The 72,089-nt window shown below is 33.6% G+C and overlaps 3 protein-coding genes and 1 pseudogene across 4 annotated transcripts; all 4 read left to right on the top strand.

The window, feature by feature from the left end:
• The first annotated feature begins 29,131 nt into the window (after positions 1-29,131).
• On the top strand, positions 29,132-43,970 carry LOC134253722 (nischarin-like). 2 transcript variants are annotated; one of them, XM_062736303.1, is made up of 17 exons: positions 29,132-29,336; positions 30,246-30,329; positions 30,434-30,616; positions 30,846-30,894; positions 31,726-31,828; positions 33,827-33,890; positions 34,166-34,261; positions 34,519-34,614; positions 34,917-35,042; positions 35,432-35,627; positions 36,000-36,058; positions 38,858-38,986; positions 39,389-39,499; positions 39,849-39,930; positions 40,145-40,248; positions 40,723-40,781; positions 41,203-43,970. In XM_062736303.1, the coding sequence occupies exons 1-17, from the start codon at positions 29,250-29,252 to the stop codon at positions 43,781-43,783; spliced, it is 4,209 nt and encodes a 1,402-aa protein (XP_062592287.1). In that variant the 5' UTR covers positions 29,132-29,249; the 3' UTR covers positions 43,784-43,970. The 2 variants fall into 2 exon arrangements, with proteins under 2 accessions (XP_062592287.1, XP_062592286.1); XM_062736302.1 differs by lacking the exons at positions 29,132-29,336; positions 30,246-30,329; positions 30,434-30,616; positions 30,846-30,894; positions 31,726-31,828 and adding an exon at positions 32,854-32,899 and having other exon boundaries at positions 33,823-33,890.
• A 2,105-nt stretch (positions 43,971-46,075) lies between these two features.
• LOC134253720 (uncharacterized) lies at positions 46,076-48,309 on the top strand. The gene is made up of 4 exons (XM_062736300.1): positions 46,076-46,086; positions 46,199-46,373; positions 47,195-47,378; positions 48,125-48,309. Exons 1-4 carry the CDS (start codon positions 46,076-46,078, stop codon positions 48,307-48,309), a joined length of 555 nt encoding a protein of 184 aa, XP_062592284.1.
• LOC134253721 (uncharacterized) lies at positions 47,903-50,430 on the top strand (annotated as a pseudogene).
• Positions 50,431-58,852: 8,422 nt separating this feature from the next.
• LOC134253723 (complement C1q tumor necrosis factor-related protein 2-like) lies at positions 58,853-62,448 on the top strand. The gene is made up of 2 exons (XM_062736304.1): positions 58,853-58,939; positions 62,092-62,448. The coding sequence occupies exons 1-2, from the start codon at positions 58,853-58,855 to the stop codon at positions 62,446-62,448; spliced, it is 444 nt and encodes a 147-aa protein (XP_062592288.1).
• Positions 62,449-72,089: the final 9,641 nt, after the last annotated feature.

The raw sequence follows: 72,089 nt of genomic DNA, 5'->3' as shown, positions 1-72,089 counted from the left end.
TAGAAATTTACAGGAAGAAACTTTGAAAATCTTCTTCCCCAGAACCACTGAACCAGAAAAGCTGACAATTATGTTGAAGCATCCTGGGGTAGTGTAAATTCTAAATTATCCAAATCATGACCCCCGGGGGATGGGTGGGGCCACAATGGGGCATCAAAGTTTTACATAGAAATTTATAGGAAAATCTTTGATTCCCCATTGTGGCCCCACACAATCCCCGAGTGTAATGATTTGAACAATCTAGAATCTACACTACCCCAGGGTGGCTTCCACATAAGTTTCAGCCTTTCTGGCCCAGTAGTTCTGGAGATGAAGAATTTTCCTATATATTTCTATGTAAAACTTTGATTCCCCATTGTGGCCCCATCCTACCCCCAGGGGTCATGATTTGAACAATTTAGAATTTACACTACCCCAAGATGCTTTCACATAAGTTTCAGCTTTTCTGGCACAGTGGTTCTTGAGAAGATGATTTTCAATGATTTTTCCTATATATATTTCTATGTAAAACATTGATTCCCCATCGTAGACCCGCCCTACCCCCGGGGGTCATGATTTGGATAATTTAGAATCTACACTATCCCAGGATGCTTCCACATACGTTTCAGCTTTTCTAGCCCAGTGGTTCTTGAGAAGAAGATTTTCAAAGATTTTGACTGCTCCGGGTACCTCTACTATTGACGCATTTATATACCATTGTAGAGAAAATATATGATATTTGTACAATATTTCTTGCTTTTATTAATTCTTAGTGTATGTCAAACGTACATGCACATTTTCATCGAAAGACGTTCATTAGAAAGCAAATTATACACTATGTCTCAATAATTTTCGAACAGCCCTCGTAGGGGTGATCTTGATGAAACTTAATTGATTAAAAACTCTTGGCGTGAAGTCAATAATTTAAATCTTCTGGATTCATACTAGTACCATGGAAACGGGCGAAAAGTAAAAATTCTTTAATTTCTATTTTTCTCGGTAATTACGCATGCAATATTTTTGAATTTTAAGGTCATCTGAGTAACTCGGGTGACCTATTGCTATCCGTTTTCGTCCGTCGACGTGTGCCGTGCGTCGTGTGTTAACATTTGAACATTTTCAGCTTCTTCTATTTCAACCAAATCCTGTATACAGCATCTATGGGTGAAGGGGAACAAAAATTGTGAATTTTATGGTCCCTGCCCCCTGGGGTCTGAGGGGTGGGGCCAAAACCACTAAAATTATTGTAATCTTTAAAAATCTTCTTCTTTACTGCTGGACATCAAGCAGGCAAACTATTGGCATGAATGTAATGAGCATTGAGTCCTCTATCAAAATTGTGAAATTCATGGCCCCAGGGTCAGGGGTTCTAGTGCTAGGGGCGGTGCTATATAAATTATACAGTGAAAATGCATGATTTCTTTGAAAATCTTCTTTTCTGCCTCTGGGTAACAAATAAACTAACTAAGTACTACATAGTTATGATGACCAAGAGTGCCTCTTCTAAAATTGTAAATTTGGTGGCCCCAGGGTGAGGGGTTCTGGTGTTAAGGCGGGGCTCTATTGATTATATTGTGAAAATGCATTAATTCTTTGAAAATCTTCTTCTCTCCTCCTGGGTATTAAATAAACTAACCAAGCACATAGTTATGATGAGCAAGAGTGCCTATTCCAATATTGTGAATTTTTGAAAATCTTTTTCTCTGTTTCTGGGTATTAAATAAACTAACTAGGTACATAGTTATGATGACCAAGAGTGCCTCTTATAAAAATTGTGAATTTTGTGGCCCCAGGAAGAGGGGTTCTGGTGTCAAGGCGGGGCTCTACTGATTATATTGTGAAAATGCATTAATTCTTTGAAAATCTTCTTCTCTGCTCCTGGGTATTAAATAAACTAACTAGGTACATAGTTATGATGAGCAAGAGTGCCTCTTCCAAAATTGTGATTTTATGGCCCCAGGGTCAGGGGTTCTGGTAATAGGGCGGGGCTCTATTGATTATATAGTGAAAATAATTTCTTGAAAATCTTTCCTTTGTAGACTTGGCAACGTTGGAGTGGACACGTATGTTTTACAGCGGTTTTTTTCTGCTTGATATTTCAAGAACACTTCACATTTTATGTTTATCTTGTACACTTTTTTCCTCACATAGGATGCGATTGGCAACCTTTCTAGTAAACGTTGAAGGTACTTGGACACAGATCTGAAGTTAATATTTTCTCATTTTTTCTACATAATATCACGAATTATATATTTTAATAGCATTTCACACAAAAATTAATTAAATATCTTATTTTATTTAAAAGTTATTAAAACTTTTTTTTGGCGGGTTTGATTGACATATCCTTGCACATTCACAAATTTTAACTTTATTCTTAATCCTTAGGAAAAGTGGCAATCCTGATGTGTAATAATGAAAAATATTAATACTTAAATCAAGAGGAATAATTTTATTCAGAGTAGAAATGTTAGAAAGCTGAACTACTTCACAAGTATCGTCATTCCGTTGTGTACAGATTTTTGCGAATCGATCACACTCGTGTTATGTACACAGGTTTTTGTAAACGTGTTATTGTTGGTGTTTGCGATTCATCGGGTGCGTTAAATCGCCAAAGTCTGTTCACCACATCTGCACGAATTGGCAATATATTGTGTGTTTGTTTTGCTTTAGTACTTGTCTACTCTGAATTTTTCTGGATTATAGTATTAATATTTTTCATTTATACAAAAACCCGCCAGAAAATATTAACTTCAAATCTGTGTCCAAGTACCTTTAATATTTTTGTTTTATTCATTATTTAAATGTATATCACTGTCGCCATTTTGCACGAGAAAGGTTAGAACAATAAATATCATGCCTAATGCATCTTGCACAGCATTTTGAAAGACATACTATAGACGAAAATATTTTTTCATGAAATAGAACTGTGTCAAAAATCTTACTATTGCTTCAACATCCAAGACAATCATTTTGTTTCAAATAAATTCTTGGCAACTAAAGAACAGACCAAAAATTAATCAAAATGAGTGAAGACAAAACTAAATAAAGCCTTATGTCATTAGTTTAAAGTCACAGTATATCAAGGAAAACAATTTAATCCTGCATGTTATATACATGTTTATCGTTTCTAATAAATTTCTTGGCAACCTCTCTCTCTTTCTCAAATTTAAGCTGCATGTTTAATATATAGATACTTATAAATTTCTTGCCATTCTCTCTCTCTCTCTCTGAAAATATACACATCAACGCACTTTTTAAACACACATGGTTTTTCGAACAAATTAAGGTCACATTGTTATTATGCAAAATTGTGTAACGTGACAACAAAATATACATGTATTTTAAAAGTGATTTATTACTTAATAATGATCCTATTCCAAAACTTTAATTATAATTCATACATAATAGTTGGTACGATTTTTATATGCTCTTGGATGATAGATTATGGCAGTTCCCAGATGGTTTTTTTCATGGTTTCTCGTCAAATGCAGCCGTCTTTGTATCAGTTCATTTTATAAAGCATAACTTTGCCTTGCCTAAATACAGGAACAGTGCAGTGCATGTAACTTCTGTGTTTTCTGTACAATAATATGAAACTGAAGCGGGAGATCTGTTCGACTGCTTTCTATGTTAAAAAGATGGCATTTTTTCAGTTTAACTTTCTGAAATCTAGCATCATAAAAGATGCCTTCCAATGCAAAAATTTCTGATCATATATGTAAAAGATTTTTCTTTTCAAAAGTAACAATTTTTTTTATGTTGAAAGAAAGACAATACTTTATTATCCTATCTTTTGACATCATTTCTTTTTGCAGTTTTGTCATTTTTCTGCGCTGCATTTCGACAAAACCAAGACAAGTACGGAAAATGTGCAAAGTATTAAGAAAAATACTCATCTGTAAGAAGACAATTTGAACATTTCAACTAAAAAGTATCAAAGAAAGTTCGATTAATGAATTTTTGAATACCTATGGTAGACTCATAAAACATGTTAAATCGTGCAATTCATAAACACACTCCCTTATAAAAATCTAGTTTTAAAACATAAGATAATGATTGTAGAGAATATGCACCTTTAACATGAAATATTTAATAATATAAGGGTCATGTCTCGTACTGAAACTCGATCATTTGCAGTTTGATTGCAAGAACAATGTGACCTTATGAACTAGGAACTCTAACTCTTAATTCCCGCCTACATTTTGCACCCATTACATTCAATATAAATGGCAATTTGGCCGTTAAATCTTTGTTTAATACAAAGAATAGTTCTATGGTAATTGATAAGTCATTTTAATTCCAGCGCTAGATAGTAAATTATCATTAATTCCATCTCTTGAAAAAAGGGGGTAGACGATATTTTCTAGTGAAATCGAACTCTCAAGAATCATCATATTTTTAAATAATCTTAAATTTGATAAAATGTATCTCATATCTTTTCTGATGTTTTACGCAAATAAATAAAACATATATAAATTAATAAAGTACAATTATTTAGTTGTAGATAGCATTAAAATTGGTGAAAAATCAGCATTTTTTCGTTTTTTGTCTATAAACATATGTCCCCCCCCCCCGGGTTCCCCAGAAAGCGGTGGCATAAATTTGTAAAATGACAGTCCATATTACCTGTAAAAAGGAATTTTTGTTTCAAGGGGGGATGTTTAAAAAATATTTTCCGTTGATTTCTATAGTGAAAACTCAAGTTTTACCAAAATTATTGAGTTATCTCTCTTTGGTATCCCAAATAAGTAACGTTTTATGAAAATTCATATAAATATCTGTAAAAATTTTGAAAAATCATTCGAATATGTTAACTTTTGAGAATTGACTTACAGGTAGGCGGGAAAACAATACTATCGTTCGTAGTTCTTTGTGCAGAAAACCATGTGAGTTTAAAAAATGCATTGAGCTGCACATCATGACGGGTATATTTCATTGCACTTCCATAAAGGCCCTTTCACAATTGGCGCACGAGCAGAAGCGACAAAATATTCGTGCGACCGAATATTTTGTTTATGATCGTAAACTGTTGCCAAAATAATCGCATATGTAAAAAGTGTTCGTACGAAATTCGCACGATCTAAAGCGACTGTTGTGCAATAAATCTTGCGATATATCTTGCGTCTATATGCGACTGTTGTAGAATGAAAGCGAGTGTTGTAAGATAATGCGATAGGATTGCACGACTGATCAGGTAATCGGACGATTGAACGTGCGACAATACGACTGCTCGTGCGCTCATGCATTCCATAGTACGAATGTTCGTGCGAGTCTGAGGGCCGGGTATATATACCACCCGTTTCCGACGCTCTTCAGTTGACATAGCTAAGATGCTTATAGTTATACACGGTATAATATATACATGTTGCAAAGCATGGCAATTGAAGGTGATAAATCAAGCAATGGTAGTAAAACGTTGCAAGATTACATGAGACATGTTGAGCAACAGTCTCATGGTCGCAAAACACACGCAAAGACAGCTGCGATTAATCTTACGATCTTTAAAAATCGTGCATCAGTCTTATGAGTACATAAAACGTTGTAAAACGATCGTACTATTATTCGTGCGTTGAATTGCGATATTTTGGATCGCATTTGGTCGCGTCTGAATAGTGTGCATGTTGACTTTTTTGAGGAGGCCTGATGCGACCACTAAAACACATGCAATGAATGCGAGACATCGTGCAACGTATGCGATAGCTCGTGCGAAGCTAAAATTTTCCCATCGCAAAGTGTTGTAAAGTGCTCGTGCGCCAATTGTGAAAGGGCCTTTACAAATGTAGAGTCGCGAAGTAAGGAGTCAATCCTTACGTCGGGGTTCGAATCCCACTGTGGGACGTGGAGGCCGGTCCTTCGGATGAGAATGTATAAACCGAGGTCCTGTGTCGAAGTAAGTGCTGGCACGAAAAAGACCCCTAACTACCAAATGGCTCTGAGTGTAGAGTATAGGACAAAATTTGAAGCTTTCCACCGGCAAGTGGTGGCGTCTCTATATGGGTGAAAAATTTTCGAGAGGGACGTTAATCAGTATACAATCAATCAATCAGTCCATTACAATTGAAGAAAAATCAAAAAAAAAAATGCAAAAATGACCCATTCCAGGATTCGAACCCATGCTCTGAAAAAAAGTATTGGATAAGAAGTCCATCAGCATATCCACTAGACCGTTTCGGTCACGATGATACTTCATAGTTATATTTGATGTTCACATTTTACGAGGGGTGAATAAAAAGTTCGCAAACCATCTCTACAAAATATCTACAAAACCACAATTCAGATTAGAATGAAATTTGATACAAACATAGCCATACACAATTTCTATAAATAGCATATGCTGAATAAAGTTTTTCTTCTCATATTGTGAAACGTCACAAAGTGAAAATGACGTCACTATTTAGGTCACTTGTGACGAAAAATTGTTGTCTCTGTCGAACTCGTTCAACAAACGGCTGTACAATTTATTGAATATCTTAGAAATCCCTCTACAGAATCATATAATAATTTGTACACAGTTTATTGAGATAAATGAGTTCCTATAAATTCAATTAATGATTGGATGAATCGTTTTAGTGAAGGAAGACTGATGGTTAAAAATGATACTTGTCATCTTACCCAGTGAAAGCAAGTTTGAAAAGATATGTATTTTTAATTAAGCAATTTACTATCAAAGACCTCCAATTAGCTCTTTGAAAAATAGCTAAATATTTGAACAATAATATAAGTATTAAATACCTAGGATATGGTTTACTTTAGATTTTAAACATATCAGATATGATAAAAAGGACGCACCCATTCTCTATCCACCTTGAATAAAGGTCTCCTGAGACAGAAGATTTGTGTTTTAATGGTCGCCATGCTTATTTTTGGAAAGGATATTATTATCCACCCATCCTGTTGAACTGTTCTTGTCATAAAAATTAACTCCCATGGAAAGAAATATAAAAGTCATAAAAATCTTTCAACTTTTGTGACAGAACGCTACGGAGGGGATCACGTGACCACCAATATCACGTGATTCGTTCATGCGCAGAACGGTGATTGATTAAAATGGTTCATTAAAATCGGGGAGGATTAGTTTAAAATATAATCAACATTAAAAACAAATATTATTTCTTGTATGGTAGTTATTCAATTAGTTTGCGAACTTTTTGATCACCCCTCGTACATTTCGTATGGAGAATAATATGTATTTAATTTTCGTGATTTTCAAAGAAATGCTTCTTTGAAACAAAAATTGAAAATGGCAGTTTTGAAGAAAATTGATGCCTATTTGTGTCAAAATTATTCTGTTTCAAGAAGGCGTTTTTCAAAATAATAGAGATTCCTTATTTAAAAAACGGAAAAATTGGTATATTTAGCTGTGAGACTAATTAGGGCCCCGCAAGAATTTGCGGGTGCCCTATAGTAATCATTTGTGCAGTGTGTTCCCGTTTTGCACGCATTTGATATTTAGGTATAAACAATAGGTGTTAAACGTGTTTTGATAGCAATTATAGTCTGATTTCTGGTTTGGATTTACCTGGATTTACCTATGAATACCTGATTTAGCTTAATGTATTCTTAAGAAGTTTAATACAATTTTATAAGCATTTTATCAAAATTCTATATATATTTATGGTAAAATATTTGATTTTATTAAATAAAATATTAATATTTATTTTATTTTATCTATTAATTATGTCCAATTTCTTAAAAAAAGAACACTTTTCAATCTTGATAAAATTCTAAATTAAGTAAAGATATAACAGATAATAAAGAAAATAGAGAATAACAATTTATGCTCATGAAATATATCAATAAATAAATATCAAATACATTAATTTTGTATTTATTCTCACTTATTTTTTTTCACTATAAGTTTACCTTTCACATACTTACTAAGTATGGTATAGACTATAGCAATTAAGTAATTATCTCACCTGGTCAAATTCCAGTTTTTTCACACATTTTTTTAATAACCTGTAATTCAAATGTATGCAAAACGGGAACAAACCATTTGTGCCCAATCCCATTGTATATGTATATTACAATCAAATATGTTCAGTTCAGTAATCATTCTGTCTGTCTGTCTATCCGTCTGTCTGTCCGTCTAGATCTGTCATTCTTTTGTCTACAAATTTACTGTTTTTTCCTATTGGTATAGTGCTTTGTAGGCAGAAAGACATATTTTGATGCTAAGTTTGGTTCTCTATGTCTTCTGGTTTGGAGCCGGGGTGGTGGGGTAGATTCCTTAAATATGCATATGAATGAATGGACAAAGAGAGATAACTGTTGAGAGTGTCCCTATCATAAACTATGAAAGTGGTGCAAGAATCTCGTGGGATTATTTAACCTTCCACTAGATGAAAATCCTAAGCATTATCTTTATCTGTCACATTAAGATTAATCGCTGTAGCACCTCTGTCTGTAAATGAAGTTTGTTTTGAAGTTAAGCTCAATTTTGAATAATGTTGATTTAAATATTGTTTATACTTTATTTTGGTTAAAATTCCACACAAAATGAGTTATGATTTTATTTTATATCTATATATATAGATATTAAGATATCCTTTATTATTATTATTATTATTATTATTATTAATTTTTAAATTATTTATTTTTTGTTGCTGCCTTAATGTTGTCAAGTTAATTTTAACAGGTTATCAGATAATAACCCCATTCTGTCTATAATTGAAAAAAAAGTTCTTATTGTAAATTAAAAGAAAAGGATGAAAGAGCAGTAAAATTAATCCCCTGGGATTAATTATCTTGTTGCAGAAAATTTAGAGGCTTATCTTTATCTGCCACATGAAAATTAATGAACACCTTAATGTCTGCAACTGATGTTTGTTCTGAAGTTGAGGTCTACCCTGGGTGATATTTGCATTCACTGAAGGCTAGCATTTTATAAAACACCTGCTTAAAACTTTTTTAAATACACATTTAATTGAGTTATCATAAGACATGAGATTTTCCCTCTTTTATGTAAATACAAGGTCACTATTTACAGGTTTTTGGACATTCAGGAATTATCTTGAAATAAAAAAAAATACAGTTGTTGCTTTAATTTTCTTCATATAATTTTAAAAAAAAATTGATCAAGTAAAGTTCTTATTTCGTAAGCCGCACTCTTATATCTCTACCCTTCAGCGAGGGCCTTGCAGACTGGCCAGTTTTCTAGTTTACATTTCATTTAATGGCAAATCGGAAGTCAATACACAACTTCCAAATATTGTTTCACATTGTGCTTTATATACTGTTGCATTTGAAAAAAAATAGTATATGTCCGTTACTGTAACATAAAATTCTTTTTTTCATCTGCTACACATTTAGGAAAAAAACAAAGGAACTGCAACACCCTCTTTTACAACTTTCCACAACAAACTGCCGAGAAATGAAGAAAATTTCAAGAAGTCACTGTTTACTGTTTCACTGTTTTTTGCCTGAAAATCATATATTTTTACCAATATTTATCCACTGAATTCAAATTTTGAGATGTCTTCGGTCTTATAACACACCTGTCCGTGCCGACAAATTGAATACCGGGCGTTAGGGTGGTACGAAAATTTGTCAGCACTCCATGTGTCCCCAACTTTTCCTTTCATCATCTTAAACCACTCGGTAGTTGTGACTGATCAGTACTTAAGGTTTGATTCTTCTCATATTTCTTGTATTTAAAAAACTGATGAAATTTTCAGAGAATCAAGAAGACAATATCAGTAAGTGATAGTAGCAGTGAGATTAAATTTGACCGTTTTATATTAGAGGCAAGTCAGGTCAAGGTTATCATCTTTTTCCTTGACATAATGAATAAAGAAATAATGTTGCCAATCAAGTGATGCCTACTTTTTTTTCAAACGTTTAGAGATTGTTCTTTTTGCATAAACAGATAATACTATATCGGGTCTATAGCATGATGTTACCAAATTTACACAAATAATTTAACTAACCTGGATATTGGCTTATCCGAATTTTCTCTGTTTTTGTTAATTTTTTAGGATATATTAGTTATTTTTTTATTAATCCTATATTTAACTTTTTCTTATTTTCACATAATATAAAGTACTAGTAGTCTTATAAATGTACAAAATGATATAAAAACAAAATGTTTTGATCGTTTAGTAAGAGAGAAAATAAACTTTTTATGGATTTTTGGCTCAAATATGTACTTTGATTGGAAGCAATTAAAAGCTACATAGTTTTAGTTTGTTTGCAAAATCATATTTTGAAACTTTAGTCCCTTATCATTAATTTAACCAACATTTGAAAATAAAAAAAATCAAAGAAAAGTCTTTGATTGTGTTTAAATTATAACTTAATTCTTTGTTCTATTATAATTTTGAGAGGCAGAAAAGGGGATATTATCATACGCCACCATTCCGCCAAAAATATAATCCCTACTAGTTTTCAAACGCAGTTTACCATTTCTATTTAAAGTTGTACAATTGTGATGAGGAAAGATTGATTGATTGTATACTGTTTAACGTCCCTCTCCAGAATATTTCGCTGATATGGAGATATCACCATTGCTGGTGAAGGGCTGCAAATTTAGACCTATGCTCGGCACTTACGGCCTTTGAGCAGGGAGGGATCTTTATCGTGCCACACCTGCTGTGACACGGGGCCTCGATTTATACGGTCTCATCCGAAGGACCGCCCCATTTAGTCGCCTTTTACGACAAGCAAGGGGGAACTGAGGACCTATTCTAACCCGGATCCCCACGGGGCGTGATGAGGAAAGAAAAATATGGTCTTTTAAATCCCTTACACCTAAATATACTTTGAATGTTTCATCTAGTCAGAGACCAGAGAAGAATCCTACCTTTAGTAGTAAAAAGTTTTATTTAAGAAAATGTTTTAATACCTATTTAGATTTTAAATACCCCAAATATGTTACTTTTTTCAGTGCAAAACAGTCATACAATAATTCTCGCGCCGTAATTTGCAAGATTTGTTCAATGATAAATATTATGCAAGCTATTTTATGTGACATTAGATTATATTTATTGATGTGGTTACATCTGATAAAATATGACAGTTAAAATAATTAATTAAAGAGTTAAAATTTCATTGTATCGTAGCTCAGTAAGATGCACACCGACACACTATTTTCTCTGCGATTTTTAGTCATATGTAAGAACTTATCCAAAACATACTTCTCAAAAAATCCTAGATGGAACAAATTTCACGAGTGACATACATGTACCTTGAAGGCTACATTACAATGTACAATTTTGATAGATACCTATATGAACATTCCATATTATAAGTATATATAATTATTAAGATTAATATAGGGTTAAAATTAAAATAAGGATGAAAAGTTTACATTCAAGATTAAAAAATAATAATTACACTCCCATATGAAAAAATACTATCAGAATTCAATTGGAGTATTCAGTTGACTACTAGTTGACAGTCAACTGACCATCAATTGACCATTAGTTGAATTTTTGCCATGCAAATGAGGGAGCGATCAACTCATTTGCATAGAGTGGACCACTGTTGAATGCTCCTATAAATTCTTTGCAGTTGACCGCTAGTTGAATACTCCTCTCTTTCCTTTACAGTTGACCGCTAGTTGAATACTCCTCTATTTCCTTTATAGTTGACCGCTAGTTGAATACTCCACTATTTTCTTTGCAGTTGACCGCTAGTTGAATACTCCTCTATTTCCTTTGCAGTTGACCGCTAGTTGATTACTCCTCTATTTCCTTTGCAGTTGACCGCTAGTTGATTACTCCACTATTTCCTTTGCAGTTGACCGTTAGTTGAATACTCCATTAGTCAGTTCACGTAGGTTGCTTTCATTAAATATTTGAAAAAAAATGGAGGGAGATTTGAAATTTAAGACAAGCAGTGTTCTTGAAAATATGAAAATCAAACCAATAGAGTTTCTAAATTGACATAAATGTACTTGTAAATCTAAATGCATTATAAATGAATTGAGCTGGCACACTGTCATAAGTTGTTACAGTCTTTCTTCATTTTCTTGGCAGAAAAGGTTATATATAGAATTAGTCTAAAGCAATTGTATATTTTTACAACACAACAAGAAACACAATAAGACACTTGATGCATAACAGGTTTTCAGAATTCTTTCAATATTTAAAAAAGTACACAAAAAGGGACCTATACTGGCTACATTGTTTTGCATTCCTATTATCTGTTTAAAAATAACAAGTTTAGTAAAAACAAATCTTTAAATTTTATATACTTACAATAGTACATGAGATATTTCACACGCTGAATCATCACGAAGACAATAATAATGTTTCAAATCAAAATTCCCATCTTCTACAGAAAACACACATGTACTGATTCAAATCTTGGTTGTTGTAATTATGGTATAACAAACCCGATCTATGATAATGTAATTTTGAACCCAACATAAATTTAGCGTGGGAAAAATTTTCTAACAAGTCGGAGTGTTCAACTAGTGGTCAACTCTTGTTCTGCATGAAATTTTAAAGTATGAGCATTCAACTAATGGTCAACTGGCCGTTTTATGCAAATCAGTTGATCGCTTTTCAGAAAAGCATTCAACTCCGAGTGGTCAACTGTTTTCGCATTTACAGTTGACGACTAGTTGACGGTTCGTTGACGGCTAGTTGAGGGTCAACTACACATTTTCGTATGGGCTTACATGTAAATTCAATAAATTTAGAGACAGAAGCACATGCACATGGTTCACATATTGCAGTTCTTTGTTATTATTTTTAAAGAAAAGCAGCTTGTTTTCATCATTATTTCATTAACATTGTCCAGACAGAGCAAGTAGTCCTTTATGGGTGTAGTTCTTTAAAGTAATCATTCAATCAATCGTATCTTTTTTTTTATTTTAATGTCTTCTGTTTAAAGGTTATCCTTTTTTAAATTTTAGTTTCGTGTAGCCACTCCAGAGCTTACGGTCTGTTTATCAGGTCAATCCTCCTTAAAGATACGTTTTCGGCCTCGGAATGTGGAACTCTGAGTGAATGCACATCTGGTGTAGAATTGGACGAAAAAGCTAGTTCAACGAACACGATGGGATACTACGCAGAAAACACTGACAGTTCGTCGAATAGAATGTATTATCTGAAGACGAATGAACCGACGATTATCGACCTTTTACTAGAACATGTACAAATTTGCACAGATAATTCAAAAAAATCAAAAAAGAAAAACCAAGTGGATATTTGTCAATTGCTAAAAAAAAGTTCAAAAGTTTTTTGTCAATTGTTCCAGACAATTTTCAAGGAAACAATGTTCATGGCCAGTCTACAAACCGCTCTAGGCTTTAAGATTGAATGTGCTTTTTAAACGCAAAGTGAAAAGAAATTTAGAAAAATATATATTTACATACATTAATCATAGTACACATCTTTTGTTTGCTAGATTTATCTGCATGATTCATAGCTTTATGTACATTGTATTACTAAACAAGAGGCTCATGGGTCACATCGCTCACCTGAGCAACATGGCTAGGAAAAAGCAAATTTCTGTTCAGTATTAAAAATTTAATTATATAAGTGGTCTCGACATACCCCTAAAAGGAGAGGGGGTTATGATTTGAAATGTGAACCCACACTAAATAACAACGCTTATATATTTCTTGGACTAACTCACTGTGTTTTTTTTCTACAAATTTAAATTCCATCGTTACCCCACCCTATCTCCGGTGATCATGATTTGAACACACTTGAATTAACACCACCTGATGAAACTTCCTTATAGATATGACCAATCATGGCTTTGCTGTTCTTGAGAAGAATATTTTAAAGAATTTTTTCTATGTAATCCTCAGTATAACTTAGACCCAACCTTAACTGTCGCCCACCCTACACATGGTCATAATTTCAAAAACTTGAATAAAGACTACCTGAAGATGATTACATATGATTTTTATTTTTCGTGGAACACTGGTTCTCGAGAAGATGATTGTTAAAAGATGCAATTATTTTTCACTAATTTGTAATTATCTTCCCTTGGAAACCCTGTAGCAAATTTTATTGAAATTTATGGCCCAAGGGTTCAGGAGAAAAAGACGAAATTGTGAAAAGTTAACTACTGCGACAACGACGACAAACAGCGGTTAAAATTCAATCAGAAAAACTCATTTGGGACTCGGCTCTGGTGAGCATAAACTAACAGAACAAATGTTATAGCATAAAAATCACTTTCTTATTTGACATTCGTTCAATATTCTCAATCGGTCACCCTATTTTCTCATTCATCTTCTAAAAAATGTAGGGTAGAATAAAGCAGTCTTCATACACAATACGAGATTGAACTAAATATTGAATAAAAGCTATTGTTTGTTGGCCTTCTTGTTGACCTTTTTTTTTTTTTGAAAAGAAAAAGTTATCATCTACCTACCGACCCTTTATTTTTACCCTGATTTGGGGAAGGGCGAGCAAACTGTTTTTGAAAAAATGGTCTTAAGTTTTCATTTATTTACTTGTCAGGGATTGTTAACGCATGTTGTTAATATTCTGAATCACAAAAGGGTCCAGTCTTTTATTCCACCATATTTCAAGTTAAAGACTACACCTTGTATTTCCTACAAATAAACATCGACCATTTCTTCCAAACTTTTCATTTCTTCCAAACTTTTTAATTACAAAAACCTTTACATGGCCTGGATACCGACTATCTGAAACATAATCCTCCTTCGTGTTCATGCTCTTCTTTGTCCTATAACTATAGTCCTGCTGGACACGTTATTACAGGTGACGTAAATACAGTTCGTAATGAGGACCTTAGATCACTTATTTTAAAAGGTCCTAAATATAGGGAACCCAGATCCTTCAACTGGCATCGGAATTTCATAAATATTATGGATTCTGTGGAAAATTATGCCAGACGATGGGCAAGATATGAAAAAGAAGACATTGACACCTTGTCAGAATGGATTAAATGTATCAGATCCATGTTAAAATCCCGTATTAAAAGATTGAGGGGCAATATGAAAATCATATATCCTTCTGTGTTCAATAAACAAGAAGTGAAAAAGGAGTTAGATAGATTACACGATTAGTACGTACTGGTTCCTGTCGACAAAGCAGGTAACAACATTGTCTTCGTTTGTAAAGCTCATTATATAAATTGCATTCTAGAAGAACTTGGATTTAATTCTACACTTGGTAATCCTACTTATACTTCCCTTTCTAAGGAAGAAATTCTTCAAAATCACCTGTCAGTTTTGAATACTTTCAATATTCCACAGAGCCAAAATGAATTTGAACTAACTTATATACATTGGATTCCAAAACTTCATAAGAATCCTTACAAATAAAGATACATTGCAGGTTCCAATAAATGTTCAACCAAACCTCTTTCGTTACTTCTTACTAAGTTATTGACAGTAGTGAAGGAAAAACTTCAAGGGTACTGTGCAGCTATATTCAAGAAGTGGTGTGAATCAGATGTAGATACTAAAAGATTCTAAAGAACTCTTGGACACTTTGAAATCACAAGGCTTTACAAAAATCAGCAGCTTAAATATTTAAGATTTTTCAACTTTATACACAACAATTCCCCACGACAAATTAAAATCAAGGCTTTTTGATATCATTGACAGCTGCTTCTTCAATAAAAATGGAACTCGTAAATTTATTTACCTCGTTATTGGTCATTTGCAAAATTATTTTCTTAAAACAGATTCTGATTGCACACATAAGTACTCTGAAATTGACATCAAGAAGATACTTGAGTTTCTGATTTACAAAATCTATGTGTTTTTTGGAGACCAGGTATTCCAACAGTCTATTGGAATTCCCATGGGTACAAATTGCGCTCCGTTATTAGCAGACTTATTTTTATATTCATATGAAGCAGAATTTATGGAAAATCTTATGCTTGAAAAGAAGAAAACACTTGCTGTGGCCTTCAACTCGACATTTAGATATATCGACGACGTATTGTCAATTAATAATGGTAATTTCCATTCCTACGTCGATACGATATATCCCGGTGAGCTTGAGATAAAAGATACCACAGAGTCCGACACTTATGTTTCATACTTGGATATTTTACTTGAAAAAGACACTAATGGTAATCTAACAACCAAGCTATATGATAAACATGATGACTTTAACTTTTCCCTTAACTTCCCTTACTTATGCAGCAATATACCTTCATCACCTGCATACCGAGTATATATATCTCAGTTGATTCGATACGCAAGAGCATGTTCTACGTATGAACAATTTCTAAAACGAGGTAAATTACTGACAAGCAAGTTGACGAAACAGGAATATCAGCAATCTCGTCATCATTTCATAAGTTCTATGGTGGATACAATGACCTCGTCAGCAAATACAGTTTATCATAGAGTCAAATGCTGACTGACGTTTTTCATACTTATTGGTAGTCCATTATTTATACACTGAATTGACGACGGGTTTTTTCCGTTATTTTCCGATCTTAACAAGGAACACACAGCGGGTGTGACCAGTCGGCTGGGGATGCTCACTCCTCCATGGCACCTGACCCCACCTCTGATGTTTCGGGGATCCGTGTTTGCTCTGCTCCTATTCTGTATTGTTTTATGGACTTTGAGATTGTATACTTTTCGTTATCTCCATGTCCTTCTTGTACATGAAGTATTTTTCCATACTTCTCCCTCTCCCTTCAAGATGGATGTCTTTCAAGAGGTTGTTGCAGAGAAAATCAGGCAAGGTTGAATGATAATGAATTCTGCCCATTTCATAAATAAAATCGGTATTATGTGATTTAATATTGACTTTATAAAACGGGTTGAAATGGCATACGGTATTGTGCCATATGTTTATGAACAAACGTCGGCGACGTCACGTAAACGGACATGAACAGATAAGGAAATGTTAAAACCATTATAAAACACTGGCTTTTGAAAATAAATAATAAAACTTACCTAATATTTTGTTACACTGCCCTCGGCACTGACTACTTTAAGCAGGCGTCTAGGAATTGAATAGAAATGAAGACGTTGACACTTTGTCAGAATTAATTAAATGTATCAGATCCATATGAAAATCGCATATTAAAAGATTGAGGGACAATATGAAAACTATCTATCCTTCTGTATTTAATAATCCATATGTGAAAAAAGAACAAGATAAATTATACATGCATGATCAGTACGTACTGGTCCTTAATGACAAAGCAGGTAACAACATGTCTTTGTTTGTAAGACTCAGTATATAAATTGTATTTTAGAAGAACTCGAACATAATTCTACAACGCATGTGGTAATCCAACTTATACTCATAGTTCCCTTTCTACGGAGGAAATTCTTCAAAAATCATATGTCAGCTTTGAATATTTTTAATATTCCCTAATGTAGATTTTCAGCAACTTCCATGGAATTCCAAAGCATATTCCATGGAATTCCATGGATTTTTTTGTTCCGCAGAATTCTTGGAAATTCTCTGGAGTATTGAGACGGAACTTTTTCCGGAACGGTATGGAATTTTAAATCTAGCCTTGAAAAGAGCGCAACAATGCCAGAATAGAAATTTGCGGAGGAAATCCATGGAATTCGAGATTATTTGTAAATCCAAAGAATTCCATGGAAATCCGTGGAATTCCAGGAAGATACAATGAAAACTGTATTAGTGTTAAATAATTACAAAAAAAATTGATAACATCACAATTTTTCATACATCAAATCTCTATTTGCAAAATAAAAACATAGGTAATGAGAGATTACAGAGCTCACCCAACGAATGTTTTCTTTAAGTAAGGCAAAGTCACACAATTAACCAACACAAAGTGTACATTCCAAAAATGAAAATATTTAAGCAATTTTGATCTGATACTTTGAAATAGACCTACATACAAAATTTAAAGTAGTTTTTCTTCCTCAAAATGTAATCAAAATCCAGCATCTGAAGTAAATTTGAGAGTTTTCATCTCTTGATGCAACATTTGTGCAAGTTTGGTTTATACAGTGTTATATAAGCCTCATAGTTCTTTGATAATAGACTGCACCCATAACTTTTACCTGGTCTATTATCTGAAAAATATATGTCAAATTCAGCTTCCGGAGCAAGTCCAATAGTGTGCATCCTAAGATGTATCGTCCATGCAATTTTGCTCATTATAGGCCTCATAGTTAATTGGAAATGAAACATGCATCAAAAACTAACATTTTCACTCATCCACAAAAAGTAGGTCAGATTCAGCATCCGAAGCAAGCCTGGTAGTATGCATCCTTAGATGTATCGTCCATGCAAGTTTGATCATTAAAGAACTCATAGTTACTTGGAAATGAATCACTCACGAAACTTTAACCTATTCACTCAACCAGAAAATGTTGGTCAGATTCATCATTTGAAGCAAGCCTGGTAGTATGCACCCTTAGATGTATAATCCATGCAAGTTTGGTCAACATAGGGCTTATGGTTACTCGGAATTGAAACCTGCACCAAATACTTTAACCTGTTCACTCAACTGGAAAATGTACGTCAGATTCAGCATCCAAAGCAAGCCTGGTAGTATGCATCCTTAGATGTATCGTCCATGCAAGTTTGGTCATTAAAGAACTCATAGTTACTTGGAAATGAATCACTCACGAAACTTTAACCTATTCACTCAACCAGAAAATGTTGGTCAGATTCATCATTTGAAGCAAGCCTGGTAATATGCACCCTTAGATGTATAATCCATGCAAGTTTGGTCAACATAGGGCTTATGGTTACTCGGAATTGAAACCTGCACCAAATACTTTAACCTGTTCACTCAACCGGAAAATGTACGTCAGATTCAGCATCCAAAGCAAGCCTGGTAGTATGCATCCTTAGATGTATCATCCATGCAAGTTTGGTCAACATAGGGCTTATAGTTACTTGGAAATGAAACCTGCACCAAAAACTTTAACCTGTTCACTTAACCGGAAAATGAAGGTCAGATTCAGCATCTGAAGCAAGCCCAGTAGTATGCATCCTTATATGTATCATCCATGCATATTTGGTCAACATAGGGCTTATAGTTACTTGGAAATGACACCTACACAAAAACTTTAACCTGTTCACTCAACCGGAAAATGATGGTCAGATTCAGCATCCGAAACAAGCTTGGTAGTATGCATCCTTAGATGTATAACCCATGCAAGTTTGGTCAACATAGGGATTGTTCACTCAACCGGAAAATGTAGGTCAGATTCAGCATCTGAAGCAAGCCCGGTTGTATGCATCCTTAGATGTACCATCCATGCAAGTTTGGTCAATATAGGGCTTATAGTAACTTGGAAATGAAACCTACACCAAAAACTGCACCAAAAATGTTAACCTGCTCCAAAAACCTAAACCTGATCATTCCTTTGCTGAAATTGCAGCATCTGAAACTTTGACTGGTACAATGAAACACACCAGAACCATCTTCAATGCATGTCTAATCAATAGGACATAGAAGTACTTAAAAAGAAAACTGCTCCAAAAACCTTAACCTGGGACGCCGAGCCGACACCGACGCCGATGGTATTATATAAGCTCCCCCAACTTCGTTGAGGTGAGCTAAAGATCACTGTTCCTTTTACAATGTTTTTTGAGACAAATATTGCATATACCACTCAGATGTACATTATAAGCACACTTTTTAAATGTATTATCACTGAAAGTATTTATCATCAAAGGTTATTAACAAAAATATCCAGAGAAAAATATAATTACTAGAGGATCGCCATGAGTAAATTATATCATGATATACATGTACATGATGTAGTAAACTAAAGTCTGCATTTTTTTTTTAAATTAAGAGGTTCGTTTCATTAACAAAATATAGCTCAGGTGAACTAAAATAAAAAGATTAGCGCTCAAGCTCAATGCCTGACTGACACTGAAAAGATAATTTCAATTTATGTGATTTTATTGATTAAGAAAATTATTAGGAAGTCTGACCTACTTTTTTTCATACAGTAATTGTTCTTCTTTTGGGCATCCGGATTCCTGTAAAATGCAAGTAACTTCACAGAAGAAGATGAAGCTATTTGATCTTAAGCAATTATGCATACCTGTGCAGTAAGCATGTTTAGATTACCTGTCAGAATTCATTGTTATTACCCTTACAGAACTGTTTTGTTTGCTGCTGGCTTGCAGCAAATTAGCCGCTAACTTGCAGCTAACAATTTTATTTGCAGGAAGAAAAAGTTTGTATTCGCAGATGTTCGCAGCTAGCTGTAAAACTTCCTGCGAACATTGCAGCTTTTTGCTGCAAGCTTGCTGCAAACTAGCAGGAACTGGACTATTCGCAGGAAAATTGCAAGAAACTTTGTCAATGTAAAACATTATTCGCAGGAAGCTTGCAGGAATCTTAAACTAGCTAAAATGTTCGCAGGAAGTTTGCGGGAATCTTAAACTAGCTAAAATGCTCGCAGGAAGTTTGTGGGAATCTTAATTCTACCTTCAAGTGTTTGCAGGAAGGTTGCAGGAAACTTAAACATTAAAAAGATGTTTGCAGGAAGTGTGCAGGAAACTTAAGTTTGCAAATTTGTTTGCAGGAAGCTTGCAATTTTCACAAGTTTATATGTTGTTATTCAAGTAAAGCTTTCAGAACTTGTTATATTAAACATTCATCCTGATGTATGATTTCTGAGCATGACAACTAACACAAAAGATTTATAATTTATAATATTTCATTCATTCATATCTGAAAAATATGAGTACATACTGGATGTTCAAAACAAATCAAAACTTACAGTTATATATTATATAATGTTGCATGTACAAGTTCATCAGGGATTAGAGGCAAGATCAAAATGTCCTAATATTAATGTTAAGGGGGATGTACAAGCCATATTAGATCTAGTCTGGTGTAAAATAAGAAATACCAAGAATGTGCTTAATACTCTACTAAACTAGCCCAGAGTTACTCAAAGTGCTAATGCACTAATTACCTACTGTTAGAGACCAAAATTGGTAAATAATTAAGTGTATTTTCTTTTAATTAGGAGGAAATTAATCATGTTAGAACTGCGCAGCTACAGCATTCACGAGATGAAAAATGCATTGAAAATGGTGTTAGTTTGATTCATTGATAATATGGCTACAACCATTTGTTTTGCATTTTTCTTGTCATTATCAATAATTCTTGAAAATTTTATTTTTCATATGGGTGTCTTCCTGAGGCCATGTGTTTATTTCGTCCGCCATTCCTCTGTCACACAGAGTTCGAATAACATTGATTTTAGAATAAATACGACCATAATAACATCAAGACAAGAAATAACTTAGTAATAATCGTTAGGTTATATAACACTACTTTTATTTGTTGCATCGCATCGTCTGATTAATGAAAAAACGCGATTGTAACCCCACTCCAGCAAATCGGGAAAAACTGTTCTGTTTACAGCTCGAACTTCCTCGATAATATCCTTCCACTGAGCACGTGGTTAGCATGTGCATATATCTGCTGTGGATAGATGCGTTTATTACTATGATTATATTTAATTTTTCATGGAAAAAGTCTTGATAATTTGTTGGTTTTTTTAAAACTCAAGAAAAAAGATAAAATATGTCCTAAACATATGTGTTTACGGCGGGTCTTTTTTCTGTGGCGATAGAAGTTATTTTCAAATGGGGCACTGCAAGGAGGATGCTTAGCATTTTATTTGAAAATGTTAAACAATATGCGGTGCTTGAAAAACAAATTGTAATTACATGTCTTACATTCGAAAAGTTGGTACATATATTGAGTACATATGTCTATTATGTTTAGCAGTTAGATAGAAAAAAAAAAGGCAGTTAGAGGATTTCCTTCAGGCACCTCACATAAATAGCTAGATTGTTTGCAATGAATTATACATTGTATGGAGTAATGTTTGGACATAAAAACGCATCATGTCTCCTTATGTTGACAACGTTGTAAGCTCTCGCTCATTGAACATACGAAGCTTGATAAAATATATTGAGTCGTTTCTTTGAAATTTAGAAGGAAGCACAGTGTTTGCAAAGAAAGGTCCATCGCATATGCTATGTCTATCATCGCAAAAAAAAAAAATGAGAGACTACCCCCCCCCCCCCGAAAATCTTACGTTTGTTTTTTCAAAATAGTGCTAAAGATTAAAAAATTTCGCATTACTAAATATGTGATGGAACATGTACTAACCTTGTAAGACCATTTGTTATAAAAATATTTGGTTGCCCTCTCTCCCGATCTATTGCCAAGAAATGGCCAGACTCAATTTTTTTTTTACATCTCATTACACGATTTTTTTTCTTCCGTCAACAAATATGTTTAAATGTTTACGAAATTTTTTTTTTCTCACCTATAAATACGGACCTAATAATTTTTCCTTGAGTTGAGAGGACCACCAAACGTAATTTTAAAGATGGTATAAAATATTTAATAGGTTGATTTTTTTCTTTTATACTCTGTAAAATTGTAATTTTGACAAAAAGGGCAAATAGAAGAAAGTTTTTTTTATTCATTAAATCTCCTAACCTACTCTGAATTATTTCATTCCTTTTCAAATGTTGCTCCGCTGTAATGAAAATTGTAAATGTTTATTTGACAGAGTATACGAGGGGTGATAAAAAATAAACGATATCTTAGGTATTTGATAGTTATATTATTGTTGAAATATTCAAGTATTTTTCAAAGTGTAAATTGGAGGTCTTTGATAGCATATTGCTTAATTAAAAACACATCCCTTTTCAAACTTGCTTTCACCGGGCAACATAACAAGTATTATATTTAACCATCTGCTTTCCCTCACCAAAACGGTCTATCCAATAATTGATTGAATTTAGAGAAAGTCATTTGTCTTAATAACTGTGAACACATTCTTATACGCTACTTCAAAGGCATGTTTAAGGCATATTTTATACCATAAATATTTTTAAATCGTTTGTTGAACGAGTTCCACAGAGATAACCATTTTTCGTCACAAGTACCTGTATAATGACGTCATTTTCACATTGTAAGAAAAACTTTATTCAGCATATGCTATTTATAAAACTTGTGTCTGGCTATGTGTGCACCAAAATTGTTTCTAATCTGAATTGTGGTTTTGTAGAGTTAGTTCGCGAACTTTTTGATCACCCCTCGTACTAGTAGGTACTAAAACAAGGTCATTCATATCGATTTTATGTGTTTAATTTCTTTGTGTTTCATTGGTGATAATTAAAATTTTGATAGATATTATGTTATCTGTGGCAAACTTACAAACTCTTAATTCTTAACTTTGATGGTACTCATTTTTCCTTACCATGAATAAAAGAGTTTTAGATTTTTTCTTTTATATCAATACTTACACTATTTGACAACTGTTCGATAATAAAACTAAATAAATTACTTCAAGCCACACTATAACACATATCCTCTTTTAAAAGTGTTCATATTATTTGAAATATTTTGCAATTGTAATTCTCTTTTATATTTTAAAGATTGTTATGTCCCTCCATATTAAGAAGAGGTCTGGAAAACAAAATTCTGTGCTAAAAATAGACCACGTGCTGCTATCCATGAACTACTTTCATGGTTCTTTACACTCTTTTTGAAGACAACGATACCTTGTTTTGAACTTGAAATTATCATTTAAAAGTGCAAATTCAGACATTTTCTCAACAAATGGTTATAGAGAGAACATTAATGCACAGTTTGCGTATTTTTTTGGATTTTTTAAGGCTCTGCTGAATTCTGCAGCTGTGCAGTTCTAAGGAGCATATCAAAAGCATTTTTCTGCAAAAGTATAGATTATATATGCACAACATGCATTCAGTAATGAATATTTATTGTATCTTTATCATAAGGACTTAAAATTTGATCAAAATATAATGTTTTTTAGCCATTTGAAGAAATGTTTACATTTTGTTCTCACTGCACTAAAGGTGGCCGTACATCCCCCTTAAACAGAAAAACAAAATTTAGTTTACAGTCTTCAAAAATTCATACATGTACATTAACTATTCTAACAAAATGTAGATTGACTGGTAGATCTTTACTAATGTTACACACACAAAAGCAAATACTCCCTTCTCCCCTCAAAATTTGATGTTTTATCAAATACTAATAACTTTTACCCTGTACACAAAATTAACATTTTAAATACAAATAACATCAAGTCTAAATAAAATTATTATTTTCAAGCAAAAAAAATAACTTTTGGTAAAGACATAACTATTTGAATTATTTTTTTAACCAAACATTAATTTTGAATCTTGTCTATTAGAATTCTGATTTAATCCGACTCGATAGTATTTGGAAAACTGCAGAGGAAGATCTTTTCATCAGGCAATTTCTCTGAAAAATTAAATAAACCACAACATTCATAATTTTGGACACATATACAATGTGAACATTATTTGTTAAAAAAATTGTCCTGGCCATTTGTATGTGTGGAACGTCTGCATTTAAAAAGTTACTCTCAATGACTGACTGTTTTGTACACTTCAATTCATTAATTACAGCTGTTAAATCTGACTTACAGAGACACAAGTCATCAAAGCATTCACATGATTTTGCTAAAATGTAATATTGAATTTGGCCATAATGCATTTCTTTGTCTGAGAGATCATAATAAGTTACTGTGTAGGAATTTCACATCTGTACTCTGGTATAATCCAGTGAATGCACAACCCTTCCTCTGAGTGAAATTCGCTTGTATGACAACATTTTGGATGGCCTGAATTTGCACTCATTCATAATCTTGCTAAACATGTCATCTGTTAATACAACAATACTGCTCCTTCCAATAGGATATGATGCTGAAGAAGTTCCAAGAATGGGTCCTATAGAACTGTGTTTGCGATGCAATTTGTTGGCAAAATCAAGGAGTCTTTCATTATCAAAATCTTTGATCATATTTGACATGTTTTGCAGAATGTTTAAACCACACATTATCTGCAATTCTACATTCTGGGTCCCATGAAATAATTCCATCAGTGTGCCATTTATATTTTCGAAAGGAAAACAAGAATATACCCAAAGAGGCCCTAAATCCATAACACATTGTGGCAGATGTAACAAAGAGTGCATATTTAGGGTTACATAACGTTCTCCATAGAGAGATGGAAACATGTGCACAAAATATGACAAGAGTTGTTGACTTTTTTCTATGTCTTTGCATGATACACTGTCTGTACACAATAAAAATATGCCTTGAACGAAACAAGCAAAATGTAACAAATAAGCTCCAGGAAGAATGTCGTGAAGTATTGGGAGTGAATAAAAGAATAACCAAGAACGCAGTTCTGAGGCTTTCCAGTACTTGAAGTGGTCAGACAAGGTTCTAGGAACACGCGTAATAATTGATGGTGGTTTAATCATCAGAAGTCTTTGATCGATAACTTCAACATAACTGGAAATGGAAAAATTCTTCTTACTGTGAGTAGTACTGATCCATAGTTTTGTAATCAGTTTTGTAATGCCAAGAAGTACACCATGCATGTAGTCAATAGATGTCGAGTTTACAAAGTCATATGACATTAGAGTCATTAGAAATGATGGACCTTTAATTCCATTTATTGTTTTCCGGTTTTCTGTTGCTAGAACAGCATCCCTAAGGCAGTTTTCAGAGGTTCTCTTTTCATGCATTTGTAAAGAGGCATTATATGAAAATGTATGAACGCTTCCTCCCTTTTGAATCTTGTATGTTTCTCCTGGAAGTAGACATTTTATGCAGCTAAACTGTCCGTTAAATTGGTTGCAATTCAATACCAGACTCTTGGCTGGAAGATCTGCAGTTCCACAAATTAGAAATGCTTTAGTCAAGAGTTGTTTATTATCCACTTCATATTCAATTCCTTTTGTTTCAAGCATTTTGAGTGACTTCATTAGTGGCTTTGTAAAAAGGCTCATAAAAGGTTTTGATTCTCCAGAAAGAGCTAGAAAACGACAGGTAGAATTCGAAGTGTCCTCAACCAATTTCTTTATCTTTCCTAACCAAATATATGTATTTATAATTGTCTCCATGAATTTAAGTTAACATAAAATAATTTAAAAAAATTAATAAGATTTTCGTTATAAAATTTATATATTTCATAAATATATATCTCTGATCCTGAAGTGACGTCATCAACAAGAAATTATTCAACTAGGTTCAAATATTTTTTTATCATATCCAAATTAGCTTATTATTGACTTTAAGTCGTGCATATTTTTCAAAGTGCGTTAATATAATCAATATATTAGCGCATTTTGAAAATAAAATTATTTTTTCAAAGTGCTTTAAATAACTTCGTCCCAATTTTAACAAATTATTTTTCAAAGTGCGTTGTAACATGGCTAGCATATATATCACATTAAAATATAAGCAGAAGAAAAAGTGGCTTTTGTTTAATTCATTATAATTTGAAATACATGTTTTAGTGTGTCCTTCAGGTAATATTTAATTCACTTTGGAGATCTAGAAGTATGCCTCATTTGTGTGTTTATACATATACTTAATAATTAAGTGTTTTAGATTTAATGTAAATAAATTAAACTGCAATAATAGATAAAAGTACATTATTTATGATTGGAATTATGGATTATAAAGATCATTAATGTATATTATAAGTGTAAATTGTTATATTCAAGTTACACCATATATTTTTATGACTCAGATATTTGGTAACGTTGCTCAATGTGAACAGTTGGCTTTTATTTTAAAGGAATATATATTTTAATGTGTACTGTATTAAATTACAGAGTCCGTATACATGTACAGTACAAAGCTGTATTCACCATATCATTGTGATACAGTCATTCTCGTATAATTCATACATTAGCCAAGTCCATAGTATTGAAAAACGAATTTAAGAGCAATGATATAATTTTGTGTTTGATCGATAAAGTAAATATCCTTTAATATAAAATGAAATTTTACACGTTAATCTTTCTTCGTTTAGTTTTTATGGCTATTCCAACTCACCATATGCAAGAACTCTGTAACGGAGGTTATAACTCAGAAAAAGCAGCTGTAAATTATTAAAGTCTTTGTTCATGTTTTAATTTTTATTGAACTTCGAAGCTTTATCAATATACATTTAAATCATAACAGAAGAAAATTTGAACTGCAAATATAAAAGATATCGACGAAATATGAGTAAATCCAAATACAGAATTTTTTGAAAATAAAATAAACACAGTATTCCAGTAGGGGTATTGCCATGCAAACGGAATATTACATACCTTGATGCACTTGATTTAAAAAATTAAAGGATATATCTTCAATATTAAAGACCTTGTCTGATTATAAATTGACCACTTTTTAAAGAAAAGTTGATAAACAAATTGCTCCAAAATTGTAACGGAGGTTACACAAACTCGTTTTGAAGATTAAGAGTTAAAAATACTTTGTAAAACGTGTCAAACACACTTTTAAAAAGAATGTATTTACACAATTAAGAGAAGAACTAAAGAGTTTTCCTACCTTTTTAAAGCATTTTACCAAAAAGTCATCTTTTATCTTAAGATTTATGATATTGATGAATTTTTTGATATTCAAGATGCTATATTCTTCTTTGGTTTAAATATTATAAATTATACTGCAAGATGCACAAAGAAACCTATTTATGTACAAAATGCAATTTATCACAAATGAAATTCATGATGAAACACGGAGAGTTTCTGTATTCTTACAGTCTAAAATAGACTCTTACAAAGAATGGGTGGACTTAACCCCCTCTTTTGGATCTTTTTGCGACTCCTCTACCAAGCTGTAAATGAAGTTAATCCAAAATATATTACGAGCAATGGAAAGGGCTACATATACTTGGTTATATGAATTCATCTTTTCCTGCTACTCTAGGATATATAGACATACAAGTCTTAAGTATGCATGCATCACAAGCACTAATTGAAACACATATAATTTTTCCAATTTTATCTCCATTGAATCATTCATCTCAAAAAGAAAATTGGTTTTGACTCACCAAGTCTGATGATATGGAAACAGAGTACACATTCCTATAATTCTGCTTAAATTCTTTTTTCTAGTCATTCCACACTATGCAGTCTTACTACTCATCTTGACTAATCCCACTGTACACAGTTAACAACTCTAATTAACTTAATACAAGTCAGTAATGAAGCAAAACATGCTTGCCTTTGAATTCCCTCCACTTTATTTAAAAAGAGGAAGCAGTGGCGGATCCAGAGGGGGGGTTACGGGGGTTGCAACCCCCCCCCCCTTTGGATTTGCAAAAAAGAAAGAGAAATAAGAAAGTTCCAATTTATTGTTGTGTTTTTACTATAGAAAATGTAAGGTGAAAGGCTAATGTTGTAATATATAAAGAAATTCGCTTGTAAAAACAAAATAAAACCCCATCCCTTTACAAAATATGATTTTCAGGTTCGGAGATTTATTTTCCTGCCTTTTTCAAAAACTTTCTGGTAATGTATACAAGTACTTTTTCCCAGATTGATCAACGTCCCACTTTCAAAAACCATACTCCACCCTGTATCGATATTCTATTGAGTTATTTTACTATATGTATGTGTACAACGTACGTTTCAACTGTTTTCGCCTTCAACCCCCCCCCCCCCCCTTTTGAAAAATACTTCAACCCCCCCCCCCCCCCCCCCTTTGAAAAATTTCTGGATCCGCGCCTGGGAAGTAAATGACTGAGCATGCTCAACAAATGGCTCATGGGTAATCCTAGATGTTGCCAGAAAGTTTTTTTCTGGCAGTATTGCCAGAATGTCACCGGAAGTTGTTGCAGCTAGCGGTGATATTTCATTTTTTCTGGCAGTATTGCCAGAATGTCGCCAGAAGTTGTTGCCGCTAGCGGTGATATTTCACTAACCCAAAAAGCTTGTTTCTGGTGACAAAAATGTGTTGCTGCAATGTTGCCGCAATATAGCGGCAATATTGCTGCAATAATTTTACTTTGGTAAGGGTAGATAGCAAAAATAGCATTATTTCTCATGTCTTTTACAGCTATTGAGTGCATATAAATGTGAAAAAAATATTGGAAATATTTCTAATATAATCTCTTCTACAAAATAAATATAAATAAAACATGAATGTCACTCTAAAATGTTGATTTTTAGGGGCCAAAATTGGCTCTTATCATATACTCCTTTAAGATTTTGATCAAACAAATGATTCATTAAAGTGTACTTTAAATGATTTTCAAAATTGTGCAAGCGATTTTTTAAATTGTAATGTTGGAAAGATCTTCCAATATATTTCATTTCTAATAACGAAATGTTATACATGCATTTAAAATTTATTCTGTATCATTTAATGTGCCAATTTATTTGGGTAGAAATTGGTAAGTCACCGCTTTCAAGGACGTTAACTCTTCCACACACAAACATGGCGGACCAAAAGAGATGAAAACGGAAGGTGGAAAACCCCTAAACCAATTAGTAAATGGATAGCTGAGAATTAAAAGCTCAGAATGGCACACTTCGGAAAAGATGTCGACAATTTTAGTGCTACAAGAACCATTAGAATTGTTGGAGTAGAGACTAATGAAAAGTTCACGGTGAGGAAAGAAAAGGCCCATCGAGATCTGTCAAGTGTTGTTGAACAATAGTCCTGGGTCGGAATGTACAATATAGGCCTAATGGTTATAGTTTGGATATGATCATTTGAGATAGTTAATGAAAGAGAGATAGTTATATGTTAAATTATCTACAGAATTTTGTTTTTTAGTTTACAGTTAGTAACATTAAAAGTAAAACAGGTCCAGCACAATACCCCGATAAAGGTATATAGCTTGATAAAGCTATATAGCTTTATCAAGGTATTTAAAATACCTTGATCAAGGTATTTTATGTACTGAAAATTCAAAAAAATTCTTTAAAAATTAATTACTGAAAGTCGAGTTCTGAGTTTTTGTCAGTAAATTCACCCATGCATACATGTACTCAAACACAAACAAATCAGTAGAAAAACGTGTCGTGTGAGGAGACGTTATTTTATGCCTTCTTTTTGATACCAGAGTGTTTTTCATGCACGAATAGACACACTGTCAAAAACTCAGAACTCGACTTTCAGTAATTAATTTTTAAAGATTTTTTTTGAATTTTCATTACATAAAATACCTTGATCAAGGTATATAGCTTTATCAAGCTATATACCTTTATCGGGGTATTGTGCTGGACCTGTAAAAGTCAAAGCGAAAATACCCCTGAGGACTAGTGGTTGTACATCCATGCATCTCCAGAATATTTATTAAGATACAGTACAGTAAACAAGTTTCAAACGACTATCTGCTTATTATAGTACATTTATGAAAACTATTAAAATTGTATAGTGTAAATTTGATCCCATGGAAACCAATCTTTTCCTAAAGGTTTGAGTTGAATTTTAATTTTCATGGATTGTTTTAGAAAATGATAATTTGTGAATTGCATTATTGTTTGCTAAGTGTATACATTTTATTTTTTAGACATACATTATAGAAGTAGCAGTAGGACACTACGTTTGGAGAGTAAAGCATCGCTACAATGATTTTCACGACTTACATGACCAGGTAGACCGCTAGACACTATATATAATGACATTGTTCATACAAGATAGAATTTCTAGCTGTCGTTCAAGTCTTTTTAAAACATTTCATTATAATTGTGCTTTTAGCTCGTATATTCCTGTAAAGTGGACAAGTGCCTGCTACCACCAAAGAAAATGTTTGGGAACCAGAGTGAATCCTTTATAAAGAAGAGACAGGCTGACTTAGAGGCTTATCTTCAGACAATGCTGTACTACCTCGCTCACAAAGTCCCATCTGCCCTCGCCACCTTCTTACAATTCGACAAATATGTGAGTTATGATTCTGTTTACTGAAAGAAAGAGTATCTTTTGACAGTATTCATGCAGTTCAGTTTCATCATTATTTTTATCAAATATATATTTTGTGTATAAATTACAAGTACATGTACAGATGGCTGTATTCGTGTAATTTGAAATATCACATAAACTTATTAATAAAAAAGGGTCCTTAAAATGTTAGAATTAATTCAATAATAAAAAAAACGTTTTATAATTTCAGGAAATTCATGGCATTACACAATGCATGGCTGAGGAATTGTACAACAGAGGCAAGTTTCAATTAAAGCCACTTTGTTTTTAACATTCATTTTTTTCATTTATTTTTTCTCTGATTTAAAAAATACTGTTTATATCACTAGTAAATTAAATGTTTACAACTGGAACAGTGATTGGGAAGGCCAAAATGGTCAATGGTACTATGGCGCAACTGTCAACATTTTTGATGGGCCATTTCGAAAATAAATGGGCCATCAGTATAATCTGAAGGGCCATTTTACAAAATAACAAAGTCAGACAAACAAATTTGAAACACGAGAAAAAACACATTGTTAATTAACCAAATCTGATTTCAAACACATGCAATGCAGCAGATTTAAAGGAACTTGCTTAGAATATAACTAACACGTATTTTGTGTTAAAATTATGACAGTTTTAGAAAGGGAACAGCCCTACAATATAAATGAATGAAGTATTGTACCTAATGTAAGCGCTTCGTTTAACCGGAAGTACTTTTTGATGAGGTTCAACCAATGAGATTATTTGTTTTAAATTGACTGCATTTAAAACGAAAGTAAAACAAGAAAGAAAGTCGTACACAAAATATTTCCAAATAACATCGCTAAAAATTGAATGCGCACCTTGGTGCCATGATTGGTTGATTTAATGCGCCATTTTTCATTTCAATGCGACTATGGCACTTGGCGCATGCCCTTCCCAATCACTGCTGGAAATACCAGTACTTACATTACTTGACATTGTGGATTATGAGAAATAAGTAATATAGTATTATACCTGTAACTGCTACACTGTTTAGCTTGTTTGTGTATAACTTAATGATATTGTAAATACATGTACGTACACATGTATATTATAATAAACAGGTGAGATCTTGCTGCAGTCCCGGGACCCCTACGTCGTGACCCCCCTCCAGTTATACTCCCTGACCGAGAGACTGAAGCTCCCAGAACCCACGTGTGGTAAGCTGTACTCACAGAAAGCACCAAGCTTAATAACATACAATATAGCAGTACCAAGCTTCATAATGAACAATATAGCTCAAGAGAGTTCCAGAGGTCATTTGCTGGATTTTAAATTTTTTTTGTGATATGTGAAATTTCTCAGAATAAGGATTAATCTATCATCATCAAACTATTCCATATTCTGTGAGTCACTCTAATTTATGAGAACTATAATTTTCCTGTAATAATTGTGTATCTGTCTGCTTGTGAAAATTATATTCGCACATATCTTATCATTAAGGGTTATATGCAATGAAAACCACAATTCATGAAAAATTGGCCTCGCTTATGAAAATACCTAGTAGCTATCTTAGGAAAATATATTATGTTGAAAATAAAGTAATCTTAAGTATTTACTACAGCACTGAAATTAAGCACATTTTTAACTAAGAATGATTCCCTCTTTAAAAGCTCAGTTGCCCATACCACATTGTTAACTGGGCAAGTTTTGCTTTTACATGTATATAACATTATTTGTGTCATTGTAATGTATAAATATTTACAATGTCAATTTTCTTCACAGTAGAAAGAGAACAAATTTGTTTTAAATACATGATTTTTCAGGACACAAAATTTTTGTGCCTTGAGACATCATGCAGCACAAAGAATCCTTAATTTCTCTCAAAAAATAGTTTTGTAAGAAATTGAAATAAGGCAAAAATACCTCTTACTTAAAATATGAAAAATGATTCAGAAATGGATGCAGTGATGTCTGGAACTCTATTTTTTCTTTTGATTTCGGTAAATTAGTTAACACTTAGTGCTAAAAAATGTATGCTTATTACTAAAGGTAATCATTTTTTTCACCTTTATAATTTTCACCATCACTAAGCTAATATTTGCAAAGTAAAATTGACATAATATGAAATATACAATATGTATTGCAAGCATGGATGTTAGTACATGTACAGTTTAAATGTTTTGTAGTTGTAAAGTGTTCATAATTATTATTTTATTTAGCATTTATACATTCTTTTGAATATTATTTTTATTATTTTATTTCATATGCATGGGTTGTGGTTGGTTTTTGTAGAAGGTATGTTGAATTTATTAAGCACTCAAAAATATATAATTTATATTTAATTTTAAAGTAAATGTAATCAAGTTTCTCACTTGCCACATGGAGCACACAATCTTTCCCAACATTTATTGTACAAGTGTATTTATTAACAAAGCAATCATTTTGAATGTCTGTGGCTTGGTTTAAAATAAGAGATACATGTAAATTTGATCAGTAAGGGATATCTGTCGATCAGGTTTGAAAAATAGAATTATGTTTTTCATACACTTGTTAAAAAAAATACATATGTTCTTCATAGAAAAATCTTTGATTTTGATAAAGACATAAATAAATGCTTGCATTTGTCCATTGTTCATCTAACAAACATAATAATTCTCAATTAATCGTATTAGTAATTAGTAATACTAATTGACAGGCCAGCATGATTGTAGCTTCTCTTTTTCAAGTAGAAAGAGACTCTCATGATATATTGATATAAACATACCAGATGACCTTGTTAAACATTTCTTTCATGACTTTCACAGAACTCTCATCTTATGACCTTGAATTTGCTAATATGATATAATCTATCATTTTGTAGATTCCTTCATTTCGGTTGGATAGTGAGACTGAGAGAAGGGGGGGGGGTAAAACAAGGAAAATTTATGTAGATTATTGTATTAATTGAAATGAATATAAAAACACTTCTTGAAGTCAAAATACATATTCATGATCCAGTGTGTACAGAAAGATAATCAGTCACACTTCTATCCTACTGTTAATTTTGAAATCGTATTTTTAAAATCAGTGAAAAGTATAGTACATGTATATTTTTTTAAATGCACTTTAATTGCTCTTGTAAACTTCTTAAAATCTAGTTTAAAGGAAAGAAAGAAAAAATATTTCTGAACATTTCAATTAATCTTATTTATAAATTAATATTTTATTTTTAATTATAGAGAGTGGTGATGTTAAGAAAGACATTGGACACATTCTGGATTTTATCACAAGAGTTAAATGCTTGAAGGTATTTTATCTACATGTGTTACATTCTTGCTTTTAAATAAAGCATTAATAGATACATGTACCTGCATTATGATGTTCTACTGTATTTTTTGTTTTTAAAGAAAATATTATATCCTTCTCTGTCTTTTGTTTATACACACATGTACGTAAATGATAATTTTAAATTTTTTTATTAGTTGAACAGATAAAGTTAATGTTCTTTTAATCATTCTTTAATAGATAAATTATACTGCAATCATTGTGGATTAATCTTATTGTATATGATATGTATTACAGGTGGCAGGTAGTCGTGATAGAGTAGGTACCAGTAATATAGACATGACACAACTGAAGTTTGACCTCTCCCTCTTCAAGTCCTTACAATGTCTGGAGGTAGGGTTCTTATAAAGAATGTTATTTATCAACAAAATTAAATGATAGAATGTTAAGGATTTTTAAATACTTGGGTTATATATTGGCTTCATGGTAACATTTATTTTCACACTCTTCATACATTGTTATATGTATTTTGTATGTGTACATGTAAGTCTTTGGTGCTGGTTGGACGTTTTCTTACTGTATAAAGAACTATGTATTATATTTCCTGTGATAATAAATCATGATAAATGGAATGTGAATTTGATTTACAGACAGAATGCTGTCATGTCAGTAATATACTGGGAATAGAAACAGTAAAGGAGACATTGGAGAAAGTCAGTATACGACAGGGGCTGACCAATATAAGGGTAAGTACACAAAGGTCAATAGGTCATCTGGAATATGGATGAAAAGATATCTTTACTCCCAAAGTGAACAATGTGTGATAAATGTTGTTTTTGGAAAAAAATTGTATCTCCAAGTCAGAATTTATTTGCGTGCAAGAGCAGAATATGAATATTTTTGATGAAAGGATTAGAAATGTATGTTTTTATGTGGCTCAAATACAAAAATTCAATCCTGCAAGGTTTCACATTACAAATATTGCCTAAAAGGATTACTTGAAACATATCAGATGAATCACACATTTTGTCTGTGAATGTTTCTGTAGGACTTGGTGCTGAATGGTTTGAGGCAGTGGAAGGCGGAGGATGGTACGGTACTGGTCACACACTGGGATAATCTGGTGGAGGCCGACTTCAGCCGGAACTCACTGAGGGAGATAGACGATAGTGTGGTGAGTATTGTATAGGGGGGTTATTTTAGCGGGTTGCTAATTTTGGCTTATCTTGGCATTTGATGGTAGCCTGCTAAAATTTTAAATATACCGGTATTTCATACTCTTTCCTAGTATTCATCTGCAAAGAGCTGAAACCTTGTATTCACTAAAATAAATAGCGCCAAAATTATTGGCACACCTTTGAGCAGTTAGAACAATAAATTTTTCACCCCCCAAAAAATCCTGCTATATGGCATATCAAGCTTAAATTTATAAGCGAGTACACTTGATATTTCTATTACAGTGTATAGCCAATAGATTAACAAAGTAAATAAATAGCTTACTTATTCAGCTGTGTCAGTGTGACCAGGAGACACAAGCCTGATTTGACTACTGTCTGATTTCAGCAACTGATTCCTCGTGTGGAGGTGCTGGACCTGAGCCACAACAGGCTGACTGGCATCCAGAATCTGAACTGGCTCAGTCAGCTCACTCAACTCGACCTCTCAAACAACGAGATCAAGGAGCTCGACTCACTTCACAGCAAGATAGGAAATCTCAAAATACTCAACCTCTCAGGGAACAAACTAGAGAGTCTCAGAGGTATTGAATTTAATTCAACTTGAAGATAGAAACAAGTTTCTTTCTGGTAGCAGCAGGAGAATTGATTTTTAATTTCAAACATACAGAAAATACATGTATTTTTCTTTAGAGAAAAAGCCCCCTAAATCATAAGATTTTGTGACTTTGAAAAAAGACTGAAAATATAAATGTAAGATGATAAACAAATTGAACCCATTCATTATAAAGAATACAAAATAATGTTAGTGCAGTGATATTAAGATTATGTATTTTGAGTATTATGTTTAATTTTGTCCATTTTATACAGTGTATTATTTTCGTAAGAGTAGTTGGTTTACTGTACACATATTCATACATAAATGTTGACCTTGCTTCACTGTGTGTTTTTATTAGGTTTGTCCAAACTTTACTCCTTGGAAACACTGGATGTAAGGAACAACAAACTGTCACAGGTGATTTTTTTCTTCATTTAAATGTTAAGTATATATTCAAACTTAAGTGAAAGGATTAAAGGTGAAATTTGCATTTTGAGATTGGGAAAGAGGGTGTATGGAGAACTCAATTGTTCACAGTAATGTAAACTAATGATATTTTTTTTGAAAAAGATAAATTGGGGGATGCTGTGTTAAAAATATTGATGCATAATTGATATAGATCAGTCATCATATTTTGTTACATTTCTTTGTTTTGTTTTATTGTGCATATTTTGTGTTTAAGGTGGGACCAAATAGATAGGTCAAATTTTTCCTCAAATTCAATTTTTCTGAAACTTTGATATTTTGTTCTTGGATACAGAATCTCTCTTTATATATACTCTTCAAAAAAAGAAATGCATAGTAGAATTTTAGTGACACATTGAACACAAAGATTATTTTGTAAAATGATGCATTGATAAAACAGAAATGTGGTAAGCAACAGGAATACTATCTAAATGCCATAATTACTCAACCATTTTAAAATTATCGTCAGTTTAAGACCATTAAAGATCAATATCTGGTATGCCCCCCGCAGACACAAATGATAGCCACAAATGGCATCAAATGGAAACAAATGTGTGTAATAAAAACTGTATTAGGAATACTCTCCCACTCCAAATGTAGAACTTTGGTCAGCTGTTGCAGAGTCTGGGGATGCGATTGTCTTTGGCAAATCATGTCAATCCATTTTGTCCAATGTTGCTTAATTTGGATTAAATCTAGCGATTTAGATGACTGTGGATGAAACAGGTTGTTGTTTCTTTGCAAAAATAGGTGTTTCAAACGAGCCATATGTGGCTGTGTATTGTGAGATTGCAATACGGCTCTGGGATGCTGCAAAATTGAATGGGTATGTGTAGGCAGAACATGGTTAGAGTACCTTTTTCCATCAAAATCCATTGAATTCAAACCAAATCAATCTTACTTTCTCATAACACCGTTTTCCATATCATTACACTATCACCACCAACTTTTTTAACGTCCTGGAGGCAGTTACCAGTCTAACATTCATTACAAAGCATTAGCACTCTTAAACTTATAAGAAGCTTTCAGATAAACATTCTGGACTAGTAGGTTAACCAAAGTGTTCAGCAGTAATGCTGTGGTCATACTCTATTGATCTGAGATCTTTGAAGTCGATATTTGGGGTTTTGTGGGGTCGGAACAATGGCATGAATAATCCTCTTGCAATAATTCGAAGTCAACTGAAAACAGTCTTGTTAGATGATCTGTGCAGTTCAGGGATAGCTAATGTTTTAGATGACGTCCTTGCATTACATAAGCAATTTACGTAATCCTCGGAAGTGATGCTGTGCTGCTGATGTCACACGGAGTCTACCATATTTTTTGCGAAAATTGGGTGTTCGATGTTAATGGTTTATGTTTTATAGGTTAGATATGGTCTGTGTGTAACATTAAAACCACTTGCAATTGTAGATTGCGGTACCCCTACTTCCAGTCTCCCATTTTCCTTTTTGTGCGACGCAACATTCAGATGCAGCCTTTTAAGGAAGCGTCATTTTTCAGATAAAACCAGATTCAAAATATCGAGAACCCCCGCTTTTGATAGCCCCTTTGTACCTGAAGGAATTGCATCGGAATTCAACAAATGAAAATTGACATCAAAATTTTGGGGGAAATTTTGCAAAATCAGGTCTTTTTGTCTGTGAGACTTGTAGAATAGCTGTAAAGTTAACAATTGCATTAAAAAATCATGCATTTCACTCGAATACATCGTATCCATACAAAAAAAAAGGTATGACAAAACTTTCATACCTTTTTCAGGGCATTGTTCCTACTATGCGTTTCTTTTTTTGAAGAGTATATATGATATGAGAGGAATTCAAACGCTCATTTTTTGCCCACATAGTCTGAAATATGGCCTTTCAGGCCCCTGTAAGAAGTTTGTGAAATCAGACATTCGACTTGAGAATGAGCCTTATTTTAGAATTTTCTATTGATCTATTGCAAATTTGTGTAATATTTTTAACACAGAAAACTTTTTTTGTTACTTTAAATCTGTAAGTCACATTGATACTGGAAAATTTGGGTAAAATATTAAGTAAAAAAGAACATACATTGTGTCAGAAACTTAAAAGTCACATGTAAATATCCAACAGTTTAAGTTTTCTTAAAAGAAAATGTATAATTCAATTTTTGCAAAAAATTAACAGAATGATTCAAATGGGTCCTAGAATAAAATGTGTAAAAATAAAGAAAATTGAACCATTGGTTTCAGATATTTTGGTGATTAAAAAAAAAATCAATGGCAAAAAACCAAAAGATTCAGTAGATGACGTCACAATATTTGACCTTTGACCTCTTGATATGACCTTGACCTTTGTAGTACATAAAGAATGGAGACTCCTTAAATACGTTTCCAAATATCAGCCCTCTACTATTTATGGAACAAAAGTTGCACTGCATTTTATAACAGACTGTTACATGCTTGTTTATTGCACTTAGATAGCGTAAACACATTCCAAATGTCAGCTCCCAAATGACCAATATATAGGATTCTCTGATTTTTTCACAAAATATAACGCAAATTTGCCAAAACTTATTTTTCTTTCAGGGATCATTCATTGTTGTCAGTATAGTAATATTACTCTTTTTTCCTCCAGTACTTTTTTAAGAAATGGGTTAATTAAAATAGAATCCACGGGTGTTTTGTCCTACCTTAAGGCAGCTTATTCTGTGTCATTTGTGTTTAAGGTGGCTTATTCTGTTTCATTTGTGTTTAAGGTGGCTTATTCCATGTCATTTGTGTTTAAGGTGGCTGAGGTGCAGTACGTGTGTTGTCTCCCTTGTATTGAGAATCTTTATCTCCAAGGAAACCCAGTGAACCATGTCTTGGACTACAGAACCAAGATCCTGGAACAATGTGGGGACAGAGTCTTAGAGGTGAGGAATACTTTGTACAATAAACAAGCATTTTTATTCTCTATCAAGTTAGACACAGTATATGTTTAACAGAAAGAAATAGTTACTTTTGCATATCAGTATATACCGTAAATCTGGAAATTTTTACGTCGATTTTATTTTGCGAATTCAGGTCAAAATGCTGTTGATTATTTTTTGTTTCAAAATTTTGCGAATGACCACTGCTTTGTTTACATTTTCTTATTGGTGATTTATTTTTAAGAAAAATATTTTTGCGACTGCAATGCACTCGCAAATTTGCCATAAATTTATTGACAGCAAAAATTTCCAGATTTACGGTAGTCCCAGGACTGTAGACTATAAAGATCAGCAGCAAACTATTTTCACAATTGTACAATTCCTGTAATCTTACTTCTCCTTCAGGTAAGCTTAGACAACATGAAGCCAACACAGAAGGAACTGGACACAGTGGCAGTATTACAGGCCATCAGGAAGTCTAAAGAAAACAAGGCTAAAATAGGCACCACCAGAAAGGTAAGGCCATCAGGAAGTCTAAAGAAAACAAGGCTAAAATAGGCACCACCAGAAAGGTAAAGCCATCAGGAAGTCTACACAAAATAAAGCAAAAATAGGCACCACCTGAAAGGTAAGGCCATCAGGAAATCTAAAGAAAACAAGGCTAAATTTGGCACCATCAGAAAGGTAAGGCCATCAGGAAGTCTAAGAAAACAGTGCTAAAAAAGGCACCACTAGAAAGAGATTTATCCTACAATCAGAAAAAATCTTGGTGCTAGATTCTAGCACTGCTAAATTCTTAATGTTAAAGAAAATGAATATGCAAAATAGAAACAGTTTCATCAAGCTTCATGAATTGTTTTAACAGTTGTCAGCGAGTGAGCTCCAGTCCAGTGGTTCTAGACAATCCAGTCTGTCTGGTACTGAAGACAAACTTCCTGCAACACCAGGTAAAGAGCTGTCATCTTCCATTAAAAAATGATTCTTTAAAAACTCAGTAATTACATAGAGGAGGTAATGTTCGAATGAACTTTCAGATTTTTTAAGACTAGGAAATGATATTGCATTTTTTGTAAATATGTAAATGCTTTACTTTTCAAACTAAGGTTCATTTAATACAAGTTTTAGTATCTGTTAATTTTCTGCTATTCCCTTTTGATTTAGAGTTAGGCTGGAGCACACATGGATCTTTCACTGCCACACCCAGTGTTTCCGATGTAGAGTCCACTAACTCCTCACGTACAGGATCTGATGCTAGTCAAGTCAGGGTAAGTATACCATATACACCATACTAGTAATCATGCATTGTACAGTATGTAGCTTTCTCATTTCAAAAGGTTTGCCTAATGCATGTATATCTTACTTACTTGTACTATATGCAGAAGTTCTTTAAATTCAAGCTTGTCTGTTAGGATATGATTAAAGTTCTAAGTCATATCTGAATCTTTGATAGAAGATTACAAAATTCTCACTTGGATAGAATATGGAATATAGGAAAGAAATGTTTAAAGCTTTTTTAAAAAAAACTGATTCACAAATTTAGAAAAAAAATAGATCCGAAGTTAAACTTACTGTAGGACTGAGTAATTTTACAACTGCTAATAATTTTTAACAAGAAATTTTTTTCTTGAATGTATATGATTCCCCAAATGTTCCTTTTTCCCTCTTTTGTAATCTGTGAATGATAAATCCGATGCCCCTCTCCACAAAATGAAATGTGTATCCTTTTATTTTTGGTGAAGGACACTAGCCGCCATTCCAGTAGAACCAGTTTAACAGGAAGTGAAGGGGAACATAAGGGGTTGGTCTCAGTTTCTATCATTTTTTTATTTCCTTCAGTTTTTTTCCCTATCTACCTTAAACTCTCCTTTTTGAAGAATGTTGGAAATTTCCCAGGAAAATACAATAAAGTATTTCCGATTTTTTTTCCGAGAAGAATATTACTTAACAAGTGAGCTGAAATTGCAATGTACATGCCTGTGATTTGAATCGCTTCACCAGTAATCATCTGTATATCTATATTGTACTGGATTGCACTTTTATCATTTTGCACTGAATGTCATCAAGAATGTAATTTAACTTCTAAGAATCAAAATAAAATTTACTTTAACTTCTCAAAATGCCTTTCAATGAATGGAAAATGATTCTTTACATGATGATCAACTCTTTATTTTGTATGAAGCAGTGGTTTTCCTCACATCTTTTCTGTACTTTTGTTACAGGGAACAGCGACCCAGATACCGGACACTGTCCCACGATGACACTTCTACCACCCCCACCATAGCCATCAGCTCACTACCCACCCATCAGGACCCAGAATTCATGGCCTGGATTCAGGAAAGACTGTTTGGCAAAGACACTGAACCTGGTGCTATTGTGGAACAAGTTCTGAATGTTCTTTGGTGTGGTGTTATTCAGTTCACCAGGCAGGAGTCCTTGGTTCCTTGCTGTGCTGTTCTGTCTCAGCGGAGAATCTTCATCTTACGACTGAAGCCAGGAGAGAGTGGGTACCCTGATGTGCCAGACATTGAGACCTTTTATATATTACCCCTTTGTAATGTGCAGGAGATTGTGATTGGTCCCTGCTACAGCTATATCAGACTGGAGGAGTCGTTTGTTGGGGCCAGTGGTACGTTTGTACTGATAGCAGCAGACCCTGATGATGGGAAGTCTTTTTCAGATAGCATTACGTCAGCTTACAGTGGTGGGGATCTAGGCCCTCTCAATCTCTTAAATTGTTCACAAAATTCAGACTTAGCCTCCCATATATTTTCTTTAGAAGATTTGGAGGGACTTTGCACAGGACGAATAGCTTATGGAATGTATATCACCATTGCAGGGGTGGAGCAACCAAGTCTCCTGATTCTATCAGAGAACAAAGTTTACCTTGTCCATATAGACTGTCTGTTCTGGCCAAGGCCTTCTTTCCTAAGTGTGCTTGAAGACATAAAAAATCCTAACTTTACATTCCTTCAACATCATTCCATCACAGCCAAAATGAGTGACATCAAGTTAAATGTGAAACTTAAGCTTTCTTCTAGATCAAAGAAAACATCTACTGTGGACACTTCCCTTATACAATTTGAAAAATATGGTCTGTCCATCATATTCCATGAACTTGCAGGTCCAGTTGGTTTGCATCTTTACTTCTTTTCAACTAAAGCTAGAGATGGCTTTTTGGATCGATTGACCAACTTGAGAGCTGAGCATGCACATAGGTTGTCACCAACAATACGAGAGGAACCAGAAGGGGGAAATGAGTCTTCTGACAGTCTAGACAATACCAGCTCAACACAGCTTCCTATCAGTCCCCCAAAGGAACCTCAAGATGAGGCTTTAGTGGAAGAAGATAAGGTTGATAGTGTGAGAGAAGAAAACACACCAGACATTATAGAACAAGAGTTCCTAGCTGGAGCAGTGACAGAAACTGATGAGCAATGCTCCAAAAGTCGTGCAGCTACCATTTCTGGGGTAACACTAAAAGTGTCAACCACAAAGGAAGAAACGGTACCTAAGATAGATTATCTGACTGATGAACTCTGTGAGCAGCTGACCACATCCATCCAAAAATACTCTTTAGCAAAGAAAATGCCCTCTAAACTGAAAGTTCTGAGAAATATGACTGGAAAAGAACTTGTACAGTATTTCCATTCTGATATTGCAATGATTGGGGTGGATTATGAACAGCTTCATTTTGTACTCTGGTCTGTTGTCATTCCATATAATCGTCCTCATTCCGAAATAATTTCTTGCGTGATGCTTAGCACCAAAGCTGTGTATTTTGTGTCCAACCAGCTGGTCAAGTCTCCCATGAAAGAGAGGCAGTCCTGGATGACCCATACTCGCCACAAGTCTGACTCCATTGTCCTAGGCCAGCAACCAGTCCAGATGGACCACCACCATACATCAGGAATCATCCACAACAGTCAGAGAGGTACTATCATCCGACCGTACCACATTCTGAAATACTCCGACCTCCACCAGGTCAATGTGGGGCTGTTTGATCAGTGTGTACGACTAACCGGTCATGACAGACACACAGTTAATACCCTAGTAACCCGTGATAGTGCAGTTACAGAAAAGTTCCTAAACCAACTCACTACCATGCTGTCAATATTCACATCTTCACCCATGTTGGACAAGAGTTCATCTGACCTAGAACAAGATTTCTATAGGGCCTTTGAGAGGAGGACTAAGACCGTCGTTGATGGAATGGAATACGTACATCCTAGTAAAGTCCAGTTCATCTACCCGGGGGAAGATGTTATGTCCGATCTCTTGTATATAATTACTGAGCATCTCAAACTGCCTATCACTGCCAAGAGAAAGGCTGACATTCTGATGTACTGGATTGGCTACTTGGCGACAGAGGAACACCACGCAGGATCAGTAGATCACGTAGAATCCCGCAGTATGGTCCTGACCAATCAGTATCTTTGTTTTATTCTGGAAGATGTCATTAACTATCCCATTCCAGATTTTGCACGAGGACTTCCAAACTCACCCAGATACAAGGTGACCAACACAATGAAAATCAGTCATTTGAAGAGAGTACTTATGTTCAAAGACAACGAACACAAACTTAGCCTTATATTCTCGGATGAACCTGATGAAATCAATGTGGATACGTCTTCCGACCATTTCAGTTTGGAGAATAATTCTAGCGGTCGTCTGTCACCTCCGGAAATAGAGACCACAATCCTGGTTCAGAGCCCTAGAGACATTAACAAGTTCATGCTCCTCCTCAAAAACCAGTGGAGGGAGGTACAAGATGGCGAGGAACTGGAGGTTCATCTTCTGTGATAGCATTTCCCAGCACTCACCGGCTTGTTGTTAATTCGTGCAATAGTTGACATTCTTTAAGAAAAGTTTTAGTGTATACACCAAATATGTTTTTTTTGCCAAATGTAAATTACTGTTATGAACATGTACATTGTGTGTACTGGTCACTTATCATGTTATAATGATACTTGTTATTATCATGATTATGGTTGTATGAAATAATAAAAGTAAAAAATAAATTGATTGTTTAGGTTGTTAGTGTGTGGACTATATATGAATACAAACAGATGTACTTTTAAAGCTTAAATTATGGATTGCAAACTGTTGTTGAGGATAAAGAAAAGAAACTATATTTCAGAAATATCTTATACTATTAGATTTATTGTTTATATATATTACATGTATATAACTTTTAAAAAAATCTACGTCAGTCCGCATGGTTGTTTGGAAAGTTTTTAAAGGTCGAGGACATTTTCAATCTTTGTCATACTAGTACATTCAAGAAAATAAAAATGAGCACATTATCATATGTAAAAGAACATGAATTGATTTTGTTGTTTCAAGAAGAGTGAAGTTTTATTCCATTCGGTGTTAATATATAGAAATCAGTCAACCCCGGTGCAGCATTATACACTGTACAGAACCTGATAACTGAAGCCTCAAGAATGAAGTGCAAACACTGTCTCATTCTGGGAGATTTCAACTATCCTAATATAGACTGGGATTTACTGTGTACAAAAAGTGAAAACTCTGCTGAGCAGAAATTCATAGGTTGTCTGCAGGACAACTTCATGTTCCAAACCAACAAGGTGGAGAGGAACGAACATTCCAACCATTTTGGATCTTGTGATCACAAAGGATTCCCAACATAACTTTTACTATTGAAAATGTCCATTGAAAGGTTGGTTGCTCCCCAAAAAATTGAGGACATCCCCCTTCACTTCTTACCACAGTACAGTGATATCAAGGAAATGAAGTATTGTATGCCCAAAAAATTGGATGTGAAAGGAAGTTGGCCTTGAAAAAAATCGGTCCACTTGAATTGACGTTCTATGGTACGTGTCACCCTTTTTGCCTAAAATTATATAGTTTTTTGTTTGTAAATACATGTATTGCAAATTTTATCCTGCTCATATGATATAACTGATTCACATATGACCCAATTTGTTCAATTATTTTTTACTCCGAATAAATTTTAAAAAATATATTTATATAGTTAAAGTTGAAAATAAAAATCATTTGAATTTATTGTAAAAACGTTTCTACCAAATCTGGATATGATATGACGTAATGTTGTAAAAGATACCTATTTAATAGACAGAAGCCCACGATATGATACTTTTGAAAAAGATACCTCGAGCAACTCTCGTATATAAAATGTCATAAAGATATGTAAAGACTGATTTATATAGAGAATGGCATTATTTTTATTTGAGCAACAAAGAACACGAAGAAGTGTTACGATTTCTGGATATTCTAGGGACAGACCTTACAGTGTACATGTATGATTATATGTCATTTCTATTCAGGATCTTCCCAAAACAAGATACAATTCAATATCTAGTCACAGGTAATATACTACCGCATATTTGAGTTCATCTCACAATATGCGCCTTTATCAAAGCTCTATCCTTGTATTATATGTCATCATTCACCTCCTTTTTGTGGAAAAAAACAAATAAATGTGATAAGCCGGAATTTATTTATCCATCCATACAGAGTCGGTACTTAGTCACTAGGTTTACGGGTTATCTCCCCTTTTCTATGAATCAATGAAAGTGAAAGGTGGGTGATGAAAGTATCCAATTTATTTTTTTGTATTATGAAATACCCTCCCACCTCACCCCTTGAGCTAGGCGTTAAGTATATACCCTTTCTCCTTTTGTTTGTTTAAATCACGTTTTTCATTGCTTTGCATGGTTTTGCTTTACCAAATTTATTAAAGTTATGCAAATGTTATTGAGAATCTTTTTCTGCTGTGGGTTTTTGTTTTTGTCTTTTCAGATATTTAAAGATTTTTTTGAAGGAGACTGACGATGCTGATCAGAATTGCCTGCTATTTCCGTATTCTGGGACCTTTGCAGTTTGGAATGATCTCTAGCCGAATGCGATGCGTGACATGGGTCAACTTGGCGAATTATCCATGCGAGGAGTTCGGGGAAAGACAGTAGACTATACTTCACAGTGGTCGTATTGGCGAAATCGTCACCTTCAATTTAACCATTGAACTGTTGATTTTGTTTTGCTTAACTGCGGGACTGAATATCGCGCATGCGCATAGGAACCCTGGGGTGGCAAAAAGAAAAACTTATCATGGTCGAAAAGTGTTGTGTCGTTGGGTGTACCAAAAGAGCTACGAAGGGTTGCAAGGTTTTTTTTCTTTAAGTTTCCCCTAAGTAAAACAAAAAGGCGAGCATGGGTTAATGCTGTTAATAGGAAGGGATGGTTACCAAACAAAAACAGTAGGATATGTAGTGAGCATTTTGAGACGGGTTGGCACTCGGACGATCGTGACGACCCCAACTACAGACCGACTCTATTTTCCTACAAATGTACACCTGAAGAGAACAGTGAACGATTTTCAAGAGCATATAGGAGAAACCTGACTAAGGTTTGCTTCTTTTTATTATAAAGTACGAATATTTACATCAACATTGGTTTATAATTAACGTCAACCCGAGATTCCTCTGTCGTGTTTTTACGCCCGTTAATTTGACTTGACATTTAGCGTGATTTGAGCTGGTCCCAATATTCCACGCTAAACACTTCGTATTGACTGTTGTACCAAATTTATATTTTAGGTGATTAAGAATTTACAATTAATTAGCATTTAATTATGCACAAGTCATGTTATATTTGAATGCATTAAATTATTAATATGTCATTTTCTGGTGATGCAGATTTTCCTGGTATAAAGACTCTTTGGTACAATTTCACATTCATTTTAGACTAGTGATTAGATTAATTGAAACTGTCCTCTTAACAATAGTGCAACTGACAAGCTGTTTAATTATTGAAATATTCAGTATGCAGTTGCTATTTGTTTTGAAAAGTTTCACAAACTACCCCATCTTTGCTGGTTGAAGTATGCTGGTCATTGATATGGGGAACCTGGATTCAAGTAGTGCCATAAAGTAAAATCTATCCATCTATGTTAAATTTACTGGTTAAATTTGATGGAAAAAAGTATTAGTCATATTTCTATGTAGTATATAACAGCATCTCTATATTATACAGTTATTGTACTATAAGCATGAAAAGTTTTTGTTTGTCGAAATGTGCATTGAATTTGTATATAGGCCAATACACAAGTCAAAAAAAATCTTAATGGAAAAAAAGCTGAACATCAGGTTTACCCCTTTTTTTATATACAAAATAAAGTTAATTTTTATTTGTAATATTATTGTAAGTTGTAATTTATTTTTTCTGTAGACTTTTGAGGAAGCAGCCGTAAAGCAAGAACATTTGGAGAGATGCAGATTAGAGGCATCTGTAAAAATGCACAGCTACAGTTTCCCTGAAGAGCTGCAGACATCCCCAGGAAAACTGTACAATGTCAATGTATATCCTGAAGAGGATGACATTGATATAGGTGTAGTCATAACAGCTGATGAAGGTTTGGATTGGGTTTTTTTCCCCAAAAGTGTTCACTTTGAATTCGGCACACATTTAAGCACCAGATTTTTTTTTTTTAAAAAAGAAGTCTCACAACTGCAGCGATATTGAGTAACGTGCATCAGCATGTTATGAAAATTACTTATTTGCACACACTGTTGCCATTATGAGATGTCATTCAAAAAATAATATTTCGGTGCTTATATCATGTATATTTACATACCCTTTAACTCCTTGCCTTGTCTGCAAATCATTTAAATTTGATATTTTGTTTTACTTCAAAATGTCTGTATTATCCTTTGGCTAAGTTACAATTAATGGAAGACTTATAGCAATTGCCAACTTTTTCAATGTGTGATTTTTGATTTTCATGTCTGACATTTACATTTGCCCTGCATTTAACATTTGTGATGTTCGCTATATCTGCAATTTTGTATACATGTAGCCGTATAAGGAATTTGTTAAATTTAAATAGCTGGGGATCCAAGATAACTTTGTTACATCCATGAATTCTCAATATCTGTGTTCATACTAAACAAGTTTTACTGTTTAAGCAAAGTTCATGTAGATTCAATGTAAATATCATATTTTGAATTCTTATATTGATAATGATTTTAGATGATGACATTTAAGTTGCTGGTAACTTTAATTAATGAAATCAATATTATTTCTTACACACATACAAAATCTGTATGTCTTAATGTGGTGGAGACCAATTGCATTGTACTACTCAATATATACATTTAGGTTCACAGTGTGACCCAGATCCTCTTCTTCAAGAAAATACTTTGTTGAAGGAGGAAAACATACTTTTGAAGGAAAAGCTTCACAAACTGCAATGGGGTGTGAACAAAATCAAAGATGATGATGTTGCAACTAGATTCTATACCGGATTGCCCAGCTTTGCTGTTTTCCTCTGGCTGTACAAGTAGAGTATTTTTTTATTAATATATTCTTAAATGGGCATTCTATATTTGATACAAAGGCATGTAATACTGTAAATCACGTTTTATTCGCGAGACTGTATTTAAGAAATAAAGTCTGCGTTTTCGTGAATGTTGCAGAATAACCTTCAAGGTCGAGAAACTTCTCTTCAAGGTCGAGAAATATTGTTTGAAAGATAAATGCGGAGGTGTTAGCCGAGGCTTTTATATTTCAAACAACATTTCGAGACCGAGGAGGTTATTCTGCATCATTCACGACAACAAGGACTTTATTTGTATTCTACCAACACCGATAAATACGGCTGATCGTTTCCTCTAAAGAGAAATGAATTAGGTCACCATGTCTCGATTATGCTGTTTCATTTAACACCAGAGGTAAAATTTGTTTGCTTACCTGTGTATGGAATGCAGACGATCTTAGTTTTTGTTACATTAAAAATAGCCTTTATTAAATTACAAATTTGTTCGTTATATGTATTGATCAGTTAAAACGAATATACAATAACAAAATCATGTTCCTGTTTTACTGCTAAAATCACATTGTTTAATGTGTAGGGAGGTCCGTGGAATAGCCCCGCTTAGCTATAAAAACCGACTTCATCAGCAAACTTAATGAAATTTACAGTGTTTATTTCTTACAAAGACGACACATCGATGCGGTCTAAACAAGTATTCATTCTACAGCCAAACATGCATTTGAATTGTTTTAATTTGATACATGTTTCTGATCTGAAAATTATTTGATGACGTTCGTGATTTATTGGAGAATAATGTCCAGCGGTTTCCTTTGATGTTTTCAAAAATCGTGCCACTGGTAGAATTTCTCGTAATTAAGCGAGACAGTGAGCTCGCGAAAATTTCTTTCTCGCGTTTAAAATTATTCCTTATAATTACATAGAGGAAAAACAACAATTCGTGAAAATTATGTCTCGCTAATAAACAGTCAATGATTATCTCGCGAAAATAAAGTGTCACGAAAATTCAGTGATCTACAGTATCAAGTAAATTATAATAGAAAAAGAGTTTTTAAAAATTTTGCAAAGTGAAGGTATCTTCTTATGATTAGAACAGAAAAATCTTTTCATATGGGGGGCAAATTATCGAGTATACATTTAAATAAACCCCCCCACTTGAAAAGTGGATGGGTGTATAATGATTGGGATGTCTGTATGTTATGCTTTTGGGTACCCTTCTCTTATCTGGAATTCCTCTCATACATGTGGCAGCAGGTGATACCATTTAGTGAGCTCAGTGCTCACATTACCACTAATTTTCTTTTGCAGTTTCCTACTTCCAAAGGCAAGGTGCATGACCTACTGGGTTGGTGAAGGTACATCTGAGACAGGAAGACAGCGGCCAAATAAAAGCACTCTCCCTCTCATTGACCAGTTGCTGGCAGTTCTTATGCGTCTGAAGGTTGCGCTTCTAGTAACTGATATTGCTGAACGATTTGGAATTTCACCTTAAGATTTTCTTCCATCTTTACAACATGGATTTGCCTTCTTCATGCAGAGCTCTGTGCTCTGAATAAGTTTCCCTCAAGAGAAAAAATTGCATCTTGTTTGCCTGAATGCATGAAAAAGTTTCCAAATTTAAGAGTAATTCTCGACTGTACTGAAATATATATACAGAAATCATCAAGTTTAGTTAACCAGAATTTAAACTTTTTCAAATTATAAACATCATACGACAATGAAGTTTTTGATAGGGATTTCACCTGCTGGAGTTATTTCTTTTGTGTCAAATGCTTGGGGTGGAAAAACTTCAGACAGGCAGATGGTTATTGATAGGGGGTTTTTGGATTTATTAGAACCAGGAGACAATGTAATGGCTGATAAAGGTTTTACAATTAGAGATTTACTGCATGAAAGAGGTTGTACTTTAAACATTCCACAATTCAACACTAAAGGACAATTTTCAGTTGATGAAATTCTGTACACACAAGAAATTGCAAAGGTTCGCATTCATGTCGAGAGAAGTATAGGTAGGATTAAATGTTTTCATATTTTTGATGGTGTAATGCCACTTTCACTTGCACTTTTGTTAAATCAAATGTTTCAAGTTGCTAGTTTCTTGACAAATCTTGATGTTCCACTCATTGAAAATTAAATGTACAAAGAGATTTTACTTTATTCTAAGTCACTCAATGAAATGTCTCAATAAAATGTCAATTTTGTAGCACACATTGATGAAATAGAAATGAGAGTATCAGTATCTGAGTATATGTTGGTTAGATGCTTAGAAGGTATATTTGAAGGTACTGTAAATCACTTTTTATTAGCGAGAACTTAATTTTAGCGTAATTACGCGAGAGAGTGTGATCGCGAAAATTTAATTCTCGCGTATAATAGTATTCCTTAAAATTATATAGAGGAATAATCACAATTCGTGAAAATAATGTCTCGCTTATCAAGAGTCGATGACTATCACGCGAAAATAAGAAATCGCGTAAATTTAGTGATCTACAGTATATTGGGTACTTGAAAAATGTAGGGGGGCATATGCTGTTTATATGTTTTATGTGTAACTTTTATTGAATTTTACCCTTGTGAACCCCAACCAATCTTTAATAACAACTTTACCTATACATGTAAAAAAGTGAATTCAAGAATGAATCTTTTTATTTTCTTAATTCTTGCAGTTTGCAATCTCTATTTTTGGACAATAGATGGTTATAAAATGCAAATGTATTAGTTAGATCACATGAAATGTATTGTCAAAATTAAAAGCTTATGTATTTGAATAAATGCCTACTATTTTTAACTCAATGAAAACAAATCTGTAGATAGAGTTTATGTATTTTTAAATGTTCCTACACATGTATTTTTAAACTGTTCTTATATGTCATAGAAAATGCACCAAAATCAGTTGTTATTATATACTCTTAGTCTAATATTTACTCTAATTTGTTTTAAAAAAATGTATGCATCTTATTGTAGTCAAATCAATGAATACAAGATTTTGGAATTAAAATATACTGTTTCACTTATATTTAATAAGATAGCTTCAGTATAAATATTTCAATCCACATGAAAAATTTAATTTACATGTAAGTGGATCAACGCGGACGTGGGGAAAACATTGGATTGAAATTTGAGTTTGAAATTCATTTTCAATCCACCTGAGCTGTCTTCAAAAGCAAAGTGTGCATGTATGATCCAAAAGACAAATATTTCAATTCCCAAATATATGTTGGTTGAAATTTATACTGATATGAATTTATTAGCCTATAATATTATCTTAAGACACTGGTAAAAGTCATAGAAGACATTTTTTTCTGGAGACGGCCATATATATATGATTCTAGAGGGAGGGGGGGAGGGGGGCAAATTGTCGAGTCAGATCATGCTTTGTATATAACAATTAATTTTTAGGATGACAAGTTTTTTTTAGTTTTGTCTTCGATGAAATATGTTTGACAGCTTTCTTATTTATTTCCAAGACTATTAAGCCTCTCCAGCCCACACATACATAATACCAAACAGAAATAAAATATTTGTCACTTCATGTATTGTTTTAAAACGGTGGACAGAAAATTCTTATTTATATACAGTGCATTATTTTCAAACGATACCAAAAATGGGATTATTTGTTTTCTGTGTCAATCAGTAATAATGTGCCTTCCGTTCTAGAGCTGAGGGATTAAAATGAAATGCAATTGTGAACTGCCCGGCCTTGTACCTATCGATCGACCATAAAGTGGACGATCGTCGAGAATGGCAGATCGGGTATAGCGTCCGCGACTAAGGGTAGTACAGACTGTACCTCGGTAAAATGGGGGGTATCTAGAGGGCTGCCATCGAAATGAATGGATATGTTTAAATTTAGGATGGAGTTGACTATTTCCAATATGTCTTTTTTTCAAAGATCACCCCAACTCCTCTGCTAAGTGCTGTAACGAATTTTTTTTAGCTTGTTTAAACTTTCCCGGATCGCCATCTTACTCTATGTAAACACTGCCGTAACCAAGGCTTTGCGGAAATTAGTTACGTATTTCACAGTCATATTATTGGGAATAAAAAGAAAAAAAGGCTCCTTAAAAAGAAAATTTAAATTTATTTACAAAATTTTACTTAATAATTTATTGCAAAACTTTTATTCATGTTAATGTCAAAGTACACGTGAATCTTTGCCACTCTTCTCTTTTGCCACCCCTGAAGCGTTATGCGCATGCGTGCATATTATCATGAAAGAGTCTATTTATTTTTTTGAATTATGAAATAATTTATCATAATTTTCAGTTTTAAAGGTTAAGTTTCAGTCAAAAAAGTAAAACGGATTTTCTTATTAACATTGATATTGCTCGATGGCAAGTATTTTATTGGATTGAAACAGATCGATTTTCCACCCGTCCATGCTTTAACATTGGCACATGGTACAAGAGATTACAATGTGGTAATAATAACCAACTTCATCAGCAGATTTTGAATGAAGAAAAGCGTACTTAGTGAAATAATATTCAAACTAAATGAGCTAATGTAAAAATAGGTTTGAACTTCAACTTCATTCGGTCCATGTTATTCAAGGTCATTGGTCAATAAACATCAGCACTCATGGTGGCCTATATTTAGTTACTTAGGTCCCTTAGCCTATCTTTAGGGGATTTTAAAATGGGAATATCCATAATTATAATTCTTACAGTATGAGTATGCTTTTGTAACTTTGGATTGGTTGCATTTATCAGTTTATTTAAAATATGGAGTGATATTTAACAAAAATAAATAAATGTTCAAGGATAGGGTAACCCTAGCTGTGCCATACCAGTCTACCTTTTTCCTTAAAACAGTGAATAAATAGAAAAAAAAAATACAGATTGAGAAGTTATAAAAGTTTGATAAATCTTTGGAAATGTTATTTATAGCTTGATTCACAAAGGGACAGAACTCTAATTAAAGTATATAAATTTCAATCAAGGCCATTCATCTTTATCAAGGGTCCAAAGAGAGGCATGAAAGATATGCAATTGCGACAAAGGCAGTAATTAATTGTGAAATAAAATAGTTTGAAGTAAAAAACAGAACAAGTTTTGGTGCTTTTGAATGTAACATTACAATTATGCATTGTATGATATGAATGAAACATCAAATAACTTGTGTATTTGTTTATACATATTTACAGTTGTACATACGCTATATGACAAAACTCAAGGTAAGTAAATATGAATGATGACTAAATAGATTTTGAGTTCAAAAATTCAGTTGGATGGAAGCATTACAATGAACGATTCAGGCTGTAAAATCTGGGGGGCATACCCGGCATAGGTAACATGCACCAGAGTTGAATGGTACATTGTCTGTCAAATCCACATAATTTGTAATAGGACCAGCAGCATCCTCAACCATTCGGATATCACTTCTCTTAAGGGGCTTGACATGGAGGACAACTTCAGACTCAACAAGAACAATAACAATGTGTGCATAGTAATTTGAATTGAATTGAACATACATTAATTTTATTGTAATAAACATATACAATGTAATACATAGTAATTTAGGACCTCAATGGTTCATTAGTAACAGTTGATATAGATAGGAGTCTCCAATTTTTATTATAATTAACTACATGTAGATATCTAGCAAGGCTAACTAGTATTTTACTGGTTAAATATATATCAAAGGGTTCAGATTAAGTGAGATGGGGTCAAAGGCATGTTTCACAAATATATTCTGTGTTGTCATTTTGGTTTAGTTAAAATTATACTTAAAAGAAATAAAAGAAGGTCAGGATGTTCGTTCATTTGGAAGCTGTCTCCAGTGTACATGAGCATAATCATGAATTTCTCTAACAGTGCCTCTACCTTAATTGAGAAGGTTTGATGATGACACAATATAAACACATCATTTAAAGGGGCTGGGTGGTTGTGGCCATTTTTAGACTATTTTGATCGCCTTTAGAAGAAGAGCTCAATGTAAAGATATAACAAAATGATCAAATTTAAAACTAAACACATGCTAAAATTTATGTAATTTTTCTTTGCCAAATCATAGTTGACAGCTTAAGATATCATATCCCAAAATTTAAATTATATCTGGTGGTTAATAATTGTTGACCCCCTAGCCTCCCTAATGTCTTCTCTCCCTTTAACTGCATAAAGGCCATGTATCTTATATACCGGTAGTTGTGTTTAGTAAATGAAAAGTTTTACCATCTTAAGTAAACATGAAAAATCAGGGAAACTTATTTTACTAATTTATTTATTGTTTCACAAATGTTGATTATTTGCTCAGAGATTAATTTCAGCACGGGATTGTAATTCCTGACAATGTTCTAAAATATGGGTCTAGTCACTTGTTTAATATTTATACAAGAAGAGAATTTTGGGTATTTAAATATAATTCTACAAATAAAAGACTATAAAAAGAAATTAAATAATAATAATAATTTATAGGCTAATTGAAGCACTGTAAACAAATAAATAAATTAGGAAATTAACATTTATTCTTTTGAGTTATCTTTCTCATTCGGAAAAGTGAACCTTAAAATAGGTTAAAACCTTAAATACCTTAAAACTTTATTTTCCTGAACTTTTACCAATTTTACTCAAGTTATTCAATTTGGCATTGGGAATGAGGGACAATTTACAGAGTTCTTCAGGTGCTAGTCAATGCAGGCTCATTTGAATACAGTTCACAGTGCTGGTACTTTCTTTGTATTTTTCTTATGACACATGCTGTATGAGTGGTCATGCAATAATACATGTAATACTAGTAAATAAATCAAAAATAAATAATAAAAAAAAAAATAAATAAATAAATAAAAAAATAAATAAATAAATAAATGAATAAATAAAAAGGGTTATAATGAGACTTATAAGGTTTACACTGGGGCTTTTTGTCAGTGTTGGTTTCTGCTGCATCTCTTAAGTTGTGAAATAAATAGATTTGGTATTTCACAGAGATAAAAGTTGTTTTAGTTAAAATTTTATATTCACAGTTTTTAAACTCACAAAGGGTATAAATTGTTTAGGTAACTAGTTTTCTTTATCACTTAAACAGTAAAGGCGAGATTATCTAACTACCTAACAGATTAGGGGGGGGGGGCACATATTGTTCCACAGGCTAGGTTAGTCAATCTAATCCATTTCCTACAATATTTTCTTTTTAATAGTACGCAATTACTGTTAGAAATTAAAAGACATATGCATATCTCAGGGGCATTTTCCCAATTAAAATATCAGTTCAAACCTAGTTCCCATTTGCATGTAATTTGATAGGTGTTTATCCCTCATCATCATAATTATTTTATTTTACTTTGCACATTTATCTCGTATGGGATTAAGATGCATTAGTTGGTGCATATATATGTACATGCAGTGTACATCCATGCATGAGCTAGTGGGTACAAATACAGGTTAGCTAGGGGATACAAATACAAATCCACATGTGTGTAGGAGTTAGAGATTCATGATACTGTACTAAGATTAGATAAACTTCTCCAGCATTTTAGGGTATTAGATAATGGATAGGTTTCCACTGACTAAGCATATTAATTATCATGCTCTCTATCATATATCCATTTTCTACAGCCTTATTGGCTTAAAAAGATTTAAAAGTCTGTAATTTTAATAATTAAATATAATTTTAATAACCTATTCCATAGAATATTTTTGCAAAGGGGGGGGGGAGCTTAAGGTGTGATAAGTAAGATTATGCATTTGGATAGAGCATCAGCTTGGAAGGGGTTTAGAATAAAGGATTTAATCATATGTGCCTTCAATGTCTGCTACAGTCTAATTACATTTACAAATGAGTAATAAATACAAAGTCCTCTATAGTGTGTCTTGGTTTGAAAGGTACTTGTATACAAAATTTAATCAATTTTGAGCTTGTTTTCAAAAATAAGTGGTACATGTATAACATCATTCCCTCAGAAATGGCAAGTTACATTACCAAATATCACAAAACATGTTCTGCAGTTTACAAATTGGTAATGTGAACACTTTTATTGTCAACAATACAGGAGCAGCATAATCATGCTGAAAGGAAAAAAAGGGGGGGGGGGGTAAAGAGTAAAGGTGCTCATTAATTTTGTTTGTAATCTATGCATTAAAGTATTTTACAATTTTAATTTTTCAAATCACCTAAAGAATAAATAAGAAATAAAATTCAAATTAATAAACAAACAAATAAAAAAAAGGGGGGGGGGGTAAATCTAAATAAAACGTATTTTCTACATAATTTTCTTACATAAGTCCAGGTAATAGTTCTTTCTTGCCAGTTGGATATTATTAATAGAAACATAGACCCAAAGCAATATAATACTAGTAACTTAGAAAGATGTAAATTCAGGAGGGGGAAGGGGTTAGGTACCATTAATTTGAAGGGAGACCAGAATTATTTTTGTGCAGGATAGTTCTACAATGGGTTGGAAATGATAGAGAGTGATGTTCACGATGGATGAGTTGCTGAGGGTATTGAGTAGGCTAGGAGTCCATGGTGGGTGGTTAAATTGAAGTTGCCTACCCCCACCAGGTGGCGGTGGGCACCTACGGTGCCCATGTGGCGAAATCGTCACCTTCAATTTAACCATTGAACTGTTGATTTTGTTGACTTTTTGTGGTTGATGTTGATATATGTGATGGTTGATGTTGATATATGTGATGTTGACTTTGAAAATTATATCTTATACAATGTAAAGCTAAAGCAAAACAATATAATTAAAAGATAATTTGTGTTGAAATGTGTCCGTAGCACGATTGAGGTCAACCCAGCGTGCTACTTTTCCCGTCAGGAAGGGCACAACTTATGTTGATTTTGGGGTATGCCATTTTGCCGGCTGCCCCACTGTTGTGTAGACCACTGTGGACAATACCTGCCAACTCGAATAAAACATTAAACTTAAATACTTAGCATTTGTTTATTATATATAGGTCTTTGATAATACCGCATATTTGAGTTCATCTCACAATATGCGCCGTTATCAAAGCTCTATCCTTGTATTATATGTCATCATTCACCTCCTTTTTGTGGAAAAAAACAAATAAATGTGATAAGCCGGAATTTATTTATCCATCCATACAGAGTCGGTACTTAGTCACTAGGTTTACGGGTTATCTCCCCTTTTCTATGAATCAATGAAAGTGAAAGGTGGGTGATGAAAGTATCCAATTTATTTTTTTGTATTATGAAATACCCTCCCACCTCACCCCTTGAGCTAGGCGTTAAGTATATACCCTTTCTCCTTTTGTTTGTTTAAATCACGTTTTTCATTGCTTTGCATGGTTTTGCTTTACCAAATTTATTAAAGTTATGCAAATGTTATTGAGAATCTTTTTCTGCTGTGGGTTTTTGTTTTTGTCTTTTCAGATATTTAAAGATTTTTTTGAAGGAGACTGACGATGCTGATCAGAATTGCCTGCTATTTCCGTATTCTGGGACCTTTGCAGTTTGGAATGATCTCTAGCCGAATGCGATGCGTGACATGGGTCAACTTGGCGAATTATCCATGCGAGGAGTTCGGGGAAAGACAGTAGACTATACTTCACAGTGGTCGTATTGGCGAAATCGTCACCTTCAATTTAACCATTGAACTGTTGATTTTGTTGACTTTTTGTTGTTGATGTTGATATATGTGATGGTTGATGTTGATATATGTGATGTTGACTTTGAAAATTATATCTTATACAATGTAAAGCTAAAGCAAAACAATATAATTAAAAGATAATTTGTGTTGAAATGTGTCCGTAGCACGATTGAGGTCAACCCAGCGTGCTACTTTTCCCGTCAGGAAGGGCACAACTTATGTTGATTTTGGGGGTATGCCATTTTGCCGGCTGCCCCACTGTTGTGTAGACCACTGTGGACAATACCTGCCAACTCGAATAAAACATTAAACTTAAATACTTAGCATTTGTTTATTATATATAGGTCTTTGATAAATTACAATATATACAAGTCTTAAAAAATCTCTTCTCATTCAAAAGTTATGACCAATTATAGTTAAAGTTCTTTGAAAAGTAGGTCAAACTTCAAGGTCGAGATCAGGAGATCAGCAATCAAAGTGTGTTTAGAAAGGTCTTATCACAGATAGCACACGTGTTTAATATGAAAAATCTCTTCTCATTCAAAAATCTATATGGCTGCGGCGGCCATGCTTAAAGTTTTTGTGACAGACGGACAGACGAATGAGATTTAATGTCCCCTCGCTTTTGCGAAAGCGGGGACGATTAACAGGAAGCTATCTTGACATATATTATTTTATTATTACTAATAGATAAATGGCATGTTTTAAGACATTGCATCTCCAATTTCATTTTGGTGACACATTGATTTTGAGAAAAACAAAACCAGGAAGTCGTCTCATTTTTCATTTTAATAGCGTGCATGACATATAATTAAAAACAAGGTCCGTATACAAATATCGTCATCTTGTTTTCGAAAATAAAACAACACCAATCTTAAATTAAAGGTTTGTTTCTTCAACTTAAGATATTTCTGCATAAAGCCACATATTTATGTCTTTTGAGAGAAATTCTATAATTTTACCTTAAATATTAGTTTTCAGGACTAACGTTAAAGAAATGTATTCGAACATGACATTGTTCCTTATGTCACTCTGTTGTATGATGGTCATTACTAGAGCCGACTCTCCAAAGCCAAAGACCTTCCGCCATGACTATGTAACATATAAAAATGTTTGACGGGAAATGGACTGGATACCAAAGTGCGATATTGTCATAACTCATAAGGAAACTGGGGGAGGTAACTCACTAGTATTTATTTATGAAAAATTCATTTTGCCTTCTGCCTGGAAGTAAAAACTATAATTTCAAATTCAAAAAATCCATAACATGCATATTTTTTTGTCATTTAAGTATCAGTCACATTATCCAGCGATTGGGTATACGATGAGAAACCGATGCATTTTTTGATGAAAATAACTTGGTTGCCAACCGGGCACCACTAGTGATCGGACGGTGACTGACGCCATTTTGCGAATCGGTGGGGTCATCGGTAGGAAATAATTCGTAGTTAAAATTCAGGGATGTCTCCAACGATGCCTCAGATCGCTCCTCATCCTCAACCCATCGCTAACACATCTTTCAAGGATCGGCCGATGTATGGCCGAGCATCGTCAAGTGTCCGTTGAATCTGAGGTCTTCGGGGGGTTGAGTAGTGTTCAACAGATAACGGCCGATCATCTGTCGATGTTCAACCAAACATCGGCCCGATATTCGAATGATGTTCACCAATGTATGAGCGATGTAATATACATCGGTCAATTATCCTGGAACATCGTTTCATGATTTGCAATGCATCGCTGGGCCTTTGTAAGTCCGGCCGGCAACCACGTCATTTTTATCATAAAACGCATTGGTTGCCCATTGTATACCCATCGCTGGATAACGTGACTGATACTTTAAGGACTACTTGGCCGATGTGGACCGATGTTGGAGCATAGTTAATGCCTAGGTCACATTTCCCGGCCGGTAGCCGTAGACCGGTGGTAATCGTTGGTAATCCGTTGCAGCAATGTAGTCAAAGAAAGCACGACAGTCTTTAGAAAGCCTTGATGTTTGCTGCAAGTTAGCAGCAAGTCTGCAGAAAGCTTGCTGCAATTATTTTTCCATGCAAATGAGGTTTGTTGCAAGTCTGCAGCAAACACTGGATTTTCCAAATGTGGCTTGCGGCAAACATTGCTGCTAGCTAATGCAGCAAACAATTTTCTTATGGTTTTGGCACATTCATGTGTACAAGCAGCAAGTTCGTAGAAAGCTTTTGTCCTGACTTAAATCTGTTGATTTTGGAGGAAATCCACCACATGTTTCTGAAATGATACAAGGCTCTCTTTATGTTCCTGGACAAAGTTTTCATACTTTTTGAAAATTAAAGTGCATTATAGCTTTTTATATGAAAAGAACATTAAGAACTTTACATATAATTTTTAATTGAATATTACCGTGATTAGACAGCTACTAATCAATTTGAAACATTTAATTGATTCAGGTCCTTTGATTTATTTAAGAAGTATACATATGTGATATTAAAAGAGGACTGAAATTCATAATAAATAAAGATTTAGATTTGACCTAGCGTTTACACAAGTTACTCAAATGAGCTATTAAGAAATACTCTTTTAAATATCATATTTAAACAAAATAATTTCTTACCAATTAGATATCATGGATGCCAATGAACACCTACATCCAGAGTTTGACACTTTTAATCATTCAAAACGGTGTATAATCCTAACAAAATACTGAGATTTGTCAACTTCAATTTAAACATTTCAAAATGGCTAGTTCTGTGTTGATCCCAGTGCAATCTGTATTTCATTGGCTGATTTGACTTGTTAACTTTTTTTGCGAACTTCCTGTCAACATTCGAATTATGAAATGTTTCCTGCGAACTTGCTGCTAACATCAAATTGGTGTGTATGTTTCTTGCAATGTTCTCTTCAAACATGTTGGGTTCCTACGAATTTGCTGCAAGCTTGCAGCAATTGCTGCATCTCTGCAAACATGTTGGGTTCCTATGAATTTGCTGCAAGCTTGCAGCAATTGCTGCAATGTTTGCCGCAAGATTGCAGCTAGCGGCAATCATCTGCGAACAAGAATTTTTTTCCTGCGAACAATTTTGTTTGCTGCAAGCTTGCAGCAGACTTGCTGCAGGCCTGCAGCAAACATTTAAGGAATGTTTTTTAGTTTTGTGTGAGTTATTGGTGTGTGAATCACACAGACTTGTCACGTAGGCATATTTCATGAAGCGCGCTAGCGCTTCATGAAAAATATGCCTATGTGCAAGTCTGTGTGATTCACACACCAATAATTCACACTAAACTGAAAAAAACATTCCTTATATTTACATTTTACCAGTTTGGAGGCCAAAAAAATATACCCAATATTTGAATTTCTCGCTGTCCTATTTTATTGCATTTTACTATAATCGCTGCAGTCTCATTGTGACGTCACGTTAACGCACGTTTCTCCGTGTATATTTCTACGCGTGAGTATACACAAAAATGAATTTCAAATCAATTTCACTGTAAGCTTACTAGAAAAACACAGCGAATGTTAATATATCAGTTTGGTAATCATCGTCAAGTGTCCGTTGATCTGAGGTCATCTAGGGGATTGAGCGGCGGGCAGCAGACATCGGCCGATCATCGGTAGATGTTTGACCAAACATTTGCCCATAGCCGACCGACGTACGAACGATATTCACCGGTCGATTACCCTGGAACTTTGTGTTATGATTAGCAATGCATCGCTGGGCCTTTGTACGTCCGGCGGGCAACCACGCCATTTTAAAAAACGGCATAGCTGGATAATGTGACTGATACTTAAAAGCACTACTAGGCAGATGTGGACCGATGTTAAGGCATTGCTCACACCACGGTTTACCACCGATTACCAACGGTCTACGGTCATTGACGGGGAAATGTAACTCGGGCATTATTACATGTAACCATGTTGGATACAAATTTCAAACAGAACACTGACGAATAAACCATTCGATAAATATGTTAAAATTCAGAAGAAGTTCCATACATTTGATTTGCCAGCGGAATTAATTCAATTAATCTTTATTGAGTAATGTCAAAAAGTAGTATATTATTTTACATATACAGCCCTAGGCCCATATGCTAAATGTATTTAAAAAATATTTAGCATATGGGCCTAGGGCTCTATATGTAAAATAATATACTACTATCTGACATTACTCAATAAAGATGAGCCCTAGGCCCATATGCTAAATATATTTAAAAAATTTCAGGTTGTCGGGGAAAGATTGTGGCATTTTATGCTATTCTATCTAAAACACTTAACAGAACAGCATCCCAATAAATACAGTCATCAAGTTTGGAAATGTATTGACCAATGAGGGAGGAGGATACAACCCAACAACAGATAAATTTACCGCACCAGAGGATGGCGTCTATTCGTTTTCCTGGACATACTGCACAGACAAAGGATCCACTACGTACATAGCTGGTATCGTAGATGGAACCACTCGTGCATACATATCCAATGCTAATCAGGCAAATGGATGGCAAAATACATCAGGGCACCTTGTCATAAAACTGAAAAAAGGAAACCAATTTTGGGTTCAAACCATGACCAAAATTTCCAAACTCATTCATGAAAGTTACACGTTCCTGTCTGGGTACAAGTTGTCTGGTTGTTAATCTATGGAAATAAATTTTCCAACATATTTTTCTTTATTTGAAACATATTTTGTTGATATTGCTCCTGGAGTTTTCTTTTCTGAAGCATGGAGATAACGACAGCATTCAAGCTCAAAAGTCCATAAAACAATATAAAAAAAGAGCGGAGCAAAACATATCCAAACACCAAAGGTAAGATCCGATGCCAAGAAGGAATTAGCATCCTCTGTATACCGGTCACACCCGCCGTGTGCTTTTTGTCATGAACGGGAAAAAGCCGTCTTTAATTCAGTATGTAAATAATGTACTGACAATTAGGACTGATAATTAGTATGAAAAAGTCAGTCAGCATTTGACTCAATGATAAACCGTATTTGTTGACAAGGTCATTGTTTCTACTATAGAACTTAGGAAATGATGACTTTAAAAACAAGACTGTTGATATTTTTGTTTCATCAACTTGTTTGTCAATAATTTACCTAGTTTTAGAAATTGTTCATAGGTAGAGCATTCTCTTGCGTAACCGAGAGATATATATCCCATATGCAGGTATATTGTATATTGTTTAACGTCCCTCTCGAGAATTTTTCACTCATATGCAGTTGAAAGTAAAATATCTAAATATTAAACGGATGTCTCCGATTCTGTTGTATTTTTTACCTCAAGCTCACCGGGATTTATATTATCGACATAAGAATGGAAATAACTATTGTTAAGTAACAATAAGTTGTCGATATACTAATGCCGAGTTAAAGACCACAGCAAATGTTTTCTTCTTTTCACATGAATACAAAAATATGTCTACTAAAACGGGGCGCAATTGGTACCCATGGAAAATCTGATAAATTGATGAAAGAACTGGTCTATAAATACCATATAGGTATTGTCAATCAGAAACTCAAGCATCTTTACTTATGTCAACTTCAGAATTAAAATAAATTAAACATGTTGCAATGATGTTTGCCTATACATGTTAGTACACCTTATAAAAACGTTTTTTTCCTGTTAGAATTTAAAGGAACTTTTTTTCTTTAAAGTGCTGGTGCTTTCGTAAAATCAAGAGCATTGCTTAATAAATACAAAAAGACTTGTTTATGGTCAAACGTTGTATAACTAATTATTTTTGAAATTTGCATTATAAAATACGAATTCTTTTTAAGATCAGACGATACTTTCCCCAAATATTTGTTTCGTAGATCTTCATAATGTTTGGAAAATATACAAAATTAAGATTACTTTCTGATTTCCAAACATGTTTCTTATTGTTTTTAAAAATTTGAAATACTAAAAATGTGATGTTGACAAACTAAACTTTTATCCCCTAAAGGATTGTATAAGAAATGTCATCCTCTGGTATCTCGCACAAATGCATGGTAAGGTACCTCAATTTTTAGCTCTACTGGTCAGAGACCAAAAGAGCTTATGCGATAGTAATGCGTCCAGCGTCCGTCTGTCTGTCTGTCTGTCTGTCTAGCTGTCCGTCTGTCTGTAAACAATTTTTCAAAACGCTACTACTCCTACAGTTTTGGTCTGATTTCAATATAACTTGGCACACAAGTAGACTACACTAAGATACGTAGAATAGTGCATCGGTTTTCGCTTTCGATGAACGATGTTGCCATGGTTACTAAAAATAGAATTTTCTGTGAAATTCCTTTAAAACGCTACTCCTTCTACAGTTTTGGTCTGATTTCAATATAACCTGGCACACAATAGACTACACTAAGATACATAGAATAGTGCATCGGTTTTTGATTTCGATGAACGGTGTTACCTTGGTTACTAAAAATATAATTTTCTGTGAAATTCCTTTAAAACACTACTCCTTCTACAGTTTTGGTCTGATTTCAATATAACTTGGCACACAAGTAGAATACATTAAGATACATGGAACAGTGCATCAGTTTTTAATTTCGATGAACAGTGTTGCTATGGTTACTTAAAATAGAATTTTCTGTGAAATTCCTTTAAAACCTACTCCTTCTACAGTTTTGGTCTGATTTCAATATAACTTGGCAGACAAGTAGACTACACTAAGATACATAGAATAGTGCATTGGTTTTCGATTTCGATGAACGGTGTTACCATGGTTACTAAAATAGCATTTTCTGTGAAATTCCTTTAAAACCCTACTCCTTCTACAGTTTTGGTCTGATTTCAATATAACTTGGCACAGAAGTAGACTACACTAAGATACATAGAATAGTGCATCGGTTTTTGCTTTTGATGAACGGTGTTACCATGGTTACTAAAAATAGAATTTTCTGTGAAATTCCTTTAAAATGCTACTCCTTCTACAGTTTTAGATTGATTTCAAAATAAGTTGGCACACAAGTCGACTACACAAAGATACATAAAATAGTGCAATGGTTTTTGATAAGTACATACCAGTAGAGCTACAGTCTCGACAGAGACTTCTGGTTTGTGAGTCAACATGTTAAAGTAGTAATTCTTCAATGACAAATCTTGGAAAAAATTATATATTATTGAGGAACGTCGCGTCTGTCCTTAAAGCAGCAGAATAGAACCTAGAAACATGATATGTAAACATGTTTTTCACTCATTAAAAAAAATAATCAGTCTATGTCAAAGAAATTTAGCTGGAACTGTGTATCTGTCCCTTTAATCATATGCCAGATTAGAGTCTTTATCTTAAATTTACCTGTATATAATAGAGTGCTGCAAAAGATAAATGGTTAAACATGAAAAGTTTGGTTCATACTCCTACAGCTTTGGTCTGATTTCAAGATAACTTGGCACACAAGTAGACTACAATAAGATACGTAGAATAGTGCATCGGTTTTCGCTTTCGATGAACGATGTTACCATGGTAACTAAAAATATAATTTTCTGTGAAATTCCTTAAAAACGCCACTCCTTCTACAGTTTTGGTCTGATTTCAATATAACTTGGCACACAAGTAGAATACATAAGATTCATAGAATAATGCATCAGTTTTTAATTTCGATGAACAATGTTGCCATGGTTACTAAAAATAGAATTTTCTGTGAAATTCCTTTAAAACACTACTCCTTCTACAGTTTTGGTCTGATTTCAATATAACTTGGCACACAAGTACTCTACATTAAGATACATGGAACAATGCATCAGTTTTTAATTTCGATGAACAGTGTTGTTATGGTTACTTAAAATAGAATTTTCTGTGAAATTCCTTTAAAACCTACTCCTTCTACAGTTTTGGTCTGATTTCAATATAACTTGACAGACAAGTAGACTACACTAAGATAGTACATAGGATAGCGCATTGGTTTTCGATTTCGATGAACGGTGTTACCATGGTTACTAAAATAGCATTTTCTGTGAAATTCCTTTAAAACCCTACTCCTTCTACAGTTTTGGTCTGATTTCAATATAACTTGGCACAGAAGTAGACTACACTAAGATACATAGAATAGTGCATCGGTTTTTGCTTTTGATGAACGGTGTTACCATGGTTACTAAAAATAGAATTTTCTGTGAAATTCCTTTAAAACGCTACTCCTTCTACAGTTTTAGATTGATTTCAAAATAAGTTGGCACACAAGTCGACTACACAAAGATACATAAAATAGTGCAATGGTTTTTGATAAGTACAAACCAGTAGAGCTACAGTCTCGACAGAGACTTCTGGTTTGTGAGTCAACATGTTAAAGTAGTAATTCTTCAATGACAAATCTTGGAAAAAATTATATATTATTGAGGAACGTCGCGTCTGTCCTTAAAGCAGCAGAATAGAACCTAGAAACATGATATGTAAACATGTTTTTCACTCATTAAAAAAAATAATCAGTCTATGTCAAAGAAATTTAGCTGGAACTGTGTATCTGTCCCTTTAATCATATGCCAGATTAGAGTCTTTATCTTAAATTTACCTGTATATAATAGAGTGCTGCAAAAGATAAATGGTTAAACATGAAAAGTTTGGTTCATAAAGTCCTTGAAATGTGCCCAAGCTCTAGTCAATAAATCTACGTAGCTTTTGTGTAATTATTCCTATTACTGGTATAAAACAGAGTTTCCTAGGATGTTTGTATTATAAACAATTAAACTAAAATTATACCACAACTTGTTAAACACATGTCTGGAAATCTTACTTATCATACTCACATTTCACTTTTTAAGGATAAAAGGTGAGTGCGATCTGCCAGACTTATTCTGGATTCCTCAGCCTCATATGCATCCTTTAAAGAGAGAAACCCCATTGCCGGGTGAAGAAGATGCCCTACCAAAATCTTATCTTTACTCTTGCAATAAAAGATATGGAGGTAACAAACAGCAGTCAAGCTTATAAGTCCATAAAACAATACAAAATAGGAGCAGAGCAAACACGGACCTCCAAAAATCAAAGGTGGGATTAAGTGCCATGGAGGAGTAAGCACCGGTCACGCCTGCCGTGTGCTCCTTTTCGTGATCGGAAAATAACGGAAAAGTCCGAGAACAGAGAGTAAACAATGGACTAACAATTAGTATGAAAAAAGTCAGTTAGCATTTGACTCAATGATATATTGTATTTTTTGACAAGGTCATTGTAGCGACTAGAAAACTTACAAAATGATGACTTTAAGGTAATTCCATCCTCCTGTGATGTCATAGGTTTTTGCAAAAAAAAACTGTTGATTTAAGATCATACCCAATAGAACAAAGTATACTTTTTAAAAGGTGTAATGATAAATATTCTTAGGCAAATGTATATTTTTATTATTTAATCAATTATTTAATCTTTGAAAAATTGTGACAAGAGGAATAACTCTCATTCAGACATTTTCTTTATTGTACATTTAATGTTAAATACTATAGTAGTTATCCTGATATTCAGATTTAAAATTAACTTATAAGTAGCAATTATTTTGGATCTCTTACTGTCAGAATTATGCATTTGAACCAGTTTATACATAATACATTATATTTACAATACTATTTTTAAACAATTTACGATTTTTTCATGTTGACTTACACTTCTGTTTATTTATGTCTCCCGTCTTAAATGATATGGTTACCTATGATTTTTTTGCGATAATTGGTAAATTTAAACTATAATAAATGTACTTTGTACTTTGAACCATTAAATTTGTGAGGATGGTTTTTCACCAACTTCCTTGTTAATAATATACCGAGTTTGACATTGTACATAAGCTTGCTTAAAACATTGCTGTGATATCATTCCTTTGTTCCTGCAGTCTAAAAATTTACCTTTGGCAGTCCGATATTAGTGAGCAGTCTGATATTAATCGTAATATCAGACTGTCTCAGTACTGATATCCTTCTGAATCGGACTGCTATTGAACAAAAGAAATAAAACGTGTGATAAATTAACAAACAGCAATTTAAATTTCCCAAATAGAATGATGCTTTTGAAACATTGATCTTACAGAATTGCAAAATTTTTAAAATTTAAACTTTCAATTACACCGAATAAACTGTAACAGGAAAAAGAACATGCGACAGACCAGATAATGCAATTAAAAAAAAAAAAAAAAAAAAAAAAAAAACTAAAACAAAAAAAAAAAACAACAAAAACACACACACACACAAAAACGGGTAAACTTCTAATAAACTTATTAGAATTGGAGAAGTGTTTCAATCCCTTTCTCTGGTTTTTGAAAAAAGAGTGGGCACACTGGGGGTCACCAGAGAAGCAAATAAACTTTCAAAGCCCCCAAAATAAATTCATGATAAAACACAAAGTTAAGACACTATAAAGAGCAGCATTCAAATAATTCGATTTCATTTTTCTCATTAAAAAGAAAATGTCTAGATGCAAAATCAAGGTAACTAGGCCTAGAATATGATAATTAATACTTAATTTGACAGATTCGCAACAAATTTTGAAAGAAAATTGAAGTTTTTCTAGTTTCCCTCAAAACTCCTGGTGTATTGATTGTTTGTTTTTTTTTCTAATGGAACATCAAAATCAAAGGTATATGTAGACGCTTAACATAAAAAAATGAAATGGACAATTATACCTTTAGCATATGCTTAATTTTCTGTGGATATTCTTCATATCAACAATTTTCATTCCATTCCAAATTCATCATTCACTAGGTTGTCTGTATGATAATTCGTTGCACTGATTTAATCTCGTGTATGTTTTAATTGAGAAAAATTTTGTCCCTCCTCTCATTTTCAAATTCTTTCAAATACTTCTTCAGTGTAGCCGAATCTCTAAATACTGATTACTTTTCATTTTAGCCTGCATTCTTGAAAGAATTGATTCAGTGGTCATTAACACCTTTGTCTTTTGTTCTAATATCGGACAGTCTCAGGTAAATCAAAAGCAATGTTTTAAGTAAGATCTATGCCTCATACAATTCTGTATTAAAAAAATATCAAACAGTTTGAGGCCTGTTAAAATATCAGACAGACGGATCGAACCCACAGAGTATTGCCGCATGAAACAAACGCTCTTGTCATTGAGTCACGGGAGCAATGATTATTATCTTTTTTTTCAATGAATGTCTTATCAGTGTCTTCTTTTCAAAAAGAATATCATGAAATAACTAGACCTGATCTTGGTCTTCTGTTCCATTTTCGATAAGATGGGATAGAAATTTGAGTGAGAATTTCGTTCAAATATAACCGCCGGAATATGGCTGAGATATTGCCGAATTGGCGTTAAACAGTAACAATAAATCAATCAATCGATCAACATAATCATAAAATGTAAAATGGAAATTTCATATAAGTATTATGTAACAAAATATTGATCATTAAAAAGTTATAGATGAAAGACATTCGGCCAACTTTGTTCCCTTATTTAAGGAACCAGCTCCCTTTGATATAATCTTGAAGGTCTCACGATTATGAAAACTTTTCGATCAGCTATTCAGAATTTCTTTTTGTTTTCGAGAGCTGTGAAAATTACTTCCCTATATCCGCATTATGTTACATCTATATAAGGTATTCGTTAAATTCATATAGCTGAGGATCGAAGAAAACTTTGCTATATCTGTGAATTAGCAATATCCGTGTTTCTAACAAACAGTTTTACTGTATTAAAAAACAAGACCAAAAGTTGAAAAACTGCGTACCATTTAGAACATTATTTAGAACATGTTTTGTTTCATTCATGCTTACCAAAAAGTCCTCTTTTTCGAGATATACTGTGCCAAAGATTTGGTTATCTGGCCTTCGAATTACCCCTTATTACTCAGAATTTTATGCCATCATTATTTTATATTATCATTGAGTGTGATTATTAATCATCTTATTTCAGTATAATTTTAGAAATAACTATCAATAATAAAAGAGTTATTGATGACAGACTTTCGGTACCTCTCAGAGCTCCCGATTTGTCTCGATATCCCTGTTACTTGAAATTACCATAAACTATAAATACTGCAAATGTTTAAGAACAATATTTAGAACATATTTTGTTCAATATCGCTTATGATTATAGATGTAACAGTGGGACGGACAACTTCGGAATGGACATTTTTCCGAACTTGCGCACCCTTTTCCTTCAAAGCTATCATCTTAGGGGTTTTTTTAAATGGTGGGGTTTTTAGAATCAAATTGATTTATGAAAAAAAAATTCAACATTTTCTGCTAGTTTTTGAGATATTTGAGTTCAAAAACAAAAATCCCATGGGGAAACATGAACTTAAAAATACCCCACAAAAAACCCCACGGGGTTTATTTTTCACCCCATGGGGTTAAATAACCCATATTATTTTTCGTGGGGTTTTTTAACCCACGTTTCACTAAAAATAAAATGTGGGGTTTATTATCCCATAATTTTTCATGTGGGGTAAAAAAAACCATATTATTTCTCTTAATTCTTGTAATTATCAAGTGAGAATTATAAAATAAATATTGTTTGGAGTTGCAACATAAATTAAGTACAATACATGTACATTTTTTATCAACTTTGTAACAATTTAATCAATTAATTTTTTTTTCAAATTCATTGATATACAGAACCTGGCCATAAGTGAGTCATAATTTTATTTTTACACTATATATTTCATTGAAAAACCTATTTTCATAAAAACTTGTTGTGAAGTCAATTTTAGCTCAATTTTCATGATTTTTTCGCTGAAACATGCAGAATTATTAAAATTTTCTTATCTTAAATGATAAACAAAATGATACTAAAACTATTGAGAATAAAGCATAAAATATTGTCATGACAAAAATTTCTAACCTCAAATGACTAAGATTTCTTAACAAAATGAAGTCTTAAAATTTTTGTTTTGCACTTGACCTGTGATTTCACAGTAATGCATAAAGATAAAACTATTTTGAAATAATGTGAAGGAACTACAACAAATTCTGCATTTTATGGTGTTTTAGACATTAAAAAGAAACAATAAATGACACTGCAAGAATATATTAGAAAAATATGTATCCTAATGAAATATATAGTGGAAAAATAAAATTATGACTCACTTATGGCCAAGTACTGTACATTTATCACTGCATATGTAAATTAGACATGGCATAAGCATGATAAGAAGGGAATTAATTTTTTTTTTTGACTGACCCGTAAGTGAAAAAGTAAACAAATACAGATTAAAAGTTTGAAAGTTAGCCTAATCTATTATATTCCAATGATTAGGGTGAATTCACCATGCATCGGATACCCTTGTACTTCAACAAGTTCTAGCGATATCGCTACCGACGGAAAATTATCAAAATGGAGTTTAACATTTAGTTTGTGATTAAAATAACAATTTAGGGCACAATTATATGCCCTTTATTGAGAAAATATCCCCGAAAATCGAGTTTTTAGAAAAAACTGAAAATTCACCATGGATCGGACATTGTTCACCATGCATCGGACAGACGGTATGGAGACTGGAAAAATATCATACCTTTATCACAGTGCTTTAAAATCCTTGATATGGATATATTTTCATCTTTTATCTAAGAAATAACCCTTAACTTTTATTTAATCGACGATATTATTGCACAAATGTAAAATGATTCTCGAAACCTCACTCTGTCTAAGAAATGCTTTAAAATGCTTATAATGCCGTAATTCGCGCCTTTTTCTCATGGTTTATCATACCCTGGTTTGTAGAAATAAATTGAGTAAAATTCCAGACGTCATATATCGATAACTTGTATTTTGACTGAAAATATAGAATTTTTATTTTCTTTTCCCGCAAAAAACAGCCGTCAGCAGGCGCGGATCCAGGATTTGGAGTTAGAGGGGGCGCCAAAATTAGGCAAGGGGTTTGGGGGCCGCCTTGAGGCCCCCAGTGGGTCCAGGGCAAAGCCCTGGTGGGGGCCTACGGGGAGAAGCCCCCGGAAGCTCCTGGATACTAGAGATTTTGAAGGGTAAAAATGAGGTCTACCAAAGCCCTGGTGGGGGTCCAGGGGGCGAAGCCCCCGTAAGCTCCTGGATTCTAGAGATTTTGAAGGGTGAAAATGAGGTCTACCAAAGCCCTGGTGGGGGTTCCAGGGGGCGAAGCCCCCGGAAGCTCCTGGATTCTAGAGATTTTGAAGGGTGAAAATGAGGTCTACCAAGTAGACATATTTGATTTACGCTCACTTTGACAATTTTAGGGGGGGCGCGCGCCGGGTGCGCCCCCCCTTAAATCCGCCACTGTTGACCTAGGTTATGTATGAAAATGGTAGTGCTTACCTTTGCATCGAAAAGTGTCCGATGCATGGTTAATTTGTGTCCGATATACGGTGAAAATAGCATACTACTAAAA

The sequence above is a fragment of the Saccostrea cucullata genome, unplaced genomic scaffold, assembly GCF_032062105.1.
Source record: "Saccostrea cucullata isolate Sc308-1 unplaced genomic scaffold, CSIRO_AGI_Scuc_v1 ctg2722, whole genome shotgun sequence".
NCBI lineage: Eukaryota > Metazoa > Mollusca > Bivalvia > Ostreida > Ostreidae > Saccostrea > Saccostrea cuccullata.
The sequence above is the reverse complement of the archived record's forward strand: the minus strand, read 5'-3'. Positions and strand labels throughout refer to the sequence as shown.

Bases quoted from the DNA above. Each gene is read 5' to 3' on its own strand.
- LOC134253722 (XM_062736303.1), top strand. From the start codon at position 29,250: ATGGCACACTTCGGAAAAGATGTCGACAATTTTAGTGCTACAAGAACC. The intron at 33,891-34,165 runs GTATTTTATCTA...TATGTATTACAG, and splicing joins CAAGAGTTAAATGCTTGAAG to GTGGCAGGTAGTCGTGATAG. The intron at 35,043-35,431 runs GTGAGTATTGTA...GTCTGATTTCAG, and splicing joins GGGAGATAGACGATAGTGTG to CAACTGATTCCTCGTGTGGA.
- LOC134253720 (XM_062736300.1), top strand. The intron at 46,374-47,194 runs GTTTGCTTCTTT...TTTTTTCTGTAG, and splicing joins ATAGGAGAAACCTGACTAAG to ACTTTTGAGGAAGCAGCCGT. The intron at 47,379-48,124 runs GTTTGGATTGGG...ATATACATTTAG, and splicing joins AGTCATAACAGCTGATGAAG to GTTCACAGTGTGACCCAGAT.
- LOC134253723 (XM_062736304.1), top strand. From the start codon at position 58,853: ATGACATTGTTCCTTATGTCACTCTGTTGTATGATGGTCATTACTAGA. The intron at 58,940-62,091 runs GTAACATATAAA...AACACTTAACAG, and splicing joins AGACCTTCCGCCATGACTAT to AACAGCATCCCAATAAATAC.